The following is a 72089-nucleotide window of genomic DNA, read 5'->3' on the forward strand; positions in this document are numbered from 1 at the left end:
TTTTATTAATATTATAAAATCAATTTCATGTTTATAATATAAAATTGTATGTTCTCACCATATATTTTTGTTAAAAGAATTAGTTTCACTTAACGCTATGTAATGTTAAGTGAAGTGTGTATTTTTTATAAAAATTGCTAGAATGTATGTTTTTATTTTTAATTTTTTAAGTTGCACATTAAATGACATAATGGGTTGTGATTTTTTTATTAATAATGTAAAATCAATTTCATGTTTATGATGTATATAAAATTGTATATTGTCACCATATATTTTTGTTGAAAGAATTACTTTCACTTAATGCTAAGTAATGCTAAGTGAAGTCAGGTTTCAAAATTAGATGAAAGATAAAAATTTTAGGCTTGGGAGGGAGAGAGGGAGGCAGTGATGGTGATACATAGGGATGGTGATATAGAGGGATATAGAGGGAGAGGGATGAATGTGCGAGAGATAATTGAGAGAGACTCTGGGAGACTGAAATAGATGTTAAGGGAGAGAGAGTAGAGGGAGAGGAATGGGGAGAAAGAATGAGAGAAAGGATGAGAGATAAGAAGAGAGAGAGGGATTAAGAGAGAAAGAGTAAGAAAGGGAGAGAGGGAAGGAGTTCAAGAGACATAGAGAAAGGGGGAGAGAGATGGAGGGTGGTGAGTGTGGTGATATTAAGAGAGAGAGTGGGACATGGAGAATGAGAGAGACGAAGAGTGAGATGTAGAGGGGAAGAGATCACGAGAGATAGGGAGAGAGAGCTAGGAGGAGGGAGATAGAGAGGGATATGAGAGAGGGGGAAAGAAAGATTGAAAGTGAGAGAGGGGGAGAGAGAGAGGCAGCGATAATGAGAGTGAAGGTGAGAGGAGATGGAGGGAGGGAGAGAGAGGCAGTGAGAATGAGAATGAATGTGAGAGGAGAGGGAGGGAGAGAAGGATATAATGTCAGAGAGATTGTGTGAGAGAGACATTCTCAGAGTGAGAAGGATAAATATTGGGATACACTGAGAGAGGGAGAGAAAGTGATAGAAATAAATCGAGAGATAGAGGAAGAGATGGAGGGAAAGAGAGATGAAGAGAGGGGGAAAGGAAGAGAGAGGGAGAGAGAGAGAGAGAGGGAAGGAAGAGAGAGGGAGATGGGGGAAGAGAGAGTAAGACAAATAATGAGACTGCGAGAGATTGACACAGAGAGAGAGAGATAGAGAATGATACAATATAGAGAGAGTGAGAGAGACACAGAGTAAGAGTCACAGAGAGAATGATTGAGAGAAACTCTGAGAGAGAGATAGACAGTCATATAGAGCCTATTTAACCCTTCAACTTTCTTTCACAATATATTCATACACATTTAGCATGTATTCACTATCTGAAGTAATATTCTCATTCACATTTATTGCAAACTATATTAATAGTTTCTCCATTATTAATTTTTATTTTATTATATCGAGATTATCTATTCATTTTGTTTTTCCCACTAAATTATTATTATGTTTTTTTTTTTTAGTTTCATTTTTTTAACCCCATCTATTTTATTATAGCGAGATGCTCGGGTCATTACTATTATTATTGTTTTTAATATGAAAAAATTTAACGAAAAAAAATTGACAATTCTCGTATGGCCTCTTTTATATTTATAAAAAAATGCATTTACTTGTCAGTGTATATATTTTTCATTTTAATTGTTTTTGAATATATATTATAAATTTATATTTTTTTAAATCATATGTTTGTTTATTTTTTCTTCATTATAAAATTGCATTTAGTTGTGTTTATGATCATATATATATATATATATATATATATATATATATATATATATATATATATATATATATATATATATATTTATGTAAGGTAATATGAATTTATTATTTATTTTATATTTGTTATTATTTTCATGTAAATATTTCTCTTTTTAAATATGAAAATGTATATTTACTTAACATGCATTTAAATATTGCAGAGTTATTATTACTTCATAAAAATAATAATGTTACAATGTATTTTTAATAAAAATTGGTAGAATTTACGTCTTTATGTTTAGTTTTTAAAATTGCACTCTAAAAGGCATAATGGATTGTCATTCTTTTATTAATATTATAAATTGATTTCATGTTTATAATGTATGTAAAATTTTATATTGTCACAATATATATTTTGTTGAAAGAATTACTTTAACTTAAGGCTCACCTAACCTACTCTACCTTAACTTAATGCTAGCCTAATCTACTCTACCTTAACATAGCCTAGCATAACCTAGCCTAACCTATCCTAGCCTAGCATATGCTAACCTAGCCTAACCTAGCCTCGCCTGTCTTACCCTACCCAAGCTTATCCTAACTAGCATACCCTAGCCTTTCCTACTCTACCATGGCCTACCCTACCCTTTCCTACTCTAACCTACCCTACACTACCCTACCCTACATAGCTTACACTAGCCTAACCCAACCTAGCCTATGCTAGCCTACCCTACCCTATACTATTATTAATATTAATGTATTTTTAATTACAGAGACAAATATTAAAACCATAATAAATTTTAAATAAAGTTTATAAAACTATTATTTCTATTATTAATAAAATAAATTTTAAAAAATATTAATAAAATAAAGTTTAATATGTTTTTGACTACATGTAACAATGGTCTTGTGCTCTTCCATATGGTTCTTTTTTAAGTTTGTTATGAGAATTTAGCTAAGGTACACTACAATTCTTTTTGCAAAATTGTAATGTAATAGAATGCAATGGAGATCACTAAAGAGATTAATAGATTTGGAAAAGTGATGGAGAAGAGACATGGGTAAGTATTGGGGCAAAGAAGAAATCAAATGCATCATGCATCTGGAAGAGTATGATGATCATTATATAATGGCTCCTAGGGTTTGTACGATGGGAGGTTGGGGATGGATCAAAGATCAAGATTGGTTTAGATGTTATCAAAGGAATGGTGGGGAACCACTCATTATGTATTCATATCCTTAGTTTCCTTCATGGAAAAGATATACTCTTCCTTAAACATATGTTCCAACAAAATGTTCATTGCATTGACCATCAAGCATGGATGAGAGCAGGGGAATTACAAATGCCAAACGAATACGTTTATTTGTGAATTGGAAAACTATAAATCAAAACTATCACCCAGAATGATCAGGAGGACAACATGACATAGGGGGAATTCTCAAGAAGGGTCTCTAGATGGTCAAATACATATACTATAGTCTTCCTAGGAAAGAGAAGAGAAAACATTTTTCAAGCTAGTCTGAGGTCATATGGAAGTAGAATATACCTAATAAAATTAAATGTTTTAGTTGGTTGTCAATTCATGATAGAATATTAACGTGGAACAACCTTCAATGACAAGGATACTCAGGTCTAGGCATTTTTCTTCTGTTCAAGAGATGTACAAAAGACAATGTTCATTTGTTTCTCCATTATCCATTTACGAGGGCTCTTTCGGATGGGGTCATGGAATATTTAATTTTTGCACCACTTTGTCATTGTCAATCATTCATTTTCTCATTGCATTACTAGTTCAAATCCCATAAACGCTACAAATTTGTCCCATTATACTTAATATTGTCCATTTGGCACAACCACAAGGCACTCGTTTTTAAACATAAAGGACTGGTGGTTTCTGAGGATGCCATTAAGGCAATTACATCTTTCAATGAATTAGGACCACCCATGAAGAGCAACAGATACAAGGTTTTCAAACTTAGAGACATATGATAAGTATTTTCAGTAGGATTTTTCGATGGTACATGCTCCGTGAGAAAATGTGGGTGCTAAGCCTTTATTGCCATTGAATCAGAATTTTTTTTTCCACTTTTGATGGGAAGGGGGATAGGGCACAAACAATAAAGCAGAGGTCATAACCCTGCAGGGAATCTTGATTGCAACAAAATGGCTAGGAATGGAAAATATTAAGGTATATGGAGATGCAAAGGGAATCATAGATTGAGTGAAGGGTTTCAACAGTTTCAATCTACCCATTCTAAAGAACTTGATGAACCACATGAGGATGTTTATAATTACCTTTCATCATATCAATTTCGATCACATTTATAGGGAGAATAACTAAACAACAAATTTATTATCAAAGAGAAGAATTGACAAAGATATATGTAAGTTTTACTTCTCTACATATGAACAAAGAGTCATGATCAACACTAACACCATTAAGTACTCATAGAAGATTATTTTTTGAAGAACTATCATATTTTGAAGAAAATGTAAAAAAAATATGAAAATTTGTAAATAAATCATGTGAAAAAACACTCTGTTATTTTTTTTTTATATTTCTGTTAATAAAATAATTGTTTTCTTAACTGTAAATATAGAAACTATATAATGAATAATAAAAAATTAAAATAAATATATAATATATTTTTTTTTTATCTAAAATACAATATAATGTTATAATACCAAAACTAAAATACTATGTTATTAACAATGATGATGCCTTCAGTCAATCCAATGACGATAGGGATCAGGGATGGAATTTAATGGGCATTTTTCCCGTCACAAGGCCTTTTGAACGTATGATGGTTAGAAAATTTTCAAGAGCGTTTCTTAAGACGTGTTTGGAACCGTTCAAAACGTATTTTTGACGATTAATATTTTGTTGAAAACTTCATTAATACCCATTGAAGAGAGCAAAAGCGAAGGTAGTAAACTAAGTTGCCAGGCGCTTGTTCTCCATGATATGGCCACTTTTCCGGCCTCCATCAAGCCATCCTGTCTCTAGGAACGTTGGTATGCTTTTGTCATAGTACTGTTGTAAGTGATAATTCTTATGTGTGGATAATTTGACATCCACCCCATGCTTCAAATTAAGTTCACAACAATGAAATTTAAAATCTTGGGAAAGGCATTCAGGAAAGCCTAGAGTAAATCTAGCCTTGCTTTTATCTTTGATTCTACGCATTATTTTGTTAACCAAATCGTAGGACAGACTTTTGGTGGATGTTTGGTTGTATATTCTCTGCTATTTTTGAGGGTGTAAAGTCCGAGTTGAAACAAATAAATGATTTTCCGCAGTCGGTTAATTTAGTGGATCACTTGCAAATTTAAAGGGATTATATTGGTCTGTTTTGTGAGACAGCCAGAAGTAACCACCCTCTGGATTCATCTTCAACTTTATGGGAAGTGAATTCCAAGAGGCAATGCACTACCAACAATAGCACCAGTGACGGGTTTGAAGAAATCTTTCCTCTGTTATAATGAATGGGGGCTTCCGAGGAGCACTGCTTTAGGATACCCAAGGATAATTTTCAGGAGGTCATTGCAAAATGCATTCAGGTTCAGAGGAGGAAGGAGAGTAATGCCAAAGTCATTACATCTCAGGCATGTGTCGTCCTTTACTAGAGTGGTCAAACTTTTTCAAGTCGTGGGAATAGAACCAGTTACATCCATTGGAAGGCCAATGACAAAAACTCAAGGGAAAAAGGTAAGAGTAACTCTGACTAGATAAAAAAGGTTATGGTCAGAGTTAACATCCCTGTGATTAATTACAATAAGCGTTAGTGGCTTAAAAAATGTCATGCGTAAACGGGAAGACTCAAAAATTAAAATTATATATATATATATATATATATATATATATATATATATATATATATATATATATATATATATATATATATATATATATATATATATACCATATATATATATATATATATATATATATATATATATATATATATATATATATATATCATATATATATATATATATATATAGATATATATATATATATATATATATATATATATATATATATTATATATATATATATATATATATATATATATATATATATATTATATATATATAAATATATATATTGCAAGTAGTAATGAATAATTGATTGTATGGAGATGCATCTTAATCAAGTTTTTCATGCTTGGGAAAATTTGGAACATAAGGTCAATTTTTAAAACATTTAAACTAAAATATTTGGAATTTAAGTTAATTTTTAATATATTTAAACTAAAATATTTATAGAAATAATGATGAGAATCAGTTTTTTTTTAATTAATATTATAAGGTTTATTTGCTTTAATTTGAAAATTTTAATATTTATATTAAAAAAATTATGATTTTAATTGAATTTAATATAAGAGAATTTTGTTTTTTTTAAAACTGTGGATAAAAAAAACATTTTAATTTATATACAAAATAATGTTTTCCACCATGTCATACAATATCATGCAAGATTATGATTTTTTGTTATTTAAAATAAATTTTGAATGCATTAGTAGATTTAACAATCTAAAAATTAAAAATCCATGCCACATATTGATTAAAATTAACCCAAAAGCCATAAAAAAAGTCATTTCATGGATAAGAAATAATTCAATTAGTAATCATAATCATCCTGACATATTTAGATATACTTCCCTAAATTCAATAGTCAATAAAAAACATACATCAATGAAATGAGATAATTTTTTAATATTGTATTTGAATAATGATTTTTTCATTTAATAAATTTGTTTTGATGTAAATACTATTTTTTTGTTACAATGTATATTTTAAGACAATGAGGATTTCCTTCTTTTCTAAAATATTTGTGAGCAAAACGCTCTCGAATATGGTAGAGATGTGTAATTTCTTTTATAACATTTGACTCAATCAAAATAAAGTTAGAAAAATAAATAAATTAAATTAAAAATCAAAAATCAAAAATCAAAAAACAAAGTTAATAATTATAATTATAAGTATAATCAATAATTAAACCAACTTAGATCCATCTTAAATGTGGATCTACCAAGTCGCCGTAAAGATCAAATCTTAAAAATCCCTTACTAAAATATTTGAAAGGAAGATCATTCAATTATAAAACCAATAATTACTTATTATTTCAATATATTTAGTTTTAAAGTAAATATTTATTTTAATACCAAACCTATTAAACATAGATAAGAATTAAAAATATAATGAATCCAAAGCATAAACATGTTTATGAAAAAACAAATTGAACTCCAACATGATATATTTCTATCCCGTATAATTAAGGTCAAAGTATTGCATTTGTATGTCAAATTAATCTTAAAAGAATAAAGGTCTATAATATCGAAGGCCCCACTACACTACATATTGGAGCATGAGATGTTTATTATTTTTCTTGTCTATTTGCATTTCATATACCTAGGTGTCCCGCATCTTACCAACGTTTTTAAAAATGAAGTAAAAGATGTTAGACATTTAGATTGGAGCAATTATCTACTATGGCATAGCATCTTTCCCTTTATGTTTCTCAAGAAGCATTTAAATATGAGGAGATTCTTTTGCACATATATCCAATCTCCATCTATATTTGGATTTAATGAATAGCTTCCATGCAACTTGATTCATTTCTTTGCTTACAATATCATTGGAGCAATGAAATTTGGAAACTTGTAAGTTGTAACATCACTTTGAAACAAATAATAATTTGTTGTAAAATGAATTTCCCTTATTAGATGGATATGAAAACTAGACATTGGTGGTAAGTTCTTGTGCCCTTTTAGGGTGTCATATATTTATGTTTTGTATCAAATCTTATATTAGATAATGTAAAAAATTATCTCCTAATTTGCATGGAACTTAGTCTTATTGGGAATCAAAACTTTCTGATGGTATAATATAAATTGTTGTTTTTAAATTACACTTGAAAAATATGCAATGGATAACCATCAAGTACTCTACCTAGGATTTATTATATACTTTCAATAAGAAAAACAAACATGTTTCAAATGTTCAATATTTTTTTGTTGAATTCTCCACAATTGTAGTTGTCAAAGGATTATAATTTAGATATATTTAATTTTTAGTTGATATGTCTGTAAGTTATATTAAAGAGTATAGTCTCTAAATAATACACCAAGATGAAAATTATTTTGAATATTCAAATAGATTATTTTATCTAAAAATTAAACTAACTAGTTAGTTAAAGTGAGCTTTTTATGATTTTATTTAATGTTACTTTAATACACAATGGATTTTTGTTTATATATATTGATTTTACTACAATTTGACGATAAATAGAAGGAAGGATTTGATGAGAGCATGCTTTTACCACACTTAAATTTATAATTGTTTTTTCTTTAAGAATTTAATAGTGGAATAAATCATAACATAATCCTATAACATGATGTTAAGAGATCTACAATGTCCATTTATTATAATTTTTGTCTTCTAATTTTTAAAAGGTTCAAATACTATACATTCATTGTTGTTAACATTAGTGTATATCTCATTATCCAAAACGATGTTAAATAATAACATAAACCATATTAATTAATCTACTTTTGAGTTATTATAACATTCAATAGTTTTACTAGGTTGGTCATCATATATGTCCTATAATATATCCTTAGTTATATCTCATATATAGAAACGCTATGGCATGTCTGGGGCAAGGAAAATTGATTTCAAGTTCCAAAGACTTTATTGTGAAGGTTCCATGCAATTTCAAACTAAGATTCAAGATTTAATAAGTCATTTGTGTGTTATGGTCATTTTGTTTTTTTCCTTATGATAAATATGTGAAAATTTAACATAATTATGTTATTGAAAAGTAATTTTATAATCAAACATTTATTGGTGAAGGGTTAATTTATTGTAAGAACATTACCCTTGAAGGGCAAAATTTTAAACATAACGTTTCTTGATAGGGAGAATAAGAACCAAAACGTTAAAAAAAAAATTATATAATGGATAAAGAGAAATCCAAATTTCAAATGCGATGTAGCGAAAAAAACAGTTTCCCTTCGCGATCACCCACTAAATAAAACCAAACCCAGCGCAACATTCGAGTCAAGGCCACGCTCCACCTCTACGTGTCACTTTTTAAAACTCACCACAAAAAGCCACCTGCCAAAAAAACTTACCGCAAAAAGCCACCCGCCATTTCCATTTACAAGAAAGAAAGCCACCTGCCATTTCGATTTTACCAGAAAGCAAAAGCAGCCTCTCCGTGCTCCAACGTTCATTCATCTCCATATTTAAAACCATGCTTCGATAGATCTTTATCGCGTTGATTTCGTTATTTTCGTGCACCATGGCTGGTACAACAATTTTATTTTTTTGCTTCCATGAATATTGGTTATTTTCATCCTTTCTTCATTTTCCAAGTTTTTGTTTACAATGTGTGATTTTTTAATTTTGGTTTGTCAAATTATGGTTCCGTTATTTATTTATGTGCTTTTCAGTGTTTTTATTTCGATTATAAGATGATCAGAAAATATCAATGGGATTTTACTAAATTGACATCATGTTCACTGTAAGATAAATCATTCTCTTGCTATGTGTAGTTTCAACTAATTTGTCGCATAGATTTTGATGTACCTAGGACTGCAGGTTAGTGAAAAATGAGCTTTATATTTTGTAGTGATGGGAATCATGCTGGAATTTCAAAGTCATTGGAATTATATAGGTTTTATTCGACAATTAACTGATGTGTGTCGTACTATGCAGGATTGGAGATGTTTTTCTACTCCATAGGTCAATATTGATGATTAGTAGCCACATGGGTATCTTATAGAGGTGAGTTTCTTAAATTATTGTTAATTTAATCCTAAATATTAAGGATAACTAATAGCCCAGGTGAGTTTTAAATATTGTATAATTTTTTTAGGAAAAAAATTGAATATATATAATATTTTTTAAGTAAAAATTTTGACATATTAATTTTTTTTAGTACAATTTACATCATGTCTAATATATATATATATATATATATATATATATATATATATATATATATATATATATATATATATATATATATATATATATATATTACTTTGTTTAGAGAAGGAATTGAATTAGTAATTTTACATCAAAAAATATAGAGCACTTAATCACCATCGACCCAACCAAAACTCTATAAACTTAACATATTAATTTATAAGTTTTTTAATATTAATATAATAATTTAAGGCACATAATTGGACTAGTAACTTTACATCAAAAATTATAGAACAGTTAATCACCATCCACCCAACCAAAACTCTATAAACTCAACATACTAATTTAATTTAATTTTATATATTTATTTATAACTTTTTCTATATTAATATAATAAGTAAATATTACGTATTATTACAAGTAAATATGATTTACATAATATTATAAATAAATATGATTTATGTAATATTATAAATAAATATGATTTACATATTATTATTAGTAAATATGATTTATTTCATATACACTAAGAAATCATAATTATTACATAATACTTGTTGAGAATGCCAGATATTAAGTTTTACATAAATTTTGTAATATAGTGCAGTGATGTTAGCACTTGGCAAACAATATATGTGGAGCTATTGGTTGATTAATGGGAGGGGCCTTATTTGATAATGTATTTGGTCAAATTAGAAGTTACATAAAATTTGCTGAGAATGAAAGATAGTAAGTTCTGTATTAATTTTGTAATATAGTGTAGTGGTGTTTGCACTTGGAAAACAATATATGTGGAGCTATTGGTTCATTAATGGGCAAGGGCCTTGTCTAATATAGTTCTCATCCTTTAATGAATGAATAATTCCACATATATTAGCTCCACATATATTCTATCTAAAAACGTGGCAAGTGTGTGAAAAAAATGCAATCTAAAAAGATAAAAATGTTTCCATTGCAATAGCTATTTTAACATGTTTATTAGCTATATTTCCTTCTTACCCAAAAAATATCTCAAGAAAGTAATCCAAAATGTAATCCAAAAATGATAAGATAAAAAAGAAATTTTGCTATTGAAATAGCTATTTTAACATGTTCATTAGATATATTTCCTTCTTACCAAAAAAAAATATATCAACATGTTCATTAGATATATCCAATATTCCAATATTCTAGATGAGAGTGATTGTGGTTTCTTGATTCTTTCAATCTATTATAAATATTATAGAGTAATAGGTATTTTTTTTAAATTATTTATTAAATTCTAGCAATTGTGGTTTCTTGATTCTTTCAATTAATTATCAATACTTTAGAGTGATAAATATTTTTTTAATGCTTCGTTAATTTTGTTAGCTCTATAGAGTTTTTATTTTTAATAGCTTTTTTTAGTATTAATGTTCCTTGATCATTTTCATGATTCCCTGGGTGGTAGAAACAACAGACATTCCTAGAAAATTAGGTAAATAAAAAATAAAGAAACCCATGTTTGGTCGATTGCACGGGTCGCTTACATAGCCTCCACAAATGATGGTGGAAAGAACCTTCTAAGCATGGACCAAAATGGGCAAGACTTTGCCAAAAATACCATGGTTCAATGATAGCTCAGTGAACCCAAACAAAGGTTAGCTGACCTAACCATTGAAATTTACCATTAAACTATACAAGATTTAGTACTTTCAAAAATTGTCTTATCTTCTTTATAGTAAAAATATGCCTTCATTGATCAATATTCTCTTAAAACATATTTGCTCAGAGTTCCAAATTAAAGGACCACTGAAACATTTCTTTCCCAAAACATCTCTATTCAGAGTTCCAAATCAAAGGACCATTCAAACATTGCCTTCCCCAATGCTACAGTGACTCGAACCTACTTCCATAGAGTTTTTTACTACAGCATCAACCGTCTATAGTGCAAACTTCCCACACTTCTCGTATATTCTCTCTAAATACATCCCACTCAACCCAGTGAGACATGGTCAAAATGTTTATGTTATCTTGATTTGCCACTATGTTTGTTTGCCTCTTTTCAAACACCAAGCTTCTAGAGAGAATTTTTCTACGCTAAGAATGAGTTTCCATAGATAAAAATTATTGTTGGAAATATGAAAGAGAGAGATATTGATTAAACACAATACCAAACACAATATGGTTTCATTGATCTCATAGACATTACATATTTATAATTATAGTATCTAGATCATTGAAAATGACACATCTAGATAGCTACTACAACTGACACATAAGGATTCACAATGACAACTATACATGACATGGAAGCATTACTTCAAACACTCTCCCTTAATGCTTACATGGAAAACATTAAAAACACATATTATAACATTAAATAAATCTTTGTCAGATTTGTCTGATATGGTTTTCATCAGCACCCACATCCACTCTAGAATCTTACAAGCACTGCTTTTTTACCACCACATCTTCGAGTTGTCACTTGAACTCCATTTAAAACATAATCGCCTCTGACCATCATTGATGAACTTTACAAATTGATGCTTCTCAACGTCCCTGAGTGCAACGAGTCAGTCTCCATACTGATCCATCCTACTGACATACCTCCATCTATTAGACACATGGTCTTCCACTGTATTCCCCAGTTATTTAGGAATGCAGTCTGAGTACTGAATGTATTCAGAAGTCAATTTGACAAGATGACCTCTTAAACACATAATCAAATTAACCATTAAGTTTATACAGTCTAATTACTGAAATTCAGAATTCAATTTGACAAGATAACCTCTTAAACACATAATCAAATTAACTAGTAAGTTGATGTTCTCGGTTCCATAGGTTGCCACCACCTTATAAAAAATTATACATAATCAAATTCGTGATATATTCTTATGTCACATATACATCAATAACCAACAATTTAAAAATATATTAATATGTTTTACAATTTTACAATGATTACACTTTAACAATAACACATTAAAACACATTTCAACTCTCACCTTTCACCACTTAAAAAATTATTTTAAATCCTTTAAACCACATGCAATTTACTCTCCATAAAAACAAACTCACATTGTATGGGTGCTTGAAAAGCAAAATCAACCCTTTGAAGAATATTAGCTTTACCGGCCACCATGTTCAAAGTAGATATTGGACCAAAAATCACCCAAGGATTAGACACTGCATTTCATGCCTATGATAATTGATATGAGATATGTTCACCATAGCTCATTGGCGAAATCAATGGTTGTTGTTTAGTATATTGCAAAGCTCTGCCCATTTCTTTCAATGGGGCAATATAATTGTAGATCGTTGTCCCAAATGACTGTGATGCAGCCCATCGATCTAGAATATTCCATGCTACATGTAGCCACAATGCCCTTCTGGAGCATGATTTGGCTAAAAGTTCATAGATGCAACAAATACTTCTTCACTACTTGACTTGGTGAAATGAAACAAACAACCCTTTGCCGGCATAGTCATGAGCAACAATTAAACTCTACAGTTTTGTAGGCCGAGTAGACTTCTCGAGCCTTCTCCTTGAATGCCCTGATGACCCATGACAAGTCAAGAGCAGATCAAATTTTTTTCGAGCATCGATACATTGCAGGATGTATCTTTCGTCTTTCCTTTACACAGATCCTCTTTCCACTACCAATCATCAAAGGTACAGAAACTCCAGATCTATTCAAGAAACAAATATACACACAACTCACTAAAAATAAACTCTCACACATTAAATATAAATGGTCACACACCTATACTAATACGTACAAAAACAATAACATTTGTCACAACACCAAACACAATATGATTTTATGTATTTGTCATTTATTTATATTTTTGCTAGTAAAATAGTTTTTTCTTAATTATATGTGTAGAAATTATATAATGAAAATAGAAATAGAAATAAATGTGTACTATATTTGTTTTTTATCTAAAATACAATATAATGTTATAACATAAAAACTAAAATACTATCCAAATTTACTATATATTTTATTAATATAAAGAAGAATTTGAAGAAACAAATTAAATTCACATCGGCTAGTATCTATTAGCAATGATGCCCTTCTTTCAATCAAATGATGTTAGGGATGCAATAGGGATGCGATGTAGTGGAGAAAATGGTTCCCTTGACCATCACCCACTACATAAAAAAAACCAGCACCATATTCGAGTCAAGGTCATGCTCCACCACTACATGTCACATTTTAAATCTCACCGCAAGTGGTCATCTGCCATTTTGATTTACAAGAAAGCAAAAATCTACCTGCCATTTCGATTTTACAAGAAAGGAAAAAGCAGTTTTCCATGCTCCAACGGTCATTCACCTCTATATTTAAAACCATGCTTCGATAGATCTTTATCACATTGATTTCCTTATTTTCATGCACCATGTGTGGCTGCAACAATTTTATCGTTTTTGCTTCCATGAATATTTGGCTTATTTTCTGTATTTTTCTTACAATATGTGGTCTCCTAGTTTTTTTTTTTGTAAAACTATGGTTCCACTACTTATTTTTGTGTTTTTCTGTTTACCGTTTTTTATTTTCCAGTTTTTTTGGTATATTGATGAGTTTCAAAAGCATGATTATAGCATGACCAGAAAATATCAATAGGATTTGTAACATCCCTAAAATAACTTAAAGGTAAAATCATTTATGAAATAGTAATTTTTTAAAAGGTTACGAATTGTTTCAAAAACTAGTTCTTGTTATTCGTAAAAACTGAATGAGGAACTAATAGCTAGATTTCGTTTAGAGGAGGGAACAATTGAAACCATACCCAACTGAATCAGCCATGTATTCAACCATAGCAGCAGTGACATGGTGGAGAGTAGTGGTCTATGTGGGGAATCTGGTTTATATGAATCCTTGTCCTTTCATGCAAAGGGGGGTGGGGGGGGGGGGGGGGGGTGGGGGGGGGGGGGGGGGGGGGGGGTGTGGGGGGCATATTGTAAAGTGAATCGGCAGCTAATGCAGGGTTGTAAGAGTCGAGCTCATAACAAAACGAAGGGTACAACAACTACCTACTAATGAGTATAGGCGAGATCTCATGAATATCTGCAAAGTTTAGGGATCAGAGGTCTGTTACACTTTTTTTGCTACAAGTGTGCCCTTCCCCATATAATGCTGATGGACGTGTTGGGCTATCGGGAGAGAAGTCAACTATTTTCATCCTTGTATCTTGAAAATATGTCGAAATCTGAGAATTATGAAAGAAGTTTTGGGGAATAGAATTTTGTTAAGAAAATAATATCTACTATGTCGCAGGCATGATGAAGCTGTCGCCTGAGATTTTCCAGGCATGATGTTGTTGTCTCATAGTAGTGATCGTAGTTCATTGTGTTCGATGATGCTTTCTCCCAGACAGCCTCGGGAAGAATTGAACTCAGAACAACAGTTGGTGGCTAGGAGGAAAATAGGGCCGCGACACCAAGCCTTTTATGAGGGCTAACAAAACAAACAGTAATGGCACAACAGTGCTTATCGTCAATAGATTTTTAACTGCCAGCTATCTTCCTAGAAGGAAAAATATATGTGTGTTTTGTTATCTTTTCGAAATATTTCCTTGTGTTAAATGCCGAGTCACTTGTCATTTTCTTGGAAAGGGATATATGCTTAAATTATTTGTGATACTAGTTAATTTCAAAGTTTCTTGTGAAATAATTATGCATTGCATGCATGATAGAAATTGCTAATGATGTGCTTCTAGGCACCTAGATAATCATTCTAACTTTGTTGAAGAAAAAAATGTTTTATATACACATAAATATAGTTTCTATTTAGAAAAAGAGTGCATTCTTCATGCATGAAAATAATGACTTTATGCGAGATTTCTTGAAAACAAAGATAGAGATTCTTTCATTAAAAGACACATATGAATAGTGTTCATGCAAGAACAAGAATCCATACTTGTTTCATGAAAAGATTATGTGCATTGGAGTAAAAGTAATTGTGTTAGGAAAAACACATGTTGCATGCACATAAGGGTAGCAATGTAACTTCCTTGGAAATATTAATCTCTTGAAAAGATGGTCTTGCTAGATAAGTTGGATATCATTTCTTGATTTTTAAGCATAAAGATGGGTAGCTATAATAATTTCTTGAAAGGGAAGCATGAGAAAATTACATAGAGGAGGATAGAGAAATGCAGTTATAATGACTTCCTTTAATAAAGAAGTATGTAACTGTTTACATGAAATGATGGTAGAATTCCAAAGAAGAGAATGGAAGGGCTATTATGATAAGCTATTAGATGCACAAAGTATAGTCAATGTGTTATAGAGTTCTATTATTTGTATGGATTGAAGAACTATTGAGTCATTTTCTTTAGGAAAATGATATGTGATTACTTTTATGCTAACATAACTATTACCTTAGTTTCTTGTTGCATGAGATGTGTATGCACACGATATTTGTGTTAGTTTCCATTAGAAAGGATATATATTCGCATGCGGGAAAATACTACAGGTTGTGTGAGATAGCTTTATATATTCGCATGCATCAAAAGTAATAGTTAAAGGACTAGATCGTTTGATAAAGTTTATGTAAATTTTCATGTAAGAAGATTATAACTGATGTTTTAGTTAGTCCCTTCGAATGAATGCCTTAGTGTTTTGTCCTCTAAGTATATGTGCTTATGCGAAGGGAAATGCTAGTTAATATGATTATTTATAAATGTGATCATGATGTCAATGTTGATGATAACATGGGAAAGTAAAGTTGGATTACTTGCACAAGGCATAGATTATATTTAAGGTTGTGGCAGGAAAATGATTAATGGTCCATGCGGATGAGTACGAGTTGCGGGAATGTACATTTCTAGAACAATCATGCCACAAGGAATGTTGCATGTGGCGGTATGTATGTAAAGGGTTTCATGGAAAATGTATTAGCTTTTAGCTAGTTATGTGACAAGTTAATGATAATTCATTGTAATAATGTTATAACAATGGTTAAGGGATGGAATCCCTTATAAGTCATTGAGTGAGGGGTGAAAACCCTCACGAGCGTTTAGTAATAATATTAAACATTTGCTGGTTTTCACCCTACGGGGTTTCCAGGGTATATCGATGTTCCATGGTGTGATTGCCTTATGTGTCAGTTTGATGATGTTGAATCCTTGATGATGATGATTCTTTATTTGATGTGATAATCATAATTTCCAAGTATGTGATTATTAATATGGTTAAGGAAATCATGAAATGGATGCAAGGTTCATGAGACAGTTTATGTTAATATACTGCAACAATGGTTGTCAATGGTTATGAAACTTACTGTCCTCTATTACATTTTACTTTATGCGTTTATGAACATTATATCTAATGGTTAATGAGGAATGTGGATTTGTGATTTGGATAATTACTTGTGGGTAATTTGTATAAAAAATTCTAACTCCCTTCTTTTACATGTGAGGTTACCAGGGTATAATGGGCAGACAACCTGTGTGATAATATAGTGCAGTTACCTTTACACTTTGTCATAATATGATAAAAATAATTATATTGAAAAAAATAAAATTATATATATATAAACGTGAAAAGTGTCTAAAAAAAATTCAATCCAAAAAGGAAAAAAAATGTTGCTATTGCAATAGCTATTTTAACATGTTTATTAGATAAATTCCCTTCTTACACAAAAAAAAATCTCAACTAAATTATCCAAAATGCAATCCAAAAATAAAATGATAAAAAAGAAATGTTGCTATTGTAATAGCTATTTTAACATGTTCATTATATGAATTTCCCTTTTACCCAAAAAAAATCTCAACAAAGTTATCCAATCTTTTAAGAGAGAGTGATTGTGGTTTCTTGATGAGAGTAATAGGTGTTTTCTTAAATTCTTGATTAATTTCGAGTAATTGTGGTTTCTTAATTCTTTCAATTAATTATAAATATTTTATAGTGATAAGTATTTGAATTTTGAGTTTGAATTTAAAATACCCCAAACAAAATTCTAATTTCTATAACCATAACTCGTCAGCCGATGTTCTCTCTTCAATTTTGTATGGTGATGCGGGGAGGGTGCAACGAAAAGCTGCCAGTCCCGCCCTCTGTACAAGTTTGGTATGAAAGTCATGGAAGATGCCACAGATCCCAACGAAGATCAAGAAAGAAGTGACTTTTCCTCTCAAACGAAGATCTAGGGAGGAAGTAAATATGGATAAAGGGAGGGAAGTAGTTGTTCCTATGAAACGAAGGAATGTACATGTAAAGCCATCCACCAACCGTGCGGAGTAGCCTGATATGGAATTCCGCATTATGTTTTTGTTGTAATATATTTTAACCAGATTAACATGTTGGTCTTTGTCATCTTTCACGATAGTTATTTATTCCTCTATTTCAACGACATTCAGAGAGACATCATTTTCCGTTTGTGCCCATTGAAATGAAATTATTGTCAGAGTTTGCTTGTTACTAGTTTTTGCATATTTTTTAATTAAATTTGTTAAAATCTAGTCACATTATTCAAAATTACAGACCTATTAAATGATATATAAGAAGCATGTCGTATTATCACTTTTCATGAAAATTGGGGCACTTTCATCCATTGTAATATATTATTTATGTTTTCTCAATCAAGTAAGTGGAAAAATGTTTGAATTCAAAAAAATCACTTTTGGTACCATTTACCTAACACTTCAAAAAATATTATAGAAATATTGATTTAGAATATAATTTAAAAAAAATAAGTAAGTTACACTTACAAAGAATCCATAGTGATTTATAAATGATGAATATTAATTAATGTTATAAAAAAATGTATTTTATATTATTTAAAAAAAATGTATTTTATACTATTTAAAAAAATGTAATATTACAATATAAATTAAACTTTAATTAGACTTAGAATATTGTAATGTAATGTTTAACATTTTAATTAAGTAAAATTAAATAACCAAATTATGACTTACCATGTATTAAAAAGGAAATATATAAATTCAAAACAACAAAATTGTGAAGATTTAAGAAAATCCATTAATAACAAAATCTCTCTTAATAACATATAGTTACATAACAACACCTCAAAATTCCACAAAAATTAGTTAAAAGCACCAAAGGAAAATGTAGAAGTTTAAAACAGGGAGACAAACACTAAAATGTCATAAAGGAAGGAAGTAAATATGGATAAAGGGAGGGAAGTAGTTATTCCCATGAAACGAAGGAATGTACATGTAAAGCCATCCCCCAACCGTGCAGAGCAGCCTGATATGGAATTCCGCATTATGTTTTTGTTGTAATATATTTTAACCAGATTAACATGTTGGTCTTTATCATCTTTCACAATAGCTATTTATTCCTCTATTTCAATGACATTCAGAGAGAAAATGTTTCTGTTCGTGCCCGTTGAAATGAAACTATTGTCGGAGTTTTCTTGTTACTAGGTTTTGCATATTTTTTAATTAAATTTGTTAAAAATCTAGTCACATTATTCAAAATTACAGACCTATTAAATAATATATAAGAAGCATATCGTATTATCACCTTTCATGAAAATTGGGGCACTTTCTTCGATTGTAATATATTATTTATGTTTTCTAAATCAAGTAAATGGAAAGATGTTTGAATTCAAAAAATCACTTTCGATACCATTTACATAACACTTTAAAAAATATTATAGAAATATTGATTTAGAATATAATTTAAAAAAAAAGTAAGTTACACTTACAAAAAAAGCCATAGTGATGAATATTAATTAATGTTATAAAAAAATGTATTTTATATTATTTAAAAAAACAAAATGTATTTTATATTATTTAAAAAAAACATGTAATATTACAATATAAATTTAATTTAATTAAACTCAAATATTGTAATGTAATGTTTAACATTTTAATTAAGTAAAATTAAGTAGTGAAATTATGACTTATTATGTATGAAAAAGAAAATATATAAATTCAAAACAACAAAATTCTAAACATTTAAAAAAATCTTTGAATAACAAAATCTCTCTATTAATAACATATAGTTATAGAACAATACCTCAAAATTCAACAAAAATTAATTAAAAGCTCTAAAGGAAAATTTAGAAGTTTAAAACAGGGAGAAAAACACTAAAAAATCATAACAAATAAATTGCAAGATTGAAAAGTGGATGACATGAAAGATATACACTAAATAATAATTGATTATACAAGATGGTTTAAATAAATATTTTTTAAAGAAATTATCATCAATATCTTTCATATTAACTATAATATAATAATTAAAATCATAAATAAATAAGTTTTTATTAAAAACTAATATATTTTGAATATTAAATTTAATAATATAATACATAATTAAAATTATATTATAATTTTAAATAAATTAGAAAATATTAATAAATTTATTTTTCTTAATATATTATACATTTTTCTATTTTCACTTTATAAAATAAAAATATTTGTTTTTAACTTTCTAAAATCAATATTGTATTTGAAAGTTTAATAATTGTTATTAGTCTTTGTTAAGACAAATTATAATAATTATCTTTTGATAAACACAAGTTGAAATGATTAATTTATAAAAACAAATATCTATTTTTAATAATATTCAATCTTATTATTGAACAAGGCAAATTATAATATTTCACTTTCAAAAACAAATATTTATTTTTCAATATTATTAAAAAAGATGTAGTCTAATGAACTATTTTTAATAAAATTTAACCTTATTATTAAACCATCCAAATTATAATATTTCATTTTAAAAAATATATATTTATTTTTAAATATTATTAGAAAAAGATGTAGTCTCATAAAGCCACAATTTCTTTTGGAAAATAATGGAAATTTCTACATGGTTTTAATTTTTTTTTGTTCAAAACCAACTAATTAACTTTTTACTTTATTTTTAAATTTTAATACTAAATTATGAGCCTAGTTAAGTATTCATTATTTTTCTTATTACGAACTACAAAGCATTAAGATCGAAGTACAAGAGCTTTCATAATTTCAATATCAAGACTTTTAAATACTACTTCCCCTTTGGGCTTATCATGATTTTCAACTTCTTTGCAAGAATAGAACTGGCGGAGGGAGAATTAAACCTACTAGCTACCATGTAAGATATTTCATTTAAATATATATTTGCTTTAAATCCAAATTCATTTTTTTCATGTTAAAGTAGACTTATATTTTCTTTAAAGTAAATTTGTTAGTGTCATTAATGACATACAATAATATTTTTTTTTTCAATTCTAATAGTAAAAATTTAAAGCTAACATGTTTTGTTTTTAATTTCACTTGAATTTTATTTTTTATCTTTTAATGCACTTTATTATTTAAAACGTAAATTTATACTATTTCAAGTTATTGATCCAAGATTCTCTTTCTACAACCCAGTGTGAGGGGATGTGTAAGTTTGTTTGTCCGTCTGTAAAATTAACACATGCCATAAATAGAAAAATAATGTGGTCTATAATAATAATATAAAATATGCTTAAAAAAATGTGAGTAAGTTTTTTTAAATATTATACTTTTTAAAAATATTTCAATAGGAGATTTAATAGATCTGTGTTATCTAATTTTTGCTCATATAATGTATATGTTATGTAATAATATTTTAATATCAATTATGTACACATTGTATATAGATATCTTAAATATCTTAGAGTCTCTATCTATTAGTCTCAAACCACCTTTATGTTATGCCAATGTGGAGAGAATAATAAAATACCCCCTTATAATCCAAGGGAGATTTTTCTTTCTTCCCCTGAGGTCGATCAAGGTTTTGAATTTTTTTTTTCTGTTCAATACCAACTAATTAACTTTTTTTTTTTTTAAATTTTAATACTAAATTATGAGCATAGATAAATATTCATTATTTCTCTTATTAAAAACTACAAATCATTAAGATCGAAGTACAACATTTGTCATAATTTCAATATCAAGATTTTTAAATACTTCTTCCCCTTTGGGCTTATCATGATTTTCAACCTCTTTGTAAGAATAGAACTGGGTGGAGGGCGAATTAAACCTAGTAGCTACCATTTAAGATATTTCCTTTAAATTTGTATTTTCTTTAAATCCAAATTCATTTTTTTCATGTTAATGTAGACTTATGTTTTCTTTAAAGTAAATATTGATAGTGTCATTAGTGACATATAATAATCTTTTTTTTTTCAATTCTAACAATAAAAATTTAAAGCTAACATGTTTTGTTTTTAATTTCACTTGAATTTTATTTTTTATCTTTTAATGCACTTTATTATTTAAAACTTAAATTTATACTATTTCAAGTTACTGAGTTGAGATGCTCATTCTACAGCCCAGTATGAGGGGATGTGCAAGTTTGTTCATTCGTCTGTGCCCAGTATGAGGGGATGTGCAAGTTTGTTCGTCTGTCTGTAGAATTGACACGTGCCCTAAATAGAAAAATAATGTGATCTATAATAATAATATAAAATATGCTAAAAAATGTGAGTAAGATTTTTAATCATTATAGTTTTCAAAAAATATTTCGATAGGAGATTTAATAGATCTATGTTATCTAATTTTTGCTCATAAAATGTTTCCTTGTATATGTTATGTAATAATATTTTAATATCAATTATTTACACGTTATATATATATATATATATATATATATATATATATATATATATATATATATATATATATCATGAATAAATAAGTAATGTAGTCTATAATAATAATAGTAATAATAAAATATGTGTTGGGTCCCTATAATACTAGTGATTACCCCATTACTATTGTAGTTATACCCCTTATTTATATTGTTGTGCCCCTATTACCCCCATATTATTATTTCTGTGCCCCACAGAATCCCTCTATTGTTATTTTTGTGGCTTTATATTATTATTGTTAGGTCGGCTGGATTATATTGTGACTCCTTAGACTCCTATATATAGAAAGGTGGTTTTGTCATTTGTATCATCGAAGAATTGTTCATTTATGTAATATAAAGGATGGTGCCCCCTCGAAGAGGCTGAATTCTAAGGTGTTGATCTATCTTTTCTATCTTTTCTTGAGCTGGTTTCATAACATTTGGTATCAGAGCTTTGGATTCTAGGGTTTCACTACTCCAAACAGGTCATCGTGGAATTTTCGCTATAACTTTGTTTCTGTGATGTTTCAGAAGTCGCAAAAAAATCCATTTGAGAAGAATTGGCACTGAATCATGGGTCCAAATTTCAGAGCTTTTCGCGCGATATTTTCGGAGATATGATCTGAGGAAGTTGGTCTTTTTGCAGACTCCTGAATTACATTCAAAACAGGTGACCTGGGGAAAATCGTCATAACTTTCTCTCTGAGGATCGGATTGAAATTTCGTAAAAAGGTAAAGAAATAGGACGTACTGTAGTTTCTTGTGGGTGTTGTTTAGACCCAAAGGTCGAAACAGTGACTCGCGGCACGTCGTACAAGTTAGCTCTACTGAACTACTCTATAATCAAGTCACTGTGGGAGATTTCGCATAACTCTTCCTTGGAGAATCCAATTTGGGTCAGGTTTCTGGCATTGGAAAGAGGACACAGAGAGCTACTATAGGTCACATGTTTTGAACTAGATGACTGGAAAGTACAGAGATACATCAGAGGCAATATTGAGCTCCTACAAAGTGAAAAAAGGTGTGTAGATTTTTTTAAATTTTTGCTTAAGATTGGTTTGAAAATTTATTTTGAAGGAATTCAAAGGGCATAGTAGAGCATTATTATCGGTAACTGATGTCCCGAGGAAAGAAAATGCAAACACCTAGTAAGGAACTTGAAATCTCTAGCATGACTCATGAAGAAGAGGAAGAAATGCTACATGATATATCAAAATTACAAGAACAAGTGCAACAAATGTCACGCTCACAAAAGTTAACAGATGCTAAGATAAATGGCATGGAAGCTAAGATGGACAATTTGAAGATAGATTTGAACACAAATTTGAAGACAGGCATGGCAGATTTGAAGACAGATTTGACTAATTTTCTACAAGAAATACTTACTAATGGTGAAAAGGTAGTAAAGGAAACTCATGATGAGAACAAAAGAAATGTTAATCATGATTCCATAGACGCTAATGTTGGATCGAAGAATCACCACATTCCAAAAATCGATATGAGGAAGTTTGATGGCAAGGATCCCACCACATGGATATTACAGATGGAGCAATTCTTCGATCTCAATAATGTGCAAAACACACAAAAGGTACGTATGGCAACTTTATATTTGGAACCAAATCAGTTTGTATGGTATCAATGGCTTTGTTCTCGTAAACAATTTATCACTTGGGCAATTTTTACGAAAGAATTGATAGCACATTATGAGGATACAAAAAGCAACACTTTTTTTAGCCAATTGATAAGTCTCAAACAAAAGGGTTCAATAATGGAGCACATTGAGGAGTTCCAAAAATTGAACATAAGGGTAAAAGATATTCTAGAGGAGCATAGGATTGATGTGTTCATAGGGTCTTTTAAGGATAATATCCAACATGATGTGCGCCTTTGGGAACCTGATTCATTAGAGAAGGCATTCAGGTTAGCAAGAAAAATGGAAAGCAAAATTATGGCAACTAGGAAGCATACCATTCACAACTATAAAGACGGAAGTGTTGTTGCCCATAGTCTTCCACAACCTACAAGGTTGACACCACAACAATTGGAAGAAAAAGGAGCAAAAGGGCTTTGTTACAATTGTGATAGCAAATACACAAAAGGTCATAAGTGTGCTGAGAAGAAATTATTCTACATAGATTGTGAAGAGGAAGAAGAAAAGGAGCAAGAAAGGTCAAAAGAAGAGAATATATTCCAGGAACAAAGCCTAGATGAAGAACAAATAAATCCGACCATATCTTGTAATGCATTGGCGGGAATTACCACTCCTCAAACCATCAAGATAGAAGGACAAATCAAGAAGAAAAAGGTAATAGTGTTGATTGATTCAGGAAGCACCCACAATTTTATTCATTGTAGGGTAGCAAAAGAATTGAATTGCTTCCTATATCCAGCACCAGAGTGTCAAGTGATGATTGCAAATGGAGGAACAATAAATTGTTCTGGAAAGTGCCATAATATCAAGCTATCCATGGGAGAATATGTATTGACTAGCCCAATGCTTTCCATTCCAATGGGAGGTGTTGATGTTGTACTAGGAGTCCAATGGCTACAATCCTTGGGTACAATAGCTTTTAATTTTCAAGAACTTTTCATGAAATTTTCTGTGGAAGGGAAGGAAGTTGAATTAAGGGGTATTGCAGGGAAACCAGGAAAGATAATCAGCTCTAATGGCATGACAAAGCTTCTAAAAAAGGAGCAAAGAGGTGTAATTGCACAATTATGTTCGCTAGATGTTTCCACATTGGAATCATCTATTTCTCCAGATCTCCAAAAAGTCCTGGACAATCATTCCAAGGTATTTGAGACTCCCAAAGGTCTCCCACCTATGCGTGATCATGATCATGCTATTCATCTGATTCCAGGAAGTGTTCCTCCAAACATCAGGCCGTACAGATATCCATATGTCCAAAAAAGTGAAATTGAACGTATGGTTGCAGAAATGCTAGAGGCTGGTATAATTCAACCGAGTCAAAGTTCTTTCTCAGCTCCAGTAGTATTGGTGCACAAGAAGGATGGATCATGGCGCATGTGTCCAGATTATAGGGAGCTCAACAAGCTCACTATTAAAGATAAGTTTCCCATTCCTGTCATTGATGAATTACTGGATGAATTGCATGGATCAATTTACTTCACCAAGTTGGATCTTCGTTCGGGATATCATCAAATCAGAATGAAGATTGAAGACATTTCGAAAACGGCATTTAGAACTCATGAGGGTCATTATGAATTTTTGGTCATGCCTTTTGGCCTTACCAATGCACCTTCAACATTTCAAGGTTTGATGAATTCAATTTTCAAACCATTCCTTAGAAAATTTGTGTTAGTATTTTTTGATGATATACTAATCTACAGCAAGTCTTGGAAGGATCATGTTGAACATGTTGACAAGGTGCTACAACTATTGGAGGAGAAACAATTATATGCAAAAAGATCCAAATGTTTCTTTGGAGTCCAGGAGGTGGAATATTTGGGTCATATTGTATCTCATGAAGGAGTTAAGGTAGACCCTAGCAAAATTAAAGCCATTAAGGAATGGAAAATCCCCACATCCATAAAGCATCTGCGAGGATTTCTTGGGTTGACAGGGTATTATCGCAATTTGTTAAGAATTATGGGAGAATAGCAGCACCTCTAACAACATTATTGAAGAAAGATTCATTTTCATGGACTCCGGAAGCAACAAAGGCCTTTAAACATCTTAAAGAGGCAATGTGCCAAGCACCGGTCTTAGCTACACCGGACTTCACAAAAACCTTTATTGTGGAATGTGATGCTTCAGGAAATGGAATTGGTGCTGTTCTAATGCAAGATGAAAGACCCATTGCTTTTGAAAGTCGTCCAATCAAGGGAAAGTTTTTAAGCAAAGCTATTTATGAGAAGGAAATGTTGGCAATACTCCATGCACTTAAGAAATGGCGACCCTACCTAATGGGAAGACACTTCAAGGTAAAAACGGATCATGATAGCCTTAAATACTTTTTAGAACAAAGATTATCCTCTGAAGAGCAACAAAAGTGGGTCACAAAGATGTTGGGTTATGACTTTGAAATCATCTACAAAAAAGGGAAGCAAAATGTGGTGGCAGATGCACTCTCAAGAAAGGATGAGGATATGGAAGCATTGTTGTGTGCCATTTCTATTATCCAACCAGATTGGATAAACGAAGCAAAGGAGGAATGGAAGAATGACGAAGAAGTGTGGGCACTTATTCAAAAGCTACAACAAGATTCCAGTACTTCTGATACATTTAGCTGGCAAAATGATTTGTTATGGTACAAAGATCGCTTATACCTCTGTAAGAATTCCCAGCTAAAACAAAAGATTCTTATGGAATTGCACACTTCTCCCTTAGGAGGGCACTCAGGATTTTTAAAAACTTACCACAGGGTTAAGAAGGAATTTTTTTGGGATGGCCTTAAATCAGATATTCAAAAGTTTGTGGCGGAATGTTTGGTTTGCCAACAAAATAAAGTTGAAACAATTAAGACATCGGGTCTATTACAACCTTTATCCATTCCAAGCCAACATTGGGAGGAGGTTTCAATGGATTTTATCACAGGTTTACCCAAGTCTGAGGGAAAGAGTGTCATCATGGTGGTAGTTGACAGACTTACCAAGTATGCACACTTTTGTGCATTATCACATCCATTTAAAGCCAGTACAGTTTCTACTGCATTTATGGAAACAGTTCAAAAGCTACATGGAAACCCAAAGATTATTGTAAGTGACAGAGATCCCATTTTCACTGGAAATTTTTGGACAGAATTATTTTCTTGTCTGGGTACTCAGTTAGCTCATAGCTCATCTTATCATCCTCAATCTGATGGGAAAACTGAGATAGTAAACAAATGTTTGGAAGGATATCTTCGTTGCTTTGTATTTGATAAACAGACACAATGGGTCAAATGGTTGCTTCTGGCTGAATGGTGGTATAACACTTCCTTCCATACAACAACAAAAATGACCCCATTTATGGCACTTTATGGGTACCAACCACCATCAATCACATCATATTTAAGAGAAAATTCTAAGGTTCAAGCAGTGGAACATCACATCAAACATCAACAACAAGTCCTCCAACTCTTAAAGGATAACCTCGTGTTGGCACAAAATAGAATGAAACAACAGGCAGATCAACATCGCAGTGAAAGAAGTTTTGATGTAGGTGATTGGGTATTCCTACGGCTACAACCATATAAGCAAATGTCCCTAAAGCAAGCTAAGAAGGATAATAAATTATCACCAAAGTATTATGGTCCATACAAGGTGTTGGAAAAGATTGGTACTATGGCATACAAATTGGAGCTTCCTGCAGCTTCTCGATTGCACCCAGTTTTCCATGTTTCATGTTTAAAGAAGGTTATAGGCGACAAGCTTCCAGTTCAAAAAATATTGCCAGAACTTGACGAGGAAGGAAAAATTATATTGGAACCGGAAGCAGTCACAGAAACAAGAACTCGACAGCTACGAAATCGATCAATTTCAGAGTATCTTATCAAGTGGAAGAACTTATCCGCTGAAGATTCCACATGGGAGGATGAGAATTTTATGCAGAAGTATCCAGAACTACTCAAGCGTTGAGGACAACACTTTTTTGAAGGAGAGGGGCATGTTGGGTCCCTATAATACTAGTGATTACCCCATTACTATTGTAGTTATACCCCTTATTTATATTGTTGTGCCCCTATTACCCCCATATTATTATTTCTGTGCCCCACAGAATCCCTCTATTGTTATTTTTGTGGCTTTATATTATTATTGTTAGGTCGGCTGGATTATATTGTGACTCCTTAGACTCCTATATATAGAAAGGAGGTTTTGTCATTTTTATCATCGAAGAATTGTTCATTTATGTAATATAAAGGAGGTTGCCCCCTCGAAGAGGCTAAATTCTAAGGCGTTGATCTATCTTTTCTATCTTTTCTTGAGCTGGTTTCATAACAATATGCTAAAATAATTTGAGTAAGATGTTTAAACGTTATACTTTTCAAACATATTCTAATAAACTATCTCTTTGTATACCTTATGTAAAATATTTTAATTCAAATTATGTATACATTGTATATCATTTAAAAGAAATTATCTATATATATATATATATATATATATATATATATATATATATATATATATATATATATATCAAAAATACTTTTTTTTTGTTAAAATGTTTATTTGGTCCTATTCAAAAATACAATTTAAATAATGAAAAATTACACATTGTATTTTTCACTCTAAATAAGCTTGCACGTGAAGAAATTTGATCCCTTTAGAATCATGTTAGATCGGTAATTAAGATGGATCTATGTTGGTTTAACAACATTGTGGCTATTATAAGTTGTAGAGTACCACTCCACATAGTAATAAATATTATATTAATACAATTTATTTTTATAAATGTAATAAATCATGCATTAATAGATATAACATGATTAAAGGACAATAAGAGCATAATTTTGGTTTTTCTTCTATGATTTAAGCTCGGTTCTTTTTAAAAAGGATTTTTTCAGGGGATGCCTTTTCCTACCCTAAAAAGGGTAGCATGTGGTGATGAAGGATTCAAATTTCAAGCTCATTATTATGACATGGTCCTCATAAAGGTTGGACTTTCCGGGTGCAGAAGGAGTTCTATGTTAGAAATGTCCATTATGGACCTTAGAATTTTGGCTCTACCGAGGAAGGAAATGCATTTAATGGTCCTAATGTGAACACAGTTATAAATCTCTCGATCGTAAATGTTGTGATTAATGCATATTTTATTTCTCATTCCACTCATGATGGTTTCTCCCTAACTATCTCTTTGACAAACGACTCCTCTCCTATATTCCATTAAGCTCCAGTATCACATGTGATGTCATCAAAGGAACTAGTTTCCTTTCAGGCTCATCCTAGAAGCAGTGAAGGAAAGTGAATAAAATGACGAAAGTGCATGTGAGGTGAGCCAAACAAGGTCGAGATAGTGGTATGCGAGGACATTGTGATAGACGAAAAAAATTCCAGGAAAATTATACAATAGTAATTTGATATGTTTATTGTTAATCCAAGTTAGTATATTTTTTAGGAACCATGTACTATATATGCATGAAAAATCTCAAAGATACACAAAAATTAACTATAAAATCATTCTCAAATCAACTTCTCATCCAATAGTGCATATTCTAAGGAAAAAATATGAGTTGAATGTATTATTATGTTCAATAATGTTATATTGGATCAAATTCATCTGTACAATTGACAACCTTTGATCAAATCAAAAATCACCAAAATAATATTATAATAGTCGTGGTAAAAAATCCATGTAAAATTTCATAAAGGTAAAATAATAACTTGGTCATGGGACATGTATTCCAAGTTGAATGTTGGGAAAAGCATCCTAGTGGGTGTTCATTCAGTTTATTAATGGCTATGGAAATTGGCAAAGGAAATTCCTTTGGGAAGGCAAAGTGGCATTAATTGGCATTTTATTTATGGAAATAATAGAAAATAGGATAAAAGGGAGGTGACAGGTAATTGGTTGCACATGAGGAGGAAAATGAAAGAAAATAATAAAAATTTGATGAAAATAGAGGCCTCATTAATAAAAAGGCTTATGAGAATGAGCTCATGGATTTTTATTTGTTCGGTTTTGGAGCTCTCATTTTCTCTCTCCCTCTCATACTCTTAGAAACTTAGAGTTTTTCTTGGAGAACTCTTGGAGGAATTGAGATCAACAACTACAATAGGTTTTTCTTCCAGATACTAAGTTGCATGTATGATTTCCTTACTAGTTTTTGCATGCATGGCATATGCGTGTGGTTATTTGGTCATGATCCGTCATTGACATGGAGTTTTGCCTAGATTGATAGTGGTTTTGCCTAGCCTTGCCATATCCTAGATAGAAACCCTTGATGGGTTCAGTTACTAGTCCTCGAAGCCCTAGATGGAAAAACACTCTGGAAGCTCGGTGACAACTGTGCGTTGATTTACTAGTCCTGGAAGCCGTAGTTGGGAAAAATGCTTTAGAGACCTTGAAAACTTGGGTAGAGACCAATCTAGTGATAGTGAGTGATGTATGATCGTGAGGTGGACTCACTAGTTGAGGATTTATGTGTTTTAGCCTATGGAAGCTCTAGTTTTGTTTTGATTGATTTGTTTCATTCATGCTTGGAATATGGCATAGGGGATGATTGGCTGAAAGAGAGATTTGGTTCAGTCCAATCTATGGTCGGGTGGTTCATGGAAGTCTCATACTTGGTTGACCTATGTAATCATGAATAATGGCTATTTCTCCTTGGTATTTTATGGTTAAATATAATTTCCTATATGGTTATTATATGCTTGATATTTATATTGGTTATATGTTGGTTATTATATGCCTTAAAGAAAATAACATTTTGGTTAGTTTCGATGTCGTATCTTGTTGGGAAAAATACAGGGGGGAGGCTGGGGGAGGTGAATCAATATTTTAAATTCAAACTGTTAATTTTATATTCTACAAAATATTCACTACTTCAGAGAAGGAAACCAATGTATATATAGTATACTGAAATTTTATGAATTATATCATATGATTATCCTTAATCAATGGACATTTGTACTGATGCAGACTCTTGTCAGTATGCAGGCACCCACCTATAGAAAACTACAATCTCTCTCATTTTCCAACACCCACTAGAAGGGAGTTATAACCCCCTTCAAGTCATTTACCAGCTCGTACTGAAAGGAGCTCCTACCCCTTTTCTAAAGGCTACTACCCTCATCTCCTTGTGAACCACTTTTCATAATATTTCAGAATAGATTCATGTGTCAAACAATCATAACACAACTTGTATATCACCTTTAAAATTGGACGCATACAAACCATAAACCCAAAAAAATGAAGCACTGAATCTGACACACTTTCACATTGTAAATCAACTAAAATATTAAGCATCAAATCACTCAATGTAGAACATAACCAAAAATAACAAATATCTAATTATGTACGCATATTTTCTAAATAAGACTCGCATATATACAAGCATTCTTTGTGTCACATCTGCATACAGATCTCAAAATAGAGAGCATTGAATCATCAATCACTAAACTATACTTATATCATTCGAGGAGCCACATAACATTTGAACGAATAAAAAAAAGATCAACGTACTATAACATCATTACAAATTCATATACCATTCATCATTTAACCCTGGTCAATATTGTTAGATACAAGTCACTATAATAGAGACATCATCGAGAGACAACAACTATCAAAACATAACTGATCAAATAAATCATCATTAGGGCATACTACAAAACCCTAGAATGTTTATGACACTTCCCTGAAGCAAACCCACTTATGTATGTGCTTACCATACATAACACTCATGTATATATATGCACATATTGAAATTATTTCACATTATATATATGACCCTAGAAATATGGATCCACGTATGTACGTGATTATCCTAAAACAAACTTGTTTTAGCTCTCATTTTCCATCTGAATTTGGGCGCACCTCTTCCTTCCTTAGCCTTGGTTGTTGTTGCTAGGCGTCCTATCAGAAGAACATTGATATTCCGTTTCTAATATCCTAAAAACAATGTTTTTGTATGATTTCCATGTTTCTCCAAGCCAAATTCTAAATCCCCAATCCTTTAATTATTCCTGACATATGGACAAGGTCTTGCAAGTGTCAACTATGTGTGTATTTCACCTTCCATAGCAGGGCCCAAGGTGGTGCACCTTCCTTTAACTAGTGCCACCAAATTTTAGCTCCACATACCCTCTTGGCAATATTTGGGTCCTATAAATCTAAGCCACCTAAATTTTTTGTTTGCATACCTTGTCCCAGGCTACTAACAACCATTTCCTCTTGTATTTGTCTCCTCTAGTTATGAAATTCTTTTGGATCACCCTTATGTTTTGCAAAACACCTTTTAGAGCGAGAAGTATTAATAACATATAACTTCGAATCGCTTGCAATACCTTTTAATCAAAACTAGCCTTCCAACTAAGTTTAATGCTCTATAGGTCCAACATTTAATGTTATCTTCCAGATTTGACACAATATTCTCCCAACTGGATTTCTTCCAAGTCCTGATTAGGAGAGGGATTCCCATATATTTTGAAGCAAGACTCTTCATTTGGAACCCTAAATGGTTGTAAAATTCCTCTGTATAGGAATATGCATATTAAAAAAAAGAAAATAATGAATTTAGTCTGGTTTATCTCCATAGTTGAGGATTCAATAAAAGTGCCTAGGATAGTCTTGAATTTCTAGCCTCCTTCACTATAGGAATACCATGTAACATGGTATCGTCTAGAAACTGTTGGTTCATTTTTACTAGGCACCCTTCGTGTGGTTATAGTCCCTTGATATCCCCTTCCCTAGCAACAACCTTCATCACTCTCCCTAGACCTTCCATTATTATAAGAGATAAAAGAGGGGACATATGGTCCGCTTAACAAAATCCTTGAGAAGGAAGAAAGGGTTTAGTAGGAGCTCCATTTACTAAAATTGAGAAGCTAGGGGAGGTGACCAAGTACATGATCGAACTGATCCACCAATTATCAAAACCAAACGCATTTAAAATTGCTTCCATATACTCCCAACTGACCTTATCATATGCCTTAGATAGGTTTAGTTGTATTACCATTCCTTCCTTCCCCATAATTTTAAGTGAATGGGCTATCTCATGTGCATGGATAACATTATCCAATATTTTCCAACCTTCAATATAGTGAGACTATTATTTTGAGATCATGATAGGAAGAACCATTTTAATGTGGTTGGCTACAACTTTTGATATAATATTATATACAACATTAGATAGGTCTATCGGTCGTAACTTCTCTAGAGTACTAGATCTTTCCTCCTTTTGTATTAGAGTGATAAACGTGAAACTCAGAGATTTAAGGATAATGGTTGAATCACAATAGTCTGCCACAACTTCAAAAACAAATTATTTGACCACTTCCCAAAATGATTTTAAAAAATTAGTGGTAAATACATTTTTGCTAGGTACCTTACAATTAGGAATCTCTTGGACATCCTAAGAAAATTCCTCCATGGAGATAGGTTTATATACATTTCGATTATGCTCCTTTGTAATCAGTCTTGGAATATGACTAACAATATTTTCGATAGATTTTGATCTATCAATTAGGGGCTCCTCTGTTATCTTCTAGAAGTGTTGCACCAACACCTCCTCGATGTCCTAGTGAGCTTCTTAACATTATCTGGATACATCCCTAATTCTGAGATTTCTATTTGAATTTTTGTGATTGAGTGTATACCTGTGAAAGAATTTGGTATTCTTTTCTACTTCTTGGAGCCACAATATTCTCACTTTATGTTTCCATAATATCTCCTCTTGTAAGAACTCTTGCTCCCATTTATTCGAAAAATCCAATTCCTCCTTCCTTCTCACCTGTATATACCCCTCTTCCATCATCGATTTCTGTAGTGCTTTCATCTTAAACTCCAATTGCTTTTTTGCTTGGAAGATGTTACTGAACTATGTTTTATTCCAATGTCTTAGTTGGGTTTTCATATATAGCAGCCTAACCTTCATTTTAAACATCTTGTTGCCCCAGATTGGGAGAGGATCCTTCCACCATTTATTTATGTTCTCCGTGAATAAAGGGTGATTTATCCAAAAGACCTCGAATTTTAATGGAATATTTTTAGGATTTCCTAAGATTTCAACTATTAACACCACCATCCAATGATCAGACTCCCTACAACGGAGAATAGTTTCCTCTATGTGAAACCATTGTAGTAGAATATCCTCAAAAATTAGGATTTTTTCTAATCTAGAGGATACTTGATGCTCCCCTATTCATTTATTACTCCACGTAAAATTGCATTACTTGTTTCCATACTTGTCAAAATTTCCTCCTCAATGAAACTCTTAAATATCTTAGTCTCTATCTATTCATCCCAATCCACCCTTATTTATGCCAATGTGGAAAGCATATTAGAATACCCCCTTATAATCCAAAGGAGATTTTGATTTCTTCCCTTGAGGTAGATCAAGGCCTGAATGAAGCCTAGTTAGTCATCAATCCTCTATGATACATAGAAATTTATAAATATAATGGACCCGTGAAAATGTATTATTGGTAACTCCAAAGAGAGGTAAAATCTTGTGGTTTCTACAACTAGTAGCTGGATTGTGTTTAACTTCAAAAGAGGGTTATAATTTAAGCCATAGCATTGCATTATAACTAATAAAGTTTCTGTACAACAAAAATTTATTATGGTATGGAGTCAAAACCTTCATACGATGTTCACAAATGTCATAAGAACATTAAACATAGATTACATATCAATATGTATGGTAACCGAGGAATGTTGATGTCAATATGTGCCTAGAATGGTTACTAGCTAAATATATATGTATAGGTAATTAATGGTGATTGTAAGTGATTATAGCAGCACTTACAAAAATTTCCTAGCACAATATATATATATATATATATATATATATATATATATATATATATATATATATATATATATATATCTATATATATCTATATATATATCTATATCTATATATATATATATATATATATATATATATATATATATATATATATATATATATATATATATATATATATATTCGATCAATATAGGACATAACCATTAATAAAGAAAAACCCATGGACATATGTACATGTCAGGCTTGTCTAATTACTTAGTAGTTATATATGTTCCATCATGATATGTCACCTTAATTGATTTGATCATGGAATAAATAAATGAATGTTGTTAGTTACACAATAATTAATACATTGATCAAGGGTAAAAATATTATATGTGGTCCTAAGACAATTGTATTGATAAAAATTATTTTTATGTAGCAATTTTAAGCGATTGGGTATGTTACATGAGGTTTTAATGACTTAGAAAATCAATGAACAAAATCATAGTTCTCAGTGTTGTAATCCTAATTTTAGTTTTTGTGATGTTTAAAAGGTTCATCATGTGTAGGTTCATACCCAAACATAATTAAGAACATTCAAATTGGAAAATTTTGCCAAGGTTAACAAATTACTTTATCCCAAATAAAATCATTAACACGCTTATTTTTTAGACAACAAAAAATGATGAATTATCTTTACAAGCTTGCAAATGTGTAAAAGATATATAGGTTGTTCAAAGATTTACATTCAAATTATTCATTATATGTAGTTACCATTAACTATGTGTTATAGTAGTGAGGGTGGCATGAATTATACACCGAGTGTTTGAAAGACCAACATCCAAAATGCTCAAATGATAAACATATATTCAACCACAACATTATAACCACATCATCATTAATAATAATAAGACACATAACATGACGAGTGCAAAAAAAACACTATGAAGTAAGAGGTTATAACACTATGAACTAAGAGGTTATATATAACTAGAGAGATAAAACATAAAAACATAAATAAAGAAATATGACCTCATTTCCTTAAGTTCACTTGATGTCTATTCTTTTCTCTTGAAAACTATCATAAAGTAACATATTTACAACTCAAAGAACTTGTAAGTTTTTTATCCCCTTATAATTTACACATAACCGATCACTAATTGTTTTAGTGCTTTCCAAAGAAAAAATGGAAGCAACAAATAAAATGGCATTATGGAGAGAGTGGATTCAAAGAAAATTTAGAAAGATAAATTTTTGAAGCTTCTTCGAAAACATTAGTTAAATAGAGCCTAAAATAGTTGACAAACCAACCTAATGATAATATTTTGTGAAAGTAAACTATTTAATATTATAAAAAGTGTATTACATTAAAACAAAACATTAGTTAAGTAGAACCTAAAATAGTGGACAAAACAACCTAATGATAATATTTTTGTGAAAGTAAACTATTTAATATTATAAAAGGTATATTACATTAAAACATAAATAAGAACAAATAAAAATACAAACTATTTTATTCCAAAACATCCATTCATATTCATCTTGATTTAGTATTCAAATTATAATGATGTTTCAACCTCAAAAAATTTAGAATCTAATCATCTCTTTCTAATTTATATATATTAAATTATTGAAAGTAAAACCTTTTCAAAATTTTACAATATTTATATTTTTAATAAATAAAAGATAAATTCAAAAAATAAAATAAATTCTTTGAATTTTTTTTTTTTTTAAATTAAAATTACTTTCACAAATTTAAATTTATAAAAAAAAATACACGGATTCAATTTTGATTCCTCCTGATAACATCATAATTAAATTCAAATAGGGTAAGCACGTATGGGCAATGATACTGACCATTCATTCATGTAATTAAAATCACTTTCACAAATTTAAATTCATAAAAAATAAATACACATGCGATTTTGATTCCTCCTAGTATCATTATAATTAAATTCAAATAGGGTAAGCACGTATTGGCAATGATACTGATGATTCATTCAAAATGAGATGATAATGATGTAGAGGAAAACGCTTATCTCGCTGTGAATAAAAAAAAACCAGCACAACATTCGACTCAAGCGCACCTGCCACTATGAGAGGCATTCCGAGAAAGCAAAAAGCAAACATCCATTTCAATTTACAAGAAAGCAAAAAGCAACCTTTCCTATGGTTCAACGGTCATTCAGCTCGATGAATTTAAAAGCAGGCTTCAATTGATTATTCTACCATTGACACCGATCTCGCATTCATTTTCATGTTCTTTCTTGGCTGCAGCATTTATTTTTGTTTTGATTCCATTTCGTTTTTTCCATCCTTTCTTCATGCTTCCTTTTGTTATTTCCGTTCTGTGATCTCTTACTATTGTTTCGCACAACTATGATTGCGTAGCTGTATTTTTGCGGTGCACCGAATTTTGTTTTTCATTTTTTTTCTTATTTTCGTATATTGATTGGTTTCGAATGCATGATCATCGCATGACCATTGCCATCCTTCTCGTTTGGTGTTAAAATTGATTTTGGTTTTGCTCTCAAGAAATATGCCATATTAAATTGAGAAATTGATCAACAAAATTTGTTATATGATTTTGTAATATTAAATTTGAAGAAATGAAAATGTTTTCGAATATTGAGAGATAATTCAGGTGTCAAACATCCATATTTATTAATAATCTTTATAGCTTATTCACACATTTGTGTTTTTATAGAGAAGAGTTAGAATTTTTAAATTACTATGTTGCATACATGCTTACCAATAATCTTTTTAACTTATTCACACATTTGTGTTTTATAGAGAAAAGTTATAAGTTTTAAATTACTATGCCTAAATACTATTAAATTTCAATTTTTATTTCATTCACACATTTTCATTTTATAGAGAAGAGTTAGAGTTTTTAAATTACCATACCTAATGGGGGCTAAATGCCTACAAGCACGAACGAGCATCAGCAAGGCTACTAGGCATTGGAGGTTAGCCAAAGCGACGGAAAGTATAGCAGAACTCATCACGGAGATGAGAGGCTTAACCTTCCAGACAGTGAGGAGAAAGGCTAATGGTCTGGCTGACCATCTGGCAAACTTTGGAGCAGACAACCCGAACATCGTCATGAACAGGTGTTGGCATGAGATCGATAGCCCAATCATTAAAGTAACATGCGAACAGCTCGCGGAAAAAGACTTAATCCAGGCCACCCAACCTTAATAGGGGATGGCACTCGGCCTCGGTATCGGATTTATAAGGATACCGGTGGTGGTTATAAGCCCAAACCTTTCAACGGGATGATTGGACATTTGGAACGGTGGAGCTCCTGGTGGCGGCAGGTTTCTCAGAAGGGCGATCATTACAATTCGAGAAACGGGATGCACAACCTCAGCAACAGCGCAATCATCACGCATGGAGAGGGTCCGTATTGTAAGTTTTCAATGCCATTAATGGCAATTCTGTGTGAGAAGAGGTGGAACAAGGCTCCGCGGATCAGAATCGAGCATGCCAGCATACGGGGCATCTCAAACTTCACCCGCCACCACCCCATCCGATGGAAAGTACCAAACACTTGGCGTAAGGCTCGTCATACTGGAAGCAGCCTTCTGCACTCCTATTCGACCTGCGTCAGCCTCGCTTGTGCGATCCTCAATCACACTTATCACCAAAGTACTACCACCTTCAAAGGCAGTAACTCCATCCTCATGAGGATGCACAAAGGAATTTGCTATAAAGCAGCGGGCAACTGCCCTGTTTTCCTCACAGTTCTTCGAGTTTGTATTGAGATTGATTCTGTAAACGGAATTGGCTTGAGTCGGGAAAGACACGAAGCGTTGGTGATGGATGCGGGAGGAAGTCGCTGCGCAGCAGCAAACCGGGACCTCCAGGAAGCCAAGGGAGGCTATGAAACTCGGACTGTAACAAGAATTAAACGCAAGATTGCTGAACTCGAAGCTCAAGCCAAGCAGGAGGAGGAAGGAAGAACGGAGGAGGATATTGCAGCGGAGGTCGACTGGTTGAAAGACCCGGGAACCCCCTCGAAAAGGGCAACTCAATTTGTCAGGACCAAGGCGGAAAGCTGGCGCACCAAGACCCTTATAGCCAAGGCTCTGGATTCAATTGAAAAGGAGAAGCAACACATTGTCACAGAGGTGAATCTTACAGAGGCACAAATGGCTAAAATCATTGATTACAACAGCGTGCTGGACAGCAAAATCTCCACTGTGCATGAGGCAGTCAAAACTCTCAATCGGATGCTAACGCTGCTCATCAGGTTACTGAGAGACTCTATTAACACGGCTCCTGCTGCACAGCCGGCCACCACTGCTGCGGACCAGCCCGAATCCCTTGAAGCAATGCAGGCGAAGGTTGATCGCCATGTGCGGGAGATAGGCCTGGACACCATCGGCCAGATGGGAAAATACATCTAAGGAGACACCTGTGCAGTTCTCCTCTGACCTCTTTCTGTCTCGGCTTTATATGTCTGTGTTGTTGTTTCATACTTCTGTCTCGGCATAAGCTTATCTGTGTTGTTGTTTCTTCTGTATTGTGTTGGCAGTACTAGTGACAGAGTTTTGTTTTGTTCTGTTTCGAGCCACCCTGCGCGGTGGGCTTATTTTTGGTTGTTTTGTGTCACAACTTCTAAGCAGGTGATTAGCTTTCGTTTATTGTACATCTCTCCTTGAACTGCTTCGGCAGTTTTTTTGTATTACACTTGTTCTATAATATAATCTTCTAACTTACACAAAAAAAAAATTACCATACCTAAATACTATTAAATTTTAAAGAATGATAATGTTTCCTGTATATTGTTTTAATTCGTGTTTCAAACATGCATGATTACTAATTATTTTATTCACCACATTCACACATCTATGTTCTATGGAGAGGAGTTAAATTTTTAAATTAATGCACATAAATACTAAGTCATCTATGTTTTATGTAGAGGAGTTAAATTTTTAAATTAATGCAGATAAATACTAAATCATGTTGTGGAGGTTACGAAACTAACATCAAAACAAAAACAAGTCCATCGGAATTTAATTAATAATTAGCATATTTATTTCTTACTAGAAAATGAACTCACCCCATCGAAGTGTTTTTTGGTTCAAGTATAATTTCGAAATATTTAGTCTTTCCTTCTAATTTGTTCTTCCAAAGAAGAAATTTGGCCTTTATGAAATTTTTCATATAAATTGTGTAAATAGAGTTGATTTTTTTCCAATAGACATAAACTCATACCTATCTTAAGAATCCTAAGAATTGGTTTGCACTATTTAGTCTTTCCTTCTAATTTGTTCTTCCAAAGAAGAAATTTGGCCTTTATGAAATTTTCCATATAAATTGTGTAAATAAAGTTGATTTTTTTCCATAGACATAAACTCATACCTATCTTAAGAATCCTAAGAATTGGTTTGCACTTGGAGTTAGTTAAGTGTCGATATCGTAAAATAAGATTTAAAAATATTATTTAAATAACCTATTAACTATAAAATAATTTTAAAAATTTAAAGATCTAATATATTTTTGAGGAAAGCTTTTTCGAATTATTCACATATATTTTTTTGGAATTAATGGTTTGAACTCTTAATTGTGGTTCATAGTATATAATATTAATTTTATAATATAATATTATTTATTCTCCATCTATCTATTTTGAAATAATTTAATTTAATTTTTATAAATTTTGATATCAATTTTATAGCTTAAAGTTATTTCTTCTCTCTTGGGAAGTGGGTAAGGTTAATGTTATTTCTTCTCACTTGGAAAACAATATATAACTAATTAAAAGTGGGTAAGGTTAATGATATTTCTTTTCAGTTGGGCAACAATGTATAGCTAATTAAAAGTGGGTAAATGTACATTAGACCCATTTAGTAGTGGTTCTTATGAATGAGATTTTAAATTTAATTTTATATAATTTTTCAAATAAATATTTAATATATTAATTTTCATTTTATATAATTTTATAGGAGTTGTCTATAATGCTATTTTTTGGAGACGGAATTCGGTGGAATAAATTGAGGTTAAATCTTGATTTGTTGAAGTTAAAATGGTTTTTTTAACTGCATATTTGGTTTCACCCTGGAAAACCCTGGGATGCTTTGATTGTGCAGAAACTAGCTATCAAACTTGCCATTCCAATAAATTGCTGGCGGATTTTGACTGGAAAAACCTAGTGGAAAGGCTTCCAATAAGTCGCATTATTGACAAATGCAATTTGATATATTAATATTTATGTAAATATTTTAATACATTAATTCAAATTTATTTTAATATCAATTTTATAAGTTAATATTATATTTTGTTCATCACAAAACAATCTAGAGCTATCTAAAAGTGAGTAAGAGTAGCTCGAAAAATCTTATTGTAATAATTTTTCTATGAATATTTTTTTAACTTTTCTATTAATTTTATAAATTTTTTTACTATATTTGTTTTATTTTTACTAAACTTTTTATAAAAATAAAATATATTATTTTTAATTTTATATGATTTTTTTAACTTTTTACATACAGATTTAAATTCACGATTTTTTTTTAAATAATATTTTTAATATATTGATTTTAAATCTATACATATCCATTTTAATAAATTTTACACATATTTGGGTTAATAGAACTATCTTTTCCTATCCCGTGAATCCCTTGGGTGTGCCTTTTCCAGTTCCTCTTTCTAAAAATGCTGCATCGAGAAGCCTCAAGTTGATGTCTGAGAGATGCTACTATGGTGTTTAATGTTTTTTATAGTATATTATATTTAGACATTTTTAATATATTAATTTTAATTTTATATATAAAATTGGTTTACATGTTAGTATTTTAATATATTAATTTTAATTTTAAATATTTTTTTACACTTTTTTAATATTTAAATATTGTTTATTTTATCTATAAAAAAAATTAACGTCTCACAAGCTAGTACAACTAGGTGAGAATGAGGCTAGTTAGCAAGGCTACCTAAGATCAAACCTCAACTTAGGGTTGGTGTGGCCAAAGGCTGGTAGGATGGTTTCTCAAGCATGAAAGAACACAAACAACATTAATATTATTTTTGAAAATTAAGCTACAATTGCTTAAACATGAGTAATATAATGTTTATTTAGAAAATAGAATATGAAAATTTAGATAATCTCTTTAACATATTATTGTTTGGAAAATAAAGTTTTAATTTTTACATAAATTTAATAATATAAGAATTATTAGGGAAATACACAGTAATTGCTCATAAAATTTTGAATAGATTTATAAAAAGGATGTTGCTAAATATACATGGAGTATTGAAATTTCTTGATTTTTTTTATTAGTTTATTTATTTGACTATTGGGATTTTTTTTTTTTAATGAATTATAATCCATCATTTATATTATCAATATTGAGGGAAATTTTATCTATTTACAGTATACCTCTTAAAAAAAGGTTATATAACTCCAAAGAGAAATAAATGATGCAAAGTTGAACAAATGTAAAACCATCCTGTCATAGTTACATTATGTATATTAAAAAGTATGTTTAGTGCACCTACTCATTTGTCTACTTTGTAAAGAATTCTTTTAAATGTTATGTTAGAATTAGTGCTCCTACTTGTTTGTGTGATTTTGAAAGCATTTTTTAAAAAACTTTATTAGTATAAATCCTCCATAAGTATGCAACGACAGAAGTGAGGAGAAACAACTTCATCCTATCATAGTTACGTTCCTAATATTAAAAAGAATGTTAATTGAACCTACTAGTTTGTACCCTTTGGAAGCATTCCTTTAAAAGATATGTTATAATTAGTGCACCTACTCATTTATGTGCTTTGCAAAGATTTTTTTTAGATAGTTTATTAGTTTAAATCATCAATATAGTATGCAATAGTTGAAGTGAGGAGAAACACCATTTCAAAAAATTCAACCTTAATAGTTGGATGGGTTGTCTACAACACATTACAGTGGAAAGCACATTTTGAGAGTGTGGCCCAAAATGTATTACGTTTTGACAAAATACCATGGTTTAGTGAACTAAAATACCATGGTCCAGTGATAGCTAGGTTAGGGGACCTAACCATTGAAAATTACCATTAAAGTACAACCGTTCAATAACCATTGAAAGCTAGGGTTAAAGGACAACCATTGAGTACTTTCAGAAATTGTGTCTTCCATATGGCGATTATTGTCCCATCACCGTTCAATATGCTCTTAAAAGATCTATGTTCAAAGTTCGGAATCAAAAAGTCATTCAAGCGCCAAACCCTAGTTATCTGTTCATATGGACAGTGAAATATTTACATTCAGAATGACAATTCATCCAATAAATCTTCTCGCTGATTCCAAGATAACATTCTATTAATTGAACATAAACATATTAAAAATTTGAAATTGTGTGAGTATATCCATAATTGAACATAAATATATTAAAAATTTGAAATTGGGTGATTATATCCCTAAAAAGAGAAAAACCTAATTTCTTTCTCATCTTTGTTAAATTTTTATTTTTAATAAAATATGTCATTTTAAGTGTAAATATATGGACTATTTATTCCTCTATAGACAAATCATTGCCATTTTATTTTTAATGAAATAAAGTCTTAAAAGCATTTACTAAAGTATTATAAACCCTAAACACTAAAACCTAAACTGGTGGCGAAGCAGGCTTCAATGACAGTTTCCCTAATAATCCAGATATCTCTTCTATGGCTTGGTCAATTTCCTGTTCTTCAGAACTGAGCGCCTCAGTCATCAAACTTATGTATTCATTTCAAACTTCACCGTCGAGCCTTACGGCAACCCATGGCTTTTAAGGAGTTTCAAAAGAGATGTCGTTGGAGGTAATGCGCACAACACATACATATATTCACTTAATATCTATGTATCCACGCACGGTTATCATCAACGAAGCTCGAATATATATATTCGAAACGACCGACAACGAGTATCACCACCGTATACTAGAGATGCGTTGGCTTTAGTTATGTCGAAGGCTCTTATATCATGGATCAAAGCCAATTTTATGTAGATATCCGTTTACTGCAGCTAAAGTCGAATACACAGCAATTTTTATCTCAGCCCTTTATGCTTAGTTCATCACACATACAATTCGCAATCGGACCCGATACATTCATGGCGTATATCTAATACTTCGTTAATTCCGCCTTCTCGCATTCGATGCAGCTGGTAACTTTGTGGTCCATGCGATGCCGGATTCACTGAATTACATATGCACAATATATATTGTTTCGGTTCCAAATTGGAACTCGCATTTGTTATTACGCTTCCGCTGCCTTCGCCACAGAGTGTTCAACCACGGGTTCCCACAGCCTCCTACGCCGTTGAAATTATAGTTATCACAGCCACGATTTATAAATTGAGCACATAATAACAGTTTTATGCCATCGAGCTTGGCATGGGCTTCAACATTTGATTGAACGCAGAGGCTACCATCGTTTCTCTAGCTCTAAACGCTAACCCATGGTCCTTTTACTACGAACATGCAACCAGTCCCCAGTCCCTGCGCCGGCACAGTTTCAACCAGTGATAAAGAATCGTTCAGACAGAAATTTCAATTATAAAACGGTGATGATATTCTTGGGGAACCATAGGCGCATACGCAGCCATAAATTAAACTGTCAATCACCATGAAAGAAACGAATTCAATTAATTGCGCATCATGATGGCGCATGAGAAACAAAACGAATCATTTGAACACCCATCCACTTTATTCCACAGTTTCTATGAATATTTACATTACAGAGGACAAAACTGAATGATATGGAGCGCATAGTTGTCTCCTTTAAAAATATGATCAAGGCGCTTTTCCTTAGATTTTCTGCGTTTTGGTTTAGGATGAAAATAGGCATTTTATCCTTATCTTTTACAAAATCCAGCTTTTCCTTTTTCCCATGATGATTTAAAGCATAAAGCTTTATTCTCCCTCTATCCTAATTTTAGCTGAAAACATAAAAATTCTATCCTATTTCCCAGCTAAAAACATAAAAATTCTATCCTATTTCCCTCCTATCCTTTTAGAAAAAGAATATTTACATAATCTGTTTTATTAAAATAATAAAATACTAAAATTATTACGCCACCCTTTTCATGGTCTTGATGCTCCCGCATGAGACACCCAACCTTAAAATTAATCATGATCTCCTCATGATGTGTTTGGATCCCATATCTTGTGCTGCAAGTCATCATGTGTTATTGCTTGCTGTCTTTCTCCACATTCCCATATCTTATGCTGCCTCGCTCCGCTAGCTGCACTTCTGCAATCTTCTTCTGTCGTGTTCTTGCTGCTTCTCTTTTGTTTTGCTGGTGTTGGCCTCTTCCAAGATATTGGAATCATCAGCTTTCTGATGCTTTCAATCTCTTGGTCCAATAAATCTCCCAGTTGTTGATTCCTTACTTCTATGGTGGTCTCTGTTCTGACTTCCACCCGATCATCCACCCCCTCTTGTCTTCTGGAACAGAGAACTTCTTTTCTTTTCATTTGACTGTTCAACTGGTTCAATTGTTTCTCAGTACCGATGCCAATACCTGCATTCACAAAACACATGTTAAAAACATAAGGCTCCTCGGCCTTATCTCCTTTTGTCATTGATTCAAGTGATTGTTCTGTTTGGTCCTTCTCTTCTGCCACCATATCAGCATGCTGATCTGAATTCTTAGAAAAATTCATGCCACTATCCATGATGTCTTCTTTCTCTTGTCCCTTGTACTGAACTTTTTCACTTGCAATTTCTCTGCCATATCTTGGATTTTCCCACCAGTGCTCTATCAATGCAATTTCTCTATAGCATTGTTGTAGCATTTCATCATCATTTATAGTCCCTGCATTCACACACACACTGTCAGTTTGAAAATCACTCAGTTCAACAGTCTCAACTGTTGGTTCACTGATCCATGCTACAGACTGATCTACTGCATCTATAAGATCTTCTTCTTGTGCTGTAGCAGCTTCACGAGATTGCATATCCTCCTCAGCCCCTGTAACCACATCAACAGTATCAGCTCCATTATCCAGCTAGTCTGGCTTTACCCAATAACTCAAAAATTCATCAATGATCTCCTCTTCTTGACTCAACGGTGTACTTATTGTCTGCTCCAGGTATTCCTTTTTTCCATGTAACAGAGTTCTTGAATTAGTCTTCTGTCCATGCTCATATTCTTCTTGCAGAGGCAACAATGTATGATTGATACCATCCTTCCCAAACTTGTAGGTGTTTCTCTTCCCATCATGCATGGCTCCTCTGTCATATTGCCAAGGCCTTCCAAGCAGTATGTGACACACGTCCATAGGCATCACGTCACAAACAATTTTGTCTTTGTATTTTCCCACTTCAAATTCTACCTCACACTATTCACTTACCAACAGTTGATGTCCCTTCTGTAACCATGACACCTTGTACGGTATTGGATGCTTCGTTGTCTTCAGCTTCAATTTCTCCACTACATCTGTAGAGACCATATTGTCAGTGTTGCCACTATCAACAACCATCTGGCAACATTTCCCTTGGACTTTGCATATTGTCCTGAATAAAGCTTTCCTTTGTGGCGGTTCAGCAGCCACCTCCTTCATTGGCTTAAGTAAAACTTTATTAACCACTAGAGATTCTCCTCTTTCTGGTGCATCTTCTTCTTCTGTTACCACTATCGCTGGTGCTTCTTCTTCAGCTGGAGCAACAATTGCATTCCTCTGCTTTATGTCTGCATTCTCTGGGCACTCAAAAGCTCTGTGTCCTGGCTTGTTACATCTGTAACATATTATCTCTCTGCCTGCTCCTCTGCCTCCTCTTCCTCTGGAAAAACTTCCTCTGACTCTTGCATCACCTTCTCTGGGTGCATGCGGGGTTGAGCTACTGCTAGCTCCTTCTTTAGGTGTTGTAGATCCTCCTCTACCACCTTGACTTCCTTTCCCTCTGAAAGTCTCTTTGCCTCTGGCAGACTGCTTCCTTATGAGTTTTTCCTCAGCTTTCAGCACCAGCTGATAAGCTTCCTCTACTGTTTTAGGAGACAACAAACTGATCTCATCCTGAATGTCCATTCTGAGGCCATTCACATATCTAGCCACCTTCTCATCTGTGTCTTGGGCTTCACCAGCTCTTATGCTTATTTTATAAAACTCTTCTGTATACTCTTTCACTGTTAAAGTTCTCTGTCTAAGATTTTGCATTTGCCTAAACAACGTTTGCTAATAATTACTGGGCAAGAACTTACCTTTTAACTTTGCTACCATCCGGCTCCAGTTCTTGATTGGCTGCTTACCAAGCCTCTTCCTTTCCGCCTACACGCCATCCCACCAAAGTGCTGCATGGCCCTTTAACTTGGTGACAGCAAACTTGACTTTCTTCTCATCTTCTATTTCTTCGTAATCAAAGAATTTCTCCATGCTGTTAATCGAGTCGATCAACTCTTCTGGATTCAATCCTCCTTGGTATATCGGTACTAACTGGTTCCATGGCCTGGCTGTGGACTTCAACACTGACTGAAAGAACTTCATCTCAGGAGTAAGCTCTACAGTTTCCTCTTCTTCAGCAGCGTCAACTTCAGGCTCACTGACATTTCCATCATCTATATTTCGACCTGTAGTTAAAGCATCCACTCTAGCTCGTAGCTCCTCCATTGATTCAAATAATTCAGCATTTGCAGCATGTCGTCCTCTTCCACCACGTCCTCGTCCTCGTCCTCGTCCTCTTCCAACTCTGAAAGCCATCTTTCTTCTTCTCCTGAGATTCAGTTCAATGCCAGTTGATGGCTCTGATACCACTAATGATGGTGGGGAAGCAGGCTTCAATGACAGTCTCCCTAATAATCCAGATATCTCTTCTATGGCTTGGTCAATTTCCTGTTCTTCAGAACTGAGCGCTTCAGTCATCAAACTTATGTATTCATTTCAAACTTCACCGTCGAGCCTTATGGCAACCCATGGATTTTAAGGAGTTTCAAAAGAGATGCCGTTGGAGGTAATGCGCACAACACATACATATATTCACTTAATATCTATGTATCCACGCACGGTTATCATCAACGAAGCTCGAATATATATATTCGAAACGACCTTACCGCAGAAAAGGAGTATCACCACCGTATACTAGAGATGCACTGGCTTTAGTTATGTCGAAGGCTCTTATATCATGGATCAAAGCCAATTTTATGTAGATATCCGTTTACCGCAGCTAAAGTCGAATACACAACAATTTTTATCTCAGCCCTTTATGCTTAGTTCATCACACATACAATTCGCAATCGGACCCAATACATTCATGACGTATATCTAATACTTCGTTAATTCCCCCTTCTCGCATTCGATGCAGCTGGTAACTTTGTGGTCCATGCGATGTCGGATTCACTGAATTACATATGCACAATATATATTGTTTCGATTCCAAATTGGAACTCGCATTTGTTATTACGCTTCCGCTGCCTTCGCCACAGAGTGTTCAACCACGGGTTCCCACAGCCTCCTACGCCATTGAAATTATAGTTATCACAGCCACGATTTATAAGTTGAGCACATAATAACAGTTTTATGCCATCCAGCTTGGCATGGGCTTCAACATTTGATTGAACGCAGAGGCTATCATCGTTTCTCTACCTCTAAATGCTAACCCATGGTCCGTTTACTATGAACATGCAACCAGTCCCCAGTCCCTGCGCCGACACAGTTTCAACCAGTGATAAAGAATCGTTCAGACAGAAATTTCAATTATAAAACGGTGATGATATTCTTGGGGAACCACAGGCGCATACCCCAGCCATAAATTAAACCGTCAATCACCATGAAAGAAACTAATTCAATTAATTGCGCATCATGATGGCGCATGAGAAACAAAATGAATCATTTGAACACCCATCCACTTTATTCCACAGTTTCTATGAATATTTACATTACATAGGACAGAACTCAATGATCTGGAGTGCATAGTTGTCTCCTTTAAAAATATGATCAAGGCGCTTTTCCTTAGATTTTCTGCCTTTTGGTTTAGGATCAAAATAGGCATTTTATCCTTATCTTTTACAAAAGCCAGCTTTTCCCTTTTTCCCATGATGATTTAAAGCATAAAGCTTTATTCTCCCTCTATCCTAATTTTAGCTGAAAACATAAAAATTCTATCCTATTTCCCTCATATCCTTTTAGAAAAAGAATATTTACATAATCTGTTTTATTAAAATAATAAAATACTAAAATTATTATGCCCCCATTTTCATGGTCTTGATGCTCCCGCATCATAAACCATAGACCCTAAGCATTTTATAACATTTTGAAAACTATTTTCTAACTTTTATTTAAGTGCTTATTAGAAGAAAATCATTTACTAAATTTTTATAAACTGTAAACCGTATACTCTAGAATCCAAACCCCAAATCCCAAACGCTTAACCCTAATCATTTTATAACATTTTAAAAAGAGTTTTGTAACTATTATTTAAGTGTTTATTAAAAGCATTACTAAAGTGCTATAAACCCTAATCCCTAAACCCTAAGCATTTTAGACCATTTAAAAACGATTTTCTAACTTTTTATTAAGTTCTTATTAAAATCATTTACTGAAGTCTTATAAACTCTAAACCCTATACCCTAAACCCAAAACTACAAACCCTAAACCCTAAACTCGAAGAATTTTATAACATTTTAAAAAGAGTTTTGTAACTTTTATTTAAGTGTTTATTAAGATCATTTACTAAAGTGTTATAAACTGTAAACCATAAACTAGAAACCCTAAACCCTAAGCATTTTATAACATTTTAGAAATCATTTTTTAAATTTTATTTAAATATTTATTAAAATAATTTATTAAAGTGTTATAAAATATAAACCCTAAACACTAAACCTTAGACTCAAAACCCAAAACCCTAAGCATTTTATAGCATTTCAAAAATGATTTTCTAACTTTTATTTAAGTGTTTATTAAAAGAATTTACTAAAGTGTTATAAACCCTAAACCCTAAGCAGTTTATAACATTTTAGAAAATGTTTTGTAACTTTTATTAAAGTGTTTATTAAAAGCATTTACTAAGGTTTTATAAACCCTAAGCCGTAAACCCTAAGCATTTTATAACATTAATTTTATTTTTTTTTGTAACCGTTATAAATTATTTTATAAGCACTTACAAAAGTGAACTTTGTTCCAGAGAGGGAGACCTTCACCTCAGTTCCTGTTTGGGTAAGGATTTTTTCGCTTCCCCTGGATTATTGGCAAAATGAATCACTTGTGGCTATAGGAAACAAGCTAGGTCGTTTTATCAAAGCCTCGAAAGCCACCAGAAGGGGTAAATATACTTCCTATGCAAGGATTTGTGTGGAGATGGACCTTTCAGGAGCTCTTCCAGATGAAGTTATCTTCGAAGTATTTGATGAGGAATGGGTGCAAACAGTAGACTATGAGCATATTCTGTTTAGATGCCGTAAATTCCATGAACATGGACACTTGATTAGAGACTGCCCTCTTAGTAAAGAAGAAGACAAAAGTAAACTAAAAGCAAAGAAGGACACTGAAAACTTTCAGAAAGTTTTAAGAAGAGGAAAAGGAATCAAAAAATAACCAAAGAAACAAAATAAAGAGGGACAAAAGGCCAGTCAAAATAAACTCCAAGCACTGGTTGAGATGGAAGACATGCCATTCGAAAACTAGTCTATGGAGAAAGACCCTCAGGAGAAGGAGAACGAGGAAAACAACACTCTAGTATAAAATATCAATGAGGAGGAAGAAACCAAGATGACTGAAGCAGAGCTAGAAATGGACTAGGAAATGGCCCAGAGCGAAATAGATCTGGAGTATCATGAACTACAGGAAATACTAGATAAGGAAAACTTAGATCTAGAAGGATTTCTACAATAGGGAACCAGGGCATGGATAGATTCATTACCTCCAGATGAATGCAATAGAATACAGTAGTTGTTTCTATGGAAAACCCAGGAAAAGGGGGCAGTTATAGGAAGAAACAATGACGAGCAGGAATACAGAGGTGTGAAAATGATGAAATCTAATCCAGGTTTAGCAACCAGAAGTACAGGTAAGAAACAAGGAAGAAAGAAGCAGAAGGAGCTTTTAATGGAGTGTGGGAAGCTGATGATAGATTCAGGTAAGATGAAAGACCTGACTAGTTACTCCTTCACAAATCTTTAATTATGAAGTTTACATCTTGGAATATAAGAGGTCTGGGTAGTAAAAGAAAGCAAAGAATGCTAAGTTTGAGAATGAAACAAGATATGCTGGATATAATCTTCATTCAGGAAATGAAGAGTTCCATTTAGAAAATAAAAGCAATCCATAGAAAATGGCTTCAAATATTTGAGTTTTTAGAAGTTAAAGTAGATAACACAGCGGGGGGCATTCTCACTCTATGGAACCCTCAAAAAGTTAGAGTTTTAGATGCAGAGGCATCGAGAGACTACTTATCAATAGTCATTCAGCCAGAAGGGATGGCTGAAACCTTCCTAGTCACTAATGTTTATGGTCCTCAAAGAGTAGAGGATAAACTCAGATTGCTATAATCCCTCACTGATCTCAGGAAAAAACAAAATGGCATCCCTTGGATCTTGGGAGGGGATTTTAATATGATAAAATCTCTTTCAGAAATGAAAGGAGGAACCAAAGTGCTAAAAAAAGATTCATCAGCATTTCAAGCATTCACGAAGAACTTGAAATTGGTTGACTCAGACTCAGAGAATGGCATATTTACTTGGAACAACAAGAGAGGAGGTGAAGCCCAGGTGGCTGCCAAGTTAGATAGGTTCTTGGTATCATAAGAGCTTATGCTTATAAATAATGAAATTAAAGAAATAATTATTCCCTTTGGTGGCTCGGATCACTAGCCGATACAATTGGAAATTAAGGGTTTGGATTCTCCAAGGAACAAACCCTTCAGATTCGAAAACATTTGGCTTGCCCACCCGGACTTCTTAAGTTATATCAAAGAATGGTGGAGTGAGGACTTATAGATCTAAGGATCTAAAATGTTTCTCCTTCACAAAAGACTAAAGAATATTAAGAGAAAACTCAAAGACTGGAATAGGGAGGATTTCAGAAACATTTTTGTGAATAAGAAATCTATGGAAAGTAAAATTCAGGAACTCAACCAGAAGCTGTTCCAAGAAGGATTTAACTATGACATAAATGAACAATTTGACAAACTGCACCATGAGTGGGAAAACCTATGTAAACAAGAGGAAATATTCTAGACACAAAAATCCAGAGTGCAATGGCTCAATGAAGGAGAGGGCAATACGAGCTTTTTTCATAGATCCACCATGGCCAATAGGGAATTCAACAGAATCTTGGCAATAAGGGATAAAAAGGGAGAGATGCAGAACACTCATAAGGAAATTGAGAAAGTGCTTGTTCAGCATTTTCAAGACGTTGCATGAGAAAACAATCTAGACAGGTAAGATTCCGTAAAGGAAATTACAAGATATATCCCTAAGTTAGTGTCTAGAGAGGACAATATCAACCTAAACAGACTAGTTTCTGAAGAGGAGGTTAGTGAAGTTATCAAAGATATGCAGAATGGCAAAGCACTAGGCCCAGATGGTTTTAATGTGGATTTCTTCAAAGCTAGTTGGGATATAGTTAAACTGGATATTTTAAATGTTTTGGAGGATTCCAGGGTCAATAAAACTATCCTAAAAGCCCTCAATACCTCCTTCATGTCCCTGATTCCCAAACAGGACTCGGCTCAAACAGCAGATAAGTATAGAACCATAGCCTTATGCAATGTTGTTTACAAGATTATATCAAAAGTAGTGGCTAATAGACTCAAACCCCTCCTTCCTAAACTGTTGTCTGAGGAGCAATCTGGTTATGTGGAGGGCCGAAAAATTTTGGATAACATTATTCAATCTCATGAGGTGGTTCACTCTCTGAAAAGAAAAAATCAAGCCGGGATGATAATGAAAGTGGATATTGCTAAAGGATATGATAAGGTCAATTGGGGGTATATCAAGAAGATACTCACAGCCTTCGGGTTTGATCACAACTATATAAGATGGGTAATGGCTCTGGTAACTACTTCCATCTTTTCTATCTTGGTTAACAACTCTCCCTCAGTTATCTTCTTTCCCTCTAGAGGCTTGAGACAGGGAGACCGACTCTCTCCCTTTCTCTTCATCCTCATGATGGAAGGACTGGGCAAGGCTATCAAGCAGGCTGAAAACATGGGCAAAATCAAGGGTCTTCAAGTATCGAAGAATGGACAAACTCTTACTCACCAACAATTTGTAGATGATACCATGGTGCAAGGTATTCCCACAGTCAAAGAAGAGGCTGCCTACAAGCAAATCCTCAATGCTTTTGCAAAGGCTTCAGGTATGGAAGTTAATCTCACAAAATCAAAAATATTCTTCTTTAATACTAACATTGCTATTCAAAGGAATATCTCAAGAATCCTTGTCTTCCAAAGAGACTCCCTCCCCTCAAAATATTTGGGAGTACCTCTCAGAGACAAACCAATGCTTAAAAATATTTGGGAACCTGTGCTAATTAAGTTGCAGGATAAAGTTAAAACATGGACCTTTGGAGCCTTGAACTTGGCGAGCAGATTGGTTTTGAAGAAGGCAATTCTTCAATCCATCCTAGTTTTCATGTTATTAGCCCTTATAGCTCCCAAAGGAGTCTTAGAAAAAATCAGAAATATTCAAAGAGATTTTCTGTGGGGTAAGGAGGAAACAAGGAAGAAATAGGCCCTGGTTTCCTGGGAAAAATTATGCAAACCCAAAATCCATGGGGTTCTAGGCTTAGATTATTATGAGATTCTAAATAAAGTACTAGGAGCCAAGCTTTGGTGGTGATTGGTGCAAGAGCCAAGAGCCCTTTGGGCAAGGGTCTGGAAAGAAAAATATGCCAGCTCTTGGCACACTAATGATCTCATCAGAATGTCAGGAGATATAAAGGGCTCTCTCATCTGGAATAGGGCTTGGGTGAATAGAAATATAGTGCAACAACACAGTTTTTTGGAAATCAGAGATGGTGAGCAAGCACTCTTTTGGGAGGACAAATGGCAGCAGGAACTCGCGTTGTTAAAGGAGGACTTCATAAGTCTCAAACAGGAAACAGATTCCCAAGGATTGAACAAAGTTAGAGATTTCTGGAACATCCCTCAGGGGCAGGACAAGTGGAGAAACTGGAGTAACATTGATTGTAGAAATAACAGCTCCATAACAACAAAAGCAGAAGCACTGAGAAGCATTTCATAACAGAGGATGATCATGGTCACAGAGGGGTGGGATCAATTGAGATGGGGTAACAAAAACAAAGGCACCTTCAATCTCAAAGAGGAAAAGTATATTCTCCTGGGGCTAGAGTCCTGTGTTCCAGAAAAATCTTGGAGGCAACTCTGGTCTCACCAAGGATGGATGAAAATCAAGCTCTTTATGTGGCTGGTGCACCATAAGAAAATTTTGACTTGGGACAATATTAGAAAAAGTGGTGTCTTGGGGCCTTCTAAATGTTAGCTTTGTGAAGAGCAAGAGGAGACTATGGAGCACATCCTCAACTACTTCTCTTATAGCACCTGGTTGTGGAATTCCTTCTCTAACATTTTCCAACAATCACATAGGGAATAGAGAGAGCATCACAAACACCCTAAATAATTGGAGGATGAGCTTTTTGGAGAATGAGGCGATTAATCGGGCATGGGCTTTGACACCAGGATTCATTATCTGGAATGTGTGGAAAAAAAGAAATAAGAGAATCTTTAAGGATGAAAAAGCCAACCCTCGAAGCTATATGATTTGATTCTAAAGCAGATAAGGGAAACAGTCAGTGCCACAGTGCGCAATATACTAGAGACTCCTCCCTGAAAAATGGAGTTGAGAACACTCAGACTGCTGGGATTACACAAGATCATTCCACAAGAGCTTGGAAAAAATAAAATGACAATGAATACAGAGAAATATTGCTGGCAGCCTCCTCCGAAAACCTACCTGAAATTCAATATTGATGGAGCCTCCAAAGGTAATCCTGAAGTAGCTGGGTTTGGAGGAGTTTTAAAGAATGAAGAGGGAAGGATCATACTAATCTTCCACAACCATTGAGGTAAAGCAACCAATACCATGGTGGAACTAATGGCGATTGAGTAGGGCCTAGAGATTCTGATAAAAAATCGTAGCTCAAATGTCATTATAGAGGCAGACTCTGAAATCACCATCAACTCTGTTAAAAGAATCAGCTGTGGATCCAAATCAGAGCAAGTCTCAAATCATTGGAGACTAATCTAGGTTTATCAAAGGATTCAAGCTCACATTCAAGGTTTTGGATCCGTTATTTTCAATCATGTGTGCAGAAATGCTAACAAGCTTGCGGACATTCCAGCCAACCAAGGGGTGAACAATGAAGATTGCAGGATGGTGAAGAAGTGACAGGATTTCCCCCAGAATCATTTAAAAGTTCTTTGCTATAACCAAGTAGCAGAGGAAATTCAGGTGGTACGTTGTAGTGGGAGGGTTTCTTGTAGAGGTGAAGTGTCCCCAGCCATTGATTCCTCGGCCTCTTGATTTTCCCTTTGGGCACCGTTGATTAGCGGATGGTTTTGAGACAATTATTTTCGCCTCTTCAAATCATTCTCTGGTTATGGGTCCTTCGTTAGAGTGGAAGTGGCGGGAGAACTGTTCCTTCAATTATCGGATCAGTTTTCCCTGTTGGTTTTGTGTGGAGAGCCTGACTGGTTTCATTCTTTTGGGCAAAATAGGTAAAAGAATGGCCCTGATGGATAATGGTGGTTGCTTTATCTCTTCTTCTATAATCCTTAGTGTTTGGCACAAGTTTTCCCCAATCCAAGAAAATGCTTTAGTGAATAATCATCGGCAGTGGAGCTGGGGGCTTCCACATCCTAATTCCTATGGTCGGATGAATATTCAGCAGGTGGAGCAGTATTTAGGAGTTCGCATGCTTTCCATCAGAAAGTGGTTTCAGAGCATGGGCAGCGATTTCATATAAAGAGTGACACGTGGTGGTGGGATGGATTCGAAAACCACCCTCATTGCACCTTAAAGTTTGGTGCCTTATGGCTTGCAATATCAAGCACAACCGTCCTTTTTTTGTAAGCCATCCGACGGTTCAGAGGGATTGAGCAGTTTTGTGGTGCGGAAGTGGTTTTCACGGCCCCAACAGGCGGGAAGTGGTTTTCCCTGTTTGGAAGTGATCACAATCGTTGAGCTCCACGTGGCAATGGGGTCAGGAAGAAAACCACCCTCATTGCGAGTTATCTTCCATGCTTGTTGGCCGGTCGGATTTTAATATACACCATCGGCTAGCTCTTGGGGTTTCAACGGTTCAGATCACCTGTGTAGGTTTGTGGTCCCGAGTGCACAAGCAAGTAGCTCTTTAGTACGTTTTTGGACTATATTGTCTAACTCGAGAGGTTGAATCATAGTTTGAGATCTCGGGCATTGGAGCCACCTTTTCTTATCGACCGCTTTGAGTTTTTATGAATCCATGTCTAAACTCATTTATTTTTCTTCTTTAGAAAGGTTTAGTTTGATGGTTGGAAGCAAGGAAAAGTTTTGCTCTAGTTTTTTTCCTTAGTCAATGACCTTGAGGGTTGTGTTGTAACTCTATGTACTATATTTCCTGATTAATGAATGGGAAGGTCTGACTCTTGCATTAGCAAACAAAAAAATCACAAACCCTTAAGAATTTTATAAAATTTTAACAAGTGTTTTTTAACTTTTTTGTAAGTGTTGATTAAAAGAATTTACTAAAGTGTGATAAAACATAAAGCATAATCCCCAAAACCTAAACACCAACCCCTAAGAATTTTATCACATTCTAAACCCTCAACCCTAAACCCTAAGTACTTTATAAAGTTTTAAACCCTAAAACCTAAGCATTTTATAACAATTTAATAAGTGTTTTGTAACATTTTTAAGTATTTTTTAAAATATTTTACTAAAAAATTTTAAACCCTAAAAACTAAATCCTAAGCCCTAAGTATTTTATAACATTCTAAACCCTAAGTATTTTATAATATTTTAAGCTCTAAACCCCAAACCCTAAGAATTTTATAACATAATAAAAAGTGTTTTGTAACTTTTTTTTTTAAGTCTTTATTAAAATAATTTACTAAAGTGTTATAAATCCAAAGAATTTTATAGCATTTTAAACCCTAAACGCTAACCATTTTATAAAATTTTAACAACCATTTTGTAGCTTTATTTAAGTGTTTTTTAAAATCATTTGCGAAAGTGCTATAAACCCTAAAACCTAAACCCTGAGCATTTTATAACATTTTAAACCCTAAAGGCTAAACCATTAGCATTTTATATTAAACAAGCATTTTGTAGCTTTTTTTAAGTGTTTATTAGAAGAATTTGCTAAAGTCTTATAAACACTAAACCTTAAACCCTAATCATTTTATAACATTTTAAACCCCAAAACCTAAATGCTCTACCCTAAACCCTAACCATTTTATAACATTTTAAAAAGTGTTTTGTAAATTTTATGTAAGTGTTTATTAAAGTAATTTTGTAAAGAGATATAAACCCTAAAACCTAAATCCCATCGCATATACCCTAAACAATAAACCCTTAGAATTTTGTAACATTTTTTTTTTTTTTTTTATGTAACCTTCATTTTAGCGTTTATTAGAAGCATTTATTAAAGTGTTATAAAATCTAAATGCTAAACCATACACCCTAAGAATTTTATAACATTTTAAACCCTAAACCCTAAACGCTAAGTATTTTATAACATTTTAAAACATAAACGCTAAACCCTAAGCATTTTATAACATTCGAAAAAGTTCTTTATAACTTTTTTTAAAGTATTTATTAAAAGAATCTACTATATTGTTTTAAACCATAAACCCTAAACCCTAAAAAATAATCATTTTATAACATAATAAAATGTGTTTTTAAACTTTTTTTAAACTTTTTGTTAAAATTATTTACTAAAGTGTTATAAACCCTAAGCATTTTGTAACATTTTAACAAGCATTTTGTAACCTTTTTTAAGTGTTTATTAAAATAATTTACTAAATTTTTATAAACCCTACAACATAATAATTTTATAATATTCTAAACGTCAAACCCTAAACCCTAAACCGAGATAATTTTATAAGATTTTAAAAATCGTTCTCTAACTTTTATTTAAGTTTTTATTAAAAGCATTTACTAAAGTGTTATAAACCATGAACCCTAAATCCCAAAGCATATACCATAAAAACTAAACCCTAAGTATTTTATAACATTTCAAAAAGAATTTTGTAAGTCTTATTTAAGTGTTTATTAAAAGTATTTACTAAAGTGATATAAACCCTAAACCTTAAAACCTAAGCATTTTATAACATTTAAAAAACCATTGTGTAACTTTTACTCAAGTGTTTTTTAAAAGAATTTATGAAAGCGTTATAAACCATAAACCCTAAAGTACAAATCCCAAACCCTAAACCCTAAACCCTAGACCCTAAACTCTAAGCCTTTTATAACATTTTAAGAAGTTTTAGACAACTTTTACTTAACTGTTTATTAAAGACATTTACTGTAGTGTTTGAAACACTAAACCCTAAACCTTAAACCCTAAATCCAAATCCCTAAACCCTATGCATTTTATAACAATTTAAAAAAAAATTGAAACTTTTGTTTCAATGTTTATTAAAATAATTATTAATGTCTTATAATCCATAAACCGTAAAACCTAAACCCAAAACCCTACACCTGAATCCCTAAGCATTTTATAACAATTTAAAATTTGTTTTGTAACTTTAATTTAAGTTATTATTGAAATCATTTTCTAAAGTGTTATAAACCGTAAATTCTAAAACCATAAACCATAAACCCCAATCCCTAAACCATAAACCCTAAGCGTTTTATAACATTTAAAAAGTTTTTTGTAACTTTTATTACATTATTTATTAAAGTGTTATAAACCTTAAACCCAATATCCTAAACCCGAAACCCCAAAACATAAATCGTCAAACCCTAAGCATTATATAACATTTTAAATGCGTTTTGTAACTTTTATTTAAGTGTTTATTAAAAACATTTAGTAAAGTGTTATAAATCCATAACATTAAACTCTAAACCCCAAACCCCAAACCCTAATCCGTAAGCATTTTATAACATCTTAAGAATCATTTCTTAAATTTTACTTAAGTGTTTATTAAAAGAATTTACCAAATTATTGTAAATTGTAAACCCTAAACCCTAAACCCTAAACCTTAAGAATTTTATAACATTTTAAAATTTGTTTTGCAACTTTCATTTAATTGTTTATTAAAAGCATTTACTAAAGTGTTACAAACCCTAAACGCTAAACCCTAAATCCTGAGTATTTTAGAAAATATTAAAAATCATTTTGTAACTTTTATTTAAGTTTTTATTGAAAGAAGTTTTTAAAGTGTTATAAAAACTAAACCCTAAACCCTAAAGCCAAAACCATAAACCATAAACTTTAAAGCATAATGCCTAAACCCCATGTATTTTAAAATATTTTAAAAAGCATTTTGTAACTTTTATTTCAGTGTTTATAGAAAGAATTTTCTAAAATGTTATAAACTCTCAACCCTAAACTCTCAACCCTAAACTCTAAACCCTAAACATCAAACCCTAAACCCAAAACCCGAAACCCTAAACCCTAAGGAGGGTGAGAGAGAGATATGGTGAGAGAGAAACAACACAGTTTGAAATGTTATAAAATGTTTAGCATTTAGGCTTTATGGTTTATGTTTTGGGGTTCAGGTTTTAGGGTTTATTACACTTTAGTAATTTCCTTTAATAAACACCTAAATAAAAGTTATATATATTTTTTAATGTTATAAAATGCTTAGGGTTTAGGTTTTGGGGGTTTAGGGTTTCAGGTTTCGGGTTTAGGGTTTAATACTTATAAAACTTTGGTAAATTATTATAATAAAAACTTGAATAAAAGTTACAAAATGCTTTTTAAAATGTTGTAAAATTCTTAGGGTTTAGGGTTTAGGTGTATAAGGATTTAGTAAATGCTTTTAATAAATGCTTAAATAAAAGTTAAAAATGATTTTTAAAATGTTAGCAAATGCTTAGCATTTAGGGTTTAGGGTTTAGGATTCTCGGTTTGGGGTTTGCATTTACGATTTAGGGTTTATAACACTTTAGTAAATGATTGTAATAAACACTTAATAAAAGTTGCAAAAAGATTTTTAAAATGTTATAAAATGCTGAGGATTTTGGGTCTTGGGTTTACAGTTTAGGTTTCAGGATTGAGGGTTTATAAGACTTTAGTAAATGCTTTCAATAAACATTTAAATAAATGTTACATAAGACATTTTAAAATCTTATAAAATACTTATGTTTTATGGTTTATGGTTTATGGTTTAGGGTTTAGGGTTTATGGTTTCTGTTTTAGGGTTTAGAGTTTAGTTTTTATAACACTTTATTAAATTCTTTCAATAAGAACTTAAATAAAAGTAACAAAAAACTTTTAAAAATGTTTTAAAATACATAGGGTTTATGGTTTAGAGTTTGAAATTTAGGGTTTAGTGTTTAGGGTTTAAGGTTTAGGGTTTGTAACACTTTAGTAAATTCTTTTAATAAAAACTTAAATAAAAGTTACAAAACACTTTTTATAATGCTATAAAATTCTTAGGCTTTACTATTTAGGGTATAGGATTTGGGATTTAGGTTTTAGGGTTTATAACACTTTATTAAGTGATTTTAATAAACACTTAAATAAAAGATACAAAATAATTCTTAAAATGTTATAAAATATTTTGGGTTTAGGGTTTAGGGTTTATGATTTAGGGTTTAGTGTTCTTGGTTTACAATATTCTAAAATGATTAGGGTTTAGTGTTTATAACACTTTAGTAAATGATTTTAATAAGCACTTCACAAAAATTTACAAAATTTTACTTAAAATGTTATAAAATTATTAGCGTTTAACGTTTAGGGTTTATATCACTTTACTAAATGCTTTCAATAAATACTTAAATAAGATTTATACTACACCTTTTAAAATTTTATAAAATGGTTAAGGTTTAGGGTTTAGGGTTTATAACACTTTATTAAATTCTTTTAATAAACACTTAATTAAAAGATACAAAACACCTTTTAAAATGTTATAAAATGCGCAGGGTTTAGGGTTTAGGATTTATAACAATTTAGTAAATGGTTTTATTAAAAGCTTAACTAAAATTTATAAAATTCTTTTTAAAACATTATTAAATTCTTAGGGTTTAGGGTTTACATTTAAGGTTTAGAGTTTATGACACTTTAGTAAATTCCTTGAATAAACGCTCCAATAAAAGTTACAAAACACATTTTAAAATGTTATGAAATATTTAGGGTTTAGGGTTTTGGGTTTTGGATTTATAACACTTAAGTAAATGCTTTTAATACACACTTCAATAAAAGATAGAAAATGATTTTTAAAATCTTATAAAATTCTTATGGTTCAGGGTTTAGGGTTTTGGGTTTAGGGTTTGCGGTTCAGGGTTTTGGGTTTAGGGTTTATAAAAATTTAGTAAATGCTTTCAATAAATAGTTAAATGAAAGTTATCAAATTATCTTTAAATTATTATAAAATTCTGAGTTTTTAGGGTTTAGGGTTTATAACACATTAGTAAAAAAATGTTTTTAAAATGTTATAAAATTCTTAGGGTTTAGGGTTTCAGGTTTAGGCTTTAGGCTTTATGCTTTAGGCTTTAGGGTTTAGGATTTATAACAATTTAGTAAACTCTTTAAATAAACACTTAAATGAAAGTTATGAATGATTTTTAAAACATTATAGAATTCTTAGGGTTTACGATTTACGGTTTAAAGTTTAAGGTTTATAACACATTAGGAAATTCTTTGGTTAAACACTTAAATAAAAGCTATAAAACACTTTTTAAAATGTTATGAAAATCTTAGGGTTTAGTATTTATGGTTTGGGGTTAGCGTTTAGTGTTTAGGGTTTAGGGCTTGTAACACTTTAGTAAGTGATTTTAATCAACACTTAAATAAAAGATAAAAAATTCTTTTTAAAATGTTATAACATGCTTAGGGTTTAGGGTTTACAATTTGGGGTTTAGGGTTTAGGGTTTGTGGTTGAGTCTTTGGCATTTATGGTTTATGGTTTATGGTTTATAATACTTTAGTAAATGCTTTTAATAAAAACCTAAATAAAAAGTAACAAAATGTTTTCTAAAATGTTATAATATGTGTAGGGTTTAGGATTTAGGCTTTAGAGTTTAGGGTTTAGGGTTTAGTGTTTAAGGTTTAAGGTTTAGAGTTTAGGGTTTAGGGTTTATAACATTTACTAAATTCTCTTAATACGAAATTAAGTAAATGTGACAAAACACTTTTTAAAATGTTATAAAATTCTTAGATTTTAGGGTTTGAGGTTTGGGGTTTAGGCTTTAGGGTTTAAGGTTTATAACACCTTAGTAAATTATTTTAATAAGAACTTAAATAAAAGCTACCAAACCATTTTTGAAATGTTGTAAAATGCTTAGAGTTTAGGGTTTAGTGTTTAGGGTTTAGGTTTTATGGTTTACGGTTTATAACACTTTAGTAAATTATTTTAATAAACACTTAAAAGGAAAGTTACAAAACACATTTTTAAATTTTATAAGATGCTTAGGATTTAGGGTTTAGTGTTTATGGTTTAAAACACTTTAGCAAGTAATTTTAATAGATACTTCAAAAAAGTTTCAAAACACTTATTAAAATGTTATAAAATACTTAGTGTTCAGGGTTTAGGGTTTAAAATGTTATAAAATGATGAGTTTTTAGGCTTAAGGGATTAGGGTTTAGGGTTTAGTGTTTAGAGTTTATAACACTTTGGTAAGTGCTTTTAATAAACACTTAAAAAATATTACAAAACAATTGATAAAATGTTATAAAATGCTTAGTGTTTAAGGTTTAGGGTTTCTAACACTTTAGTAAATGCTTTTAATAAACACTTAAATAAAAGTTACAAACTTATTTTTAAAATGGTTATAGGTTTTAGTGTATACGGTTTCGAGTTTACAATTTACAGTTTAGGGTTTATAACACTTTAGCAGATGATTTTAATAAACACTTAAATAAAAGTTACCAAACACTTTTTAAAAGGTTATAAAATTCTTAGGGTTTAGGGTTTAGGTTTTGGGGTTTACTAGTGAGGGTCTAGGGTTTAGGGTTCATGACACTTTTGTAAGAGGTTTTAATAAACACTTTAAAAAGTTGCAAAACTATTTTAAAATTTTATAAAATGCTTAGGGTATGGGTTTTATGATGTAGGGTTTGGGGTTTACGGTTTAGGGTTTATAACACTTTAGTAAATTATTTTAATAAACACTTAAATAAAAAATAGAAAACGGTTTTTAAAATGTTATAAAATGCTTATGGTTTAGGGTTTAGGATTTTTGGTTTGGGGTTTAGGGTTTAATGTTTTGGGTTTATAACACCTTAGTAAATGATTTTAATAATAGAAATGGCACACAACAATGCTTCCACATCCTCATCATTTCTTGAGAGTGCATCTGCCACCACATTTTGCTTCCCTTTTTTGTAGATGATTTTAGAGTCATAACCCAACATCTTTGTGACCCACTTTTGTTGCTCTTCAGAGGATAATCTTTGTTCTAAAAAGTATTTAAGGCTATCATGATCCATTTTTACCTTGAAGTGTCTTCCCATTAGGTAGGGTCGCCATTTCTTAAGTGCATGGAGTATTTCCAACATTTCCTTCTCATAGATAGCTTTGCTTAAAAAATTTCCCTTGATTGGACAACTTTCAAAAGCAATGGGTCTTTCATCTTGCATTAGAATAGCACCAATTCCATTTCCTGAAGCATCACATTCCACAATAAAGGTTTTTGTAAAGTCCAGTGTAGCTAAGATCGGTGCTTAGCACATTGCCTCTTTAAGATGTTCAAAGGCCTTTGCTGCTTTGGGAGTCCATGCAAATGAATCTTTCTTCAATAATGTTGTTAGAGGTGTTGCTATTCTCCCATAACTCTTAACAAACTTGCGATAATACCCTGTCAACCCAAGAAATCCTCGTAGATGCTTTATGGATGTGGGGATTTTCCATTCCTTAATGGATTTAATTTTGCTAGGGTCTACCTTAACTCCTTCATGAGATACAATATGACCCAAATATTCCACCTCCTGTACTCCAAAGAAACATTTGGGTCTTTTTGCATATAATTGTTTCTCCTCCAATAGTTGTAGCACCCTATCAACATGTTCAACATGATCCTTCCAAGACTTGCTGTAGATTAGTATATCATCAAAAAATACTAACACAAATTTTCTAAGGAATGGTTTGAAAATTGAATTCATCAAACCTTGAAATGTTGAAGGTGCATTGGTAAGGCCAAAAGGCATGACCAAAAATTCATAATGACCCTCATGAGTTTTAAATGCCATTTTCGGAATGTCCTCAATCTTCATTCTGATTTGATGATATCCCAAATGAAGATCCAACTTGGTGAAGTAAAGTGATCCATGCAATTCATCCAGTAATTCATCAATAACACGAATGGGGAACTTATCTTTAATAGTGAGCTTGTTGAGCTCCCTATAATCCGGACACATGCGCCATGATCCATCCTTCTTGTGCACCAATACTACTGGAGCTGAGAAAGAACTTTGACTCGGTTGAATTATACCAGCCTCTAGCATTTCTGCAACCATACGTTCAATTTCACTTTTTTGGACATAGGCATATTTGTATGGCCTGATGTTTGGAGGAACACTTCCTGGAATCAGATGAATAGCATGATCATGATCACGCATAGGTGGGAGACCTTTTGGAGTCTCAAATACCTTGGAATGATTGTCCAGGACTTTTTGGAGATCTGGAGAAATAGATGATTCCAATGTGGAAACATCTAGCGAACATAATTATGCAACTACACCTCTTTGCTCCTTTTTTAGAAGCTTTATCATGCCATTAGAGCTGATTATCTTTCCTGGTTTCCCTGTAATACCCCTTAATTCAACTTCATTTCCTTTCATAGAAAATTTGATGAAAAGTTCTTGAAAATTAAAAGCTATTGTACCCAAGGATTGTAGCCATTGGACTCCTAGTACAACATCAGCACCTCCCATTGGAATGGAAAGCATTGGGCTAGTCAATACATATTCTCCCATGGATAGCTTGATATTATGGCACTTTCCAGAGCAATTTATTCTTCCTCCATTTGCAATCATCACTTGACACTCTGGTGCTGGATATAGGAAGCAATTCAATTCTTTTGCTACCCTACAGTGAATAAAATTGTGGGTGCTTCCTGAATCAATCAACACTATTACCTTTTTCTTCTTGATTTGTCCTTCTATCTTCATGGTTTGAGGAGTGGTAATTCCCGCCAATGCATTACAAGATATGGTCGGATTTATTTGTTCTTCATCTAGGCTTTGTTCCTGGAGTATATCTTCTTCTTTTGACCTTTCTTGCTCCTTTCCTTCTTCCTCTTCACAATCTATGTAGAATAATTTCTTCTCAGCACACTTATGACCATTAGTGTATTTACTATCACAACTGTAACAAAGCCCTTTTGCTCTTTTTTCTTCCAATTATTGTGGTGTCAACCTTATACGTTGTGGAAGACTAGGGGCAACAACACTTTCGTCTTTATAGTTGTGAGTGGTATGCTTCCTGGTTGCCATAATTTTGCTTTCCATTTTTCTTGCTAACCTGAATGCCTTCTCTAATGAATCAGGTTACAAAAGGCGAACATCATGTTGGATATTATCCTTTAAAGACCCTATGAACACATCAATCCTATGCTCCTCTGGCATATATTTTACCCTTATGTTCAATTTTTGGAACTCCTCAATGTGCTCCATTACTAAACCCTTTTGTTTGAGACTTATCAATTGGCTAAAAAAAGTGTTGCTTTTTGTATCTTCATAATGTGCTATCAATTCTTCCGTAAAAATTTCCCAAGTGATAAATTGTTTACGAGAGCAAAGCCATTGATACCATACAAACTGATTTGGTTCCAAATATATAGTTTCCATACGTACCTTTTGTGCATTTTGCACATTATTGAGATAGAAGAATTGCTCCATCTGTAATATCCATGTGGCGGGATCCTTCCCATCAAACTTCCTCATATCGATTTTTGGAATATGGTGATTCTTCGATCCAACATTAGCATCTATGGAATCATGATTAACATTTCTTTTGTTCTCATCATGAGTTTCCTTTACTACCTTTTCACCATTAGTGACCCTTTCTTGTAGCAACTTCTTCAATTCTTCCATGTTTGTCTTCAAATCTATCTTCAAATCTACCATGTCTCTCTTCAAATCTATCTTCGAATCATCCATCTTAGCTTCCATGCCCTTTATCTTAGATTCCATGCCATTTATATTAGATTCCACGCCACTTATCTTGGCTTCTGTTAGCTTTTGTGAGCGTGACATTTGTTGCACTTGTTCTTGTAATTTTGATATATCATGTAGCATTTCTTCCTCTTCTTCGTGAGTCATGCTAGAGCTTTCAGGTTCCTTACTAGGTGTTTGCATTTTCTTTCCTCGGGGCATCAATTACCGATAATAATGCTTTACTATGCCCTTTGAATTCCGTTAAACCAAGCTTACACAAAAATTTAAAAAAAAACTACACACCTTTTTTCACTTTATAGAAGCCTAATATTGAATCTGATGTATCTCTGTAATTTCTGATCATCCAGTTCTGAAATGGTTACCTGTAGTAGCCTTCTGCGTCCTCTTTCCAATGCCACAAGTCTTATCCCAATTGGATTCTCCAAGGAAGAGTTATGTGAAATCTCCCACAGTGACTTGCTTTTAGACTGTTTCAGTAGAGCGAACTTGTATGACGTGCCACGAGTCACTGTTTCAACCTTTGAATCTAAACCACACACAAAAGAAACTACAGTCCGTACTATTTTTGTACCTTCTTATGAAATTTCAATCCGATCCCCAGAGAGAAAGTTATGACGATTTTCCTCAGGTCAACTGTTTTGAATGTAATTCAGGAGTCTGCAAAAAGACCAACTTCCTCAGATCGTATCTCCACAAATATTGCGCGAAAAGCTCTGAAATTCGGACCCAAGGTTCAGTGAGATTTCTTCTCAAATGGGTTTTTTTTGCGACTTCTGAAACATCACAGAAAAATTTATAGCGAAAATGCCACGATGACCTATTTGGAGCAGCGAAACCCTAGAATCCAAAGCTCTGATACCAAATGTTATGAAACCAGCTCAAGAAAAGATAGAAAAGATAGATCAACGCCTTAGAATTCAGCCTCTTCGAGGGGGCAACCTCCTTTACATTACATAAATGAACAATTCTTGGATGATACAAATGACAAAACCTCCTTTCTATATATAGGAGTCTAAGGAGTAACAATATAATCCGGCCGACCTAACAATAATAATATAAAGCCATAAAAATAACAATAGAGGGATTTTATGGGGCACAGAAATAACAATATGGGGGTAATAGGGGCACAACAACATAAATAAGGGGTATAACTACAATAGTAATGGGGTAATCACTAGTATTATAGGGACCCAACATATAATAGTTTTACAAAATAATAAAACATAAAACAAACAATCAATATAGTAATAAGATGAATTAAAATTATTGATATAGTAATCACATAAATTAAAATCATTAATATATTAATAACATGAATTAAATAATGATAATGATGAGTATCATAGTGTTAACAAAATAGTGCTACAAAATAGTGTTACAAAATTGTAAAATTTAAAACATAAAACAAGCAAACAATATAGTAATAACATGAATTATAATTATTAATATAGTAATAACATGAGTTAAATAATTATAATGATTACTATAATACTGTTACAATATAGTGTTACAAAATAGTAAAACATGAAACATAAAACAAATAAACAATATAGTAATAAGATGAATTAAAATTAAGAATATAGTAATAACATGAATTAAATAATGACAATGATTAGTATAGTAGTGTTATAAAATAGTGTTGCAAAATAGTAAAACATAAAACATAAAACAAACAAACAGTATGCTAATAACATGAATTAAACAATGATAATGATTAATATAGTAGTATTACAAAATAGTAAAACATAAAAAATAAAACAAACGTACAATATAGTAATAACACGAATTAAATAATGATATTGATTAGTATAATAGTGTTACGATATAGTAAAACAAAAAACATAAAACAAACAAACAATATGGTAATAACATGAATTAAAATTATTAATATAGTAATAACCTGAACTAAAGAATGATAATGTTAGTATAATAGTGTTACAAAATAGTATAAAATCAAACATAAAACAAGCAAACAATATAGTAACGACATGAATTAAAATTATTAATATACTAATAACATGACCTAAATAATGATAATGCTTAGTATAATAGTTTTACAAAATAGTAAAACATGAAACAAACAAACAATATAGTAATAACATGAATTAAAGTTATTAATATAGTAATAAAATGAGATAAATAATGATAATGATTAGTATAATATTGTTATAAAATAGTAAAACATAAAATATAAAACAAATGAACAATATAGTAATAAAGTGAATTAGTATAATAGTGTTACAAAACAGTAAAACATAAAACAAACAAACAATATAGTATTAACATGAAATAAATAATTATAACGATTAGTATAATAGTGTTACAAAATAGTGCTACAATATAGTAAAACATAAAACAAATAACAATATAGTAAGAACATGAATTGAAATTATTAATATAGTATGACATGAATTAAATAATTATAATGATTAGTATAATGGTGTTACAATATAGTAAAACATAAAAAAGGAAACAAATAGACAATATAGTAATAACATGAATTAAAATTATTAATATAGTAATAACATGAATTAAATAACGATAAGATTAGTATAATAGTGTTCTAAAATAGTAAAAAATAAAACAAAAAGAATACAAACAATATCATAATAACATGGCTTAAAATTATTAATATATTAATAACATGAATTAAATAATGTTAATGATTGATATAATAGTGTTACAAAATAGTTTTCCAAAATAGTAAAATATAAAACATAAAACAAATAAACAATATAGTTATAACCTGAATTAAATAATGATAATGATTAGTATAATAGTGTTACAATATAGTAAAACATAAAACAAACAAACAATATAGTAATAACATGAATTTTAATTATTAATATAGTAATAACATGAATTAAAATTATTAATGTAGTAATAAAATGAATTAACTAATGATAATGATTAGTATAATAGTGTTACAAAATAGTAAAACATAAAACATAAAACAAACAATATAGTAATAACACGAATTAAAATTATTAATATATTAATAACATGAAATAAATAATGACAATGATTAGTATAATAGTGTTACAAAATGATGTTACAAAATAGTAAAACATAAAATATAAAACAAATGAACAATATAGTAATAACATGAATTAAATAATGATATTGATTAGTATAATAGTGTTACAAAATAGTGCTACAATATAGTAAATCATAAAACATAAAACAAACAAGCAATATAGTAATAACATGAATTAAATAATTATAATGATTGGTATAATAGTGTTACAAAATAGTGTTACAATATAGTAAAACATGAAACATAAAACAAACAAACAATATAGTAATAACATGAATTAAATAATGATAATGATTAGTATAATAGTGTTACAAAATACTGTTACGATATAGTAAAACATAAAACATAAAAAAATATATATAGTAATAACACGAATTAAATAATGATAAGATTAGTATAATAGTGTTACAAAATAGTGTTATAAAATAGTAAAAAATAAAACATGAAACAAACAAACAATATAGTGATAACATGAATTAATGTTATTAATATAGTAATAACATGAGATAAATAATGATAATGATTAGTATAATATTGCTATAAAATAGTAAAACATAAAATATAAAACAAATGAACAATATAGTAATAACATGAATTAAATAATGATAATGATTAGTATAATAGTGTTACAAAATATTAAAACATAAAACATAAAACATAAAACAAACAAACAATATAGTAATAACATGAAATAAATAATTATAACGATTAGTATAATAGTGTTACAAAATAGTGCTACAATATAGTAGAACATAAAACGAACAAACAATATAGTAATAACATGAATTAAATAATGATAATGATTAGTATAATAGTGTTACAAAATACTGTTACGATATAGTAAAACATAAAACATAAAACAAAAAAAATATATAGCAATAAAATGAATTAAAATAACTAATATAGTAATAACATGAATTAAATAATGATAATCATTAGCATAATAGTGTTACACAATAGGGTTACAAAAAACATAAAACAAACAAACAATATAGCAATAACATGAACTAAATAATGATAATGATTAGCATAATAGTGTTACAAAATAGTAAAACGTGAAACATAAAACAAACAAACTATATAGTAATAAAATGAATTAAATAATTATAATGATTAGTATAATAGTGTTAAAAAAATAATGTTCCAATATAATAAAACATAAAACATAAAACAAACAAAAAATATAGTAATAACATTCATTAAATAATCATAATTATTAGTATAATAGTGTTACAACATAGTGTTAAAGATAGTAAAACATAAAACTTTAAACAAACGCATAATATAGTAATAACATGAATTTAAATAATGATAATGATTGGTATAATATTGTTACAATATAGTAAAACATAAAACATAGAATAAACAAACAATATAGTAATAACATGAATTAATTAATGATAATGATGAGTATAATAGTGTTACAATATAGTAAAACATAAAAAATAAAACAAACAAACAATATAGTAATAACATGAAATAACTAATGAAAATGATTAGTATAATAGTGATATAAAATAGTAAAACATAAAATATAAAACAATCGAACAATATAGTAATAATATGAATTAAATAATTATATTGATTAGTATAATAGTGTTACAAAATAGTGCTACAGTATAGTAAAACATAAAACAAACAAACAATATAGTAACGGCATGAATTAAAATTATTAATATACTAATCACATGAACTAAATAATGATAATGCTTGGTATATTAGTTTTACAAAATAGTAAAACATAAAACATAAAACAAACAAACAATATAGTAATAACATGAATTAAATAACATAATATTAGTATAATAGTGTCACAAAATAGTGTTATAAAATAGTAAAAAATAAAACATAAAACAAACAAACAATATAGTAATAACATGAATTAAATAATGATAATGATTAGTATAATAGTTTTACAGAATAGTGTTAGAAAAGGAATAAAACAAACAAAGAATATAGTAATAACATGAAATAAATTATTAATATAGTAATAACATGAAATAAATAGTGCTACAAAATAGTGCTACAAAATAGTGCTACAAAATAGTGTTACAAAATAGAAAAAAATAAAACAAACAAAAAATATCGTAATAACATGAATTAGAATTATTAATATAGTAATAACATGAATTAAATAATGATATTGATTAGTACAATAGCGTTACAAAATAATAAAACATAAAATAAACAAACAATATAGTAATAAAATGAAATAAATAATTATAATGATTAGTATAATAGTGTTACAAAATAGTGCTACAATATAGTAAAACTTAAAACAAACAAACAATATAGTAAGAACATGAATTCAAATTATTAATATAGTAATAACATGAATTAAATAATTGTAATGATTTGTATAATAGTGTTACAATATAGTAAAACCTAAAATAGAAAACAAATAGACAATATAGTAACAACATGAATTAAAATTATTAATATAGTAATAACATGAATTAAATAATGATAAGATTAGTATAATAGTGTTAGAAAATAGTAAAAAATAAAACATAAAACAAACAAACAATATCGTAATAACATGGCTTAAAATTATTAATATATTAATAACATGAATTAAATAATACTAATGATTGGTATAATAGTGTTACAAAATAGTTTTACAAAATAGTAAAACACAAAACATAAAACAAATAAACAATATAGCTATAACATGAATTAAATAATGATAATGATTAGTATAATAGTGTTACAAAATAATTTTAAAATATAGTAAAATGTAAAACATAAAACAAACAAACAATATAGTAATAACATGAATTAAATAATGATAATGATTAGTATAATAGTGTTACAAAATGGTGTTACAAAATAGTAAAAAATAAAATATAAAACAAACAAACAATATAGTAATAACATGAATTAAATAATGATATTGATTAGTATAATAGTGTTACAAAATAGTAAAACGTAAAACATAGAACAAACAAACAATATAGTAATAACATGAATTAAATATTGATTATGATTAGTGTAGTAGTTTTACAAAATAGTGTTGCAAAATAGTAAAACATAAAACATAAAACAAACAAACAATATGCTAATAACAAGAATTAAGTAATGATAATGATTAGTATATTAGTGTTACAAAATAGTAAAACATAAAACATAAAACAAACGAACAATATAGTAATAACATGAATTAAATAATGATAATGATTAGGATAATAATGTTACAAAATAGTGTTCCAATATTGTAAAACATAAAACATAAAAAAAAAATATAGTGATAAAATGAAACAAAATTATTAATATATT

The sequence above is a fragment of the Pinus tabuliformis genome, chromosome 9 (assembly GCF_031772625.1).
Source record: "Pinus tabuliformis cultivar Carrire ecotype Pingquan chromosome 9, CPIR1, whole genome shotgun sequence".
Classification (NCBI taxonomy): Eukaryota; Viridiplantae; Streptophyta; class Pinopsida; order Pinales; family Pinaceae; genus Pinus; species Pinus tabuliformis.